General features: G+C 37.3%; 4 protein-coding genes across 4 annotated transcripts; 1 reads left to right on the forward strand and 3 right to left on the reverse strand.

The window, feature by feature from the left end:
• Positions 1–194: 194 nt before the first annotated feature.
• Positions 195–3,439, reverse strand: LOC103972789 (lysM domain receptor-like kinase 3). Its single transcript, XM_009387152.2, has 10 exons — positions 2,779–3,439; positions 2,117–2,329; positions 1,614–1,753; positions 1,450–1,539; positions 1,261–1,366; positions 1,019–1,170; positions 854–951; positions 637–775; positions 447–545; positions 195–359 (listed from the first exon to the last, which is right to left on the reverse strand). Exons 1-10 carry the CDS (start codon positions 3,437–3,439, stop codon positions 195–197), a joined length of 1,863 nt encoding a protein of 620 aa, XP_009385427.2.
• A 10,647-nt stretch (positions 3,440–14,086) lies between these two features.
• On the forward strand, positions 14,087–22,007 carry LOC135627095 (26S proteasome regulatory subunit S10B homolog B). The gene is made up of 10 exons (XM_065133057.1): positions 14,087–14,280; positions 16,441–16,560; positions 19,058–19,194; positions 19,415–19,576; positions 19,675–19,761; positions 19,843–19,929; positions 20,129–20,266; positions 20,642–20,833; positions 20,947–21,045; positions 21,728–22,007. The coding sequence occupies exons 1-10, from the start codon at positions 14,178–14,180 to the stop codon at positions 21,800–21,802; spliced, it is 1,200 nt and encodes a 399-aa protein (XP_064989129.1). The 5' UTR covers positions 14,087–14,177; the 3' UTR covers positions 21,803–22,007.
• Positions 22,008–24,037: 2,030 nt separating this feature from the next.
• LOC103972763 (chaperone protein dnaJ 10) lies at positions 24,038–40,401 on the reverse strand. The gene is made up of 10 exons (XM_009387113.3): positions 40,247–40,401; positions 39,657–39,762; positions 37,320–37,379; positions 34,984–35,066; positions 34,613–34,778; positions 29,622–29,751; positions 28,820–28,978; positions 28,558–28,724; positions 28,333–28,413; positions 24,038–24,330 (listed from the first exon to the last, which is right to left on the reverse strand). The coding sequence occupies exons 2-10, from the start codon at positions 39,741–39,743 to the stop codon at positions 24,262–24,264; spliced, it is 1,002 nt and encodes a 333-aa protein (XP_009385388.1). The 5' UTR covers positions 39,744–39,762; positions 40,247–40,401; the 3' UTR covers positions 24,038–24,261.
• A 1,566-nt stretch (positions 40,402–41,967) lies between these two features.
• Positions 41,968–60,234, reverse strand: LOC103972762 (ABC transporter B family member 4). Its single transcript, XM_009387111.3, has 12 exons — positions 59,702–60,234; positions 47,795–47,849; positions 47,115–47,290; positions 45,910–46,131; positions 45,566–45,804; positions 44,962–45,487; positions 44,606–44,879; positions 43,858–44,524; positions 43,548–43,776; positions 43,213–43,479; positions 42,869–43,132; positions 41,968–42,774 (listed from the first exon to the last, which is right to left on the reverse strand). The coding sequence occupies exons 1-12, from the start codon at positions 59,915–59,917 to the stop codon at positions 42,130–42,132; spliced, it is 3,780 nt and encodes a 1,259-aa protein (XP_009385386.2). The 5' UTR covers positions 59,918–60,234; the 3' UTR covers positions 41,968–42,129.
• Between the last annotated feature and the right edge of the window lie 714 nt (positions 60,235–60,948).

Here is a 60,948-nt window from a genome sequence, read left to right on the forward strand (position 1 = left end):
TTTCGCATTAGATTTTTCACGTTAAAAATTTGATCTTACTATATGATTGATTTATTACTCTATTATTTTAATATGTGTTTTTGATAACAAGTTGCTATTTTGATGAGAAACCCATTTTAATACACGAAAAATAATTATTCCAGTTTAACATATTTTTTCCAACTAGGATTACATGCGTTTGTCCTCACCACTTCTCATCTTCCAGTAAAGATGCCACTGAAGACTTGGCTGTTGCCACCGAGTGATGCTTCCCACTCTATAGAAGCCATCACTATCTGTGATAGGTTCGTTGTGATCTCCCTCATCTCAGGTCTGCTTACGGGATCATCACTCAAACACCACATCGCCACGTCCACCATCTAAAAATGGATCACCGACAGGCCATTACTGCATCAGTATCACAGAAATAATGCAAGCGTTGTAGCACTTAACCATGGAATACGAACCTTCCGTACTTCTTCCGTAGGGTAGACATGATCAAGATTTCGATCGATGATCTCTTCCAGAGCAGCATTCGGATCGTCCGAGGCGGAAACTTCTTTCATCTGATGCGGTTTAATTATCACATGATTAGCAGTTAATTGTTGCGTAGAATTCTCAAGCTGGAGGAGAGAGAGCTCGAAGAACAGCGCTTACAGCTGTAACCAGTGATCTCATCTTGCAAGCATCTTTCTTGTCGGGAATGAGAGCTCTTTCTCCCGTAACAAGCTCAGCAAGAACAACTCCAAAGGCAAACACATCGGATTTGGTGCTCATCTGAAGCTCCCTAACAGACCTGACGACAGAACAAAACGCAATAGATCAAAGGAAACCACTTCATCACGAGAGACTACTGAATGATATCCATACGAACTCTGGTGGAAGGTAACCAGGAGTTCCAACCAAGCGAGTCGCGAAACACCAGTCCTCATCACTTTGCTCCACAAGCTTTGCCAACCCAAAGTCTGCAACCTGTTCCAAGAACCAATGAGAAGAACACATGAAGAACCTTAAGGGGTGGGCCAATGCAGGTACTCACTTTTGCTCTCAGCACACTATCCAGCAGAATGTTACTGGTCTTTATATCGCGATGAACGCAGGTGGCTTTGGTGTGTTCATGGATGTACTCGATTCCCCTGGCAGCATCCAATCCGATCTGTGTTCTTGCAGTCCATGAGATAGGTTGATGACCTGCTGGGGCGGTGGTTTCATATATATGATTTTAGTTTGCATTGCACTGTCGAAGATTATACTGAGGAAGGCGATTGCTTGGGTGCTAACCTTTGAGCAGTGGATCATGGAGATGGTCGCTCAAGGAGCCATTCTGAAGATACTCGTAGACCAAGTAAAGGTGGTCATCTCCTGCTGCATAACCAATCAGTTCAACCTGACAAAAGACTTCATTGCAATCAAGTGTTGGGTTGAAAGGCTTTTTTTTTGTTTCTTACAAACTTATAATCATTAACCTACCACATTTCTGTGATGCACTTTGCACAACACATTCAGCTCAGCGAAGAACTCCTTGGATTTGCTTGACTTCATCTTTTTGATGGCAACTTCCTGTGAACACAAAACTCGACTTTCAGATGTTCCTCCGCTTCGGGAATAAAGACTGAGCTTGAAATTTCGATTACCTGTGTTCCCAAGATTCCCAAATACACACTGCCGTACCCTCCTTCACCAATCTTTCTCGAATCGTGGAAGCTTGCTGTGGCTCTATCAACCTCTTCCAGACTAAACGTCACAGGCCTCTCTGACATGAATGTCGCGGTGCCTGCACAAGTTTCAAGCTATGAGGGATTGAGAAACAACGTGGAACGTTAGATTTATTTATTTATTTATTTATTTATTTATTTATTTATTTATTTTATTTTGAAGAATTCAAATGCAACTCAAAAGGTTTTCTTTTTGAAGTTGTGGATCAAATATATTACAAGTTAAATAACTTCTTCGATCCTTAGAAATACTCTTTAATCCTTTCTAATATAAAACTATTCATTTCAATCCTTAGCAATTCTTAGTTTACTAAGCTTAAACCACTAAACATATATTATTATTTAACTCTTTCATTTCGCAAACATAAATATTTGTCATCTTTCTACACGTCTAGTTTGACTCTCTTTTCCTTATGGTTTACCTTCACCACTCTTGGATGGAAGAAGCTGGCTCTGCAAGGCTGTGATGAATCTTGCACTTGAGTTCTTGCTCACGGTTACGTTGAGACTGTCGGCGGTGGATTCGTCGCGTCTCCTCCTTCGGTAAAGGCAAATCGATAAACCACCGAACACCATGAATAGTACGGAGAGAGAGACGCCGAGGATTATCATTGCAGTCTTCTGCATTCCTGATTCTAATGATCAACATAATTTTATTAGTAGAATATTAGTCTGTGAAATGAAGAGGGAAATATGACTAAGAAAAGAGTTTTGTCGTACAAAAATTTAAAGAATCAAATAAAATATATTCGAGTTGGATCATAACTTAACAATAGAACTCTATATATTTATGAACTCTAATAGAAAAAGGATGAATGATTTATTACATTAACTTTGTAACCAATAATTAAGAAACTTAAGTTGTTGGAAAAAGGATTATTACAAACTTTAATAGGAAAAGATGAATAGTTTATTATACTTCAACTTCCTTTGCTTTTTGTGTTAATCTTGATCTTATTTTGTGAATTAGATATACTAATTTAAACCTTAAATAATCTAATTAATCTTCGATTAATATGTGTCTTCCTTATAAATATAAATATAATCCTAACATCAAGAAATTAATGTCCTCGGCTACCTTTACCTTTGGGAGGAGGAGGAGGAGGAGGAGGTGGTGGTGGTGGTGGTGGTGGCGAACCATGCACGCCCATGGGCACAAACAACAACTGCCCGGGATTCAAGAAGTCGGGATTCGGCATCAGCTCCGGGTTCATCGCCTTGATCGCCTCGACGTCCGAGTCCAACAGCTCGGAGATGGACGTCAGCGTGTCCCCGGACTGCACCGCGTACGACACGACCGACGTCGCCGAGCACCCGCAAGGGAGGCGCACGGTGATGCTCGCGAAGTCGGTGATGTTCTCCGGCACCCGCCACGCCAGCCCGCTGAAGACCACGTCCGTGACGCCGCTCGCCGTGTCGTGGGGCTGCACCAGGTACACGGTGTCGTGGAACAGGGCCGTGGCGTTGCCGGCCGCCTCGCACGCGCACGGCACGGCGACCAAGAAGTCGGTCGCGCCCGAGGGGCGCCTGATGGGCTCGACGAGCGACGCGTCGGCGGAGTAGCGGGCGGCGGTGTCCGAGGCGTTGTGGCCGCGCGGGACGACGTAGAGGAAGGCGCTGCATGCGGGGACGGGAGAGGGTTTGGGGCACTCCATGGGGTTCACCGCTTGGACGTCAGCCTCGCCGAACGGAAGGAGGAGGAGGAAGATGAAGAGGAGGAGGGAAGTGTGCCACCAAACAGCCATGACCGGTTCTCAGACCTCAAAACGCTTATCTATACGTGTGTGGTGACGTTGTTGTGTCCGTCGGAGTGCCTTGGCCATGTATGGAACGTGGAGTTGATATCATCCACCATTGGCTCCTCCGAGCTTTGGAAAGACCGCTGCGTGCTGATGACCATTGTCTCGTTTCCTTGGATTTTTGTGAAGCAGATGGTTTCGGCCTTCAGAATAACTAATTGGAGTCATCTATCTCCATCTTTCTTCTTCGATTTTGACTCACTCGAATCAAATCCCTCAATATCTTCATCTTATTACTTACTATATAACGTCACTAATCCTTCCTGACCTTTTGAGATTTCTAATACTACAAGTTGACAATCCAACGCGCTCTAATTATCCAAGAAATAGAGATTATGTTCATTAGGAACCACGTCGATGAGACAACATGCGCATGTACGAGATCAAACCATTCACGATCTCTCTATACGAGAAGATGGAATCCCAGGCCACGAACGAATATGCATGCATGTACACATGAACAACCCTAGACGACATCCTCTCTTCCTTAACTTTTCCTTCTGGTTTGCCTCGTCTTCTTCCCCGCATTGCTGTCCTGCGTCGTACTTGATCGCTCGCTGCTCCTTGGCGGGGGCGCAATCACCGAGCTTCGGGTATTGTAACGTGAACTGCAGGCACCAACGCGGATCTCCGTCGTCGTCGGGCCATGACTGCAACCGGCAGGAGGCGCCGGAGACCTCTCTGGCTGCTGCGTCCGTCCTCTTGGTCTCATTGGCAGGGGCGGCTGCTCTGCTACGGCGTCTCTCGGTCGGCATGCCGTTCCTGCAGCTTCTTCGGCGGACACCAACTGTTGAAGTAGGGCCTCATTCGAAGGGGTGATACGGCAGCCGATCTCTGCGACGGAGTCCTTGGGAACGCCAAGCGGTTCGTCGGCGGGGTCGTCCACTGCAGGCTCCAGGCTATCGTCGAGCTCCAGGTTTCGGAGGAAGAAGTCGGTTCTCATCGTCGTGAAAGGCAACAAGTACTAGGATGGAGACTTGAGGTGTTTTGGGAACGAGAGAGAGAGAGAGAGAGAGAGAGAGAGAGGCTTCGTTGCTCTTTGATGCCATTTTAATGTGACTACTAGTTATAGGAACCGTAATGCAGGTGCAAACAATGCTGAAATAAATGTACTCTGATTGAATTAGGAAGTCAACATATCAAAATAGGTTCATGCCACTTACCAACAATGTTAACACGACAATAAAAAAATACTCTAAGAATATTAAGACGACAAAAACACTAAAGTGAACAAAATACTCCCTTAGAAAGACACTATTGGAATAACTTTTTTATTTCAATTTTACTCTTAGGATAAGGAATTCAAATACCAAAAAAAACATATTTAGGTAAAGAAATCTTGAAAATGTATAATGGTTTAGGATACGATATGCCTCATACGTCTGTGAGAAAACTTTGAATATTTTTAGACTTGCGTGAGATGATGTATAAGAAAATGTCTAAATTCCGGGGATTACTTATAGTTTGCTCATATATGATAAAGAATATATCTTTTTTTACATAAGTATATACTATAAGTATATACTTTCATGCCCTCTTCCCCAAGACTTGCTTGACTTCAAATTTCTTTTCTAACCCTCATATTATCAAAAATTATTGACAGAGTTCGAATTTGAATGAAACTAACCAAAAATATTGGTAATATATATATATATATATATATATATATATATATATATATATATATATATATATATATATATATATATATGTGTGTGTGTGTGTGTGTGTGTGTGTTATTATTATAGTTTATTATATTTTTATAAATATATATATTTATATGTTTATTATTATTGTAGAATCCACAGGGTCTTTGCATAAAATGAAAAAGAAGTTAATCTTTTAGTTTTTCTTCTGTAAAAAAATCTTTTCGATTATTCTTAATAGGTTTTGCTTGGAGTGAATCTTTCTATTAAACCATTGACTTGGTTACATTGAGTGTATTCACGATATTCCCGAATATATTTTTCTCGATACAAGTTTTCAAATTTTGATCAAATTCCGATCGACATCTGTTAGGTCCAGCTGCTTGGACAATTGGACATAGAGTCCAAATCACTAATTGAAAGAAAAAGAAAGGGCAAAAGGTGAGGTAGCAAAATTATAGCGTGCAGTGTACGTGTGTACAGTGAATGTGTGCGGCGATGTACAATAAGATATTTGAGATTTCTATTTGCCGATCGATAGTCAAACGTTATCAGTTTTGGTCCAAATTTTATGTAGAGAATTCTTGCAGCAAACTCTAGAATCCTAACGGTATTGATCTACATTTTACCCTCTCTGAGTTATTTTCCTACTATACCCACTTTTTGAAACCTAGAATTCTCTTACGAAGAAATCCGATGAAGATATGCTATTCTTGAGATAATATTTATGATCTTGATATTATTGTGATTCTCTAGTTATTCTAGAGAAGACCTATTATAAACCTGTTATCATTACTATTGACATTGGAAGTTTGAGATGGACTACGGTCCCGTGGTTTTTCCCATATTGAGTTTTTCATATTAAAAGATTTGGTCTCACTGTGTGATTGATTATTTGTTCTATTGTTTATGCTGTGCTGGTTGATATTTTCATTTGGATATCAAGTTGGTATTTTAATGAGGAACCAATTTTGATACATAAAGAGGGAAAAGAATATTTCGCTTTAACAAGTTTTTTCCCAACAAGTGGTATCAGAGCATCAGGTTGTTTGGTGCTAGTTTTTCTTATGTGATCGAAATGGAGCAATCAGATGATATGATTAAATTGAACTCATCAAATTATTCCACTTGGAGGCGTCTGATGGAAGATTTGCTCCATTGTAAAGATTTGTATAAGCTTATCAAGGTTAAAGATAAACATTCTACTATGGACGATGAAGAATGAGAAGTTCAACGTAGAAAAGTCATTGCCTATATTAGAAGATGGATGGATATAAACTTGCATGAGCATTTTTCAGATGAAACCAGAGCTAATGTTGTTTGCAAAGGTTAGAAAACCTCTTTGCGAAAAAAGATAGTGGGAAATAGAATTTCTCTCATCAGAATGCTTGTAAATTTTAAGTATAAAGATGGTGGTAACATTGTTGAGCACATAAGCCTATTTCAGAGTCTTGTAAATAAGTTGGTTGCTATGAAAAAGAATATAGATGATGAGATGTAAGAATTATTACTTCTCAGCTCTTTACCAGAAAGTTGGGTAACGTATGTGGTGACTATTTGCAACTCCACGCCAGAGGGGACTATAACTATAGATATGGTTAAAGATAGTTTGCTAAATAAAGATGCTAGAAGGAAAGAACATGGTGAATCTTCTTTTGGTGCATTTGTTACTGAAAAACATGAAAGACGTGGAAGAAGTCATAGCAGAAATCCATATGGATATAGAGAAAGATCTAAGTCTAGAAGAAATATCAAATGTTTTCACTGTAACAGGCCAGGTTATATAAAGAAAGACTGTAGGTTTTGGAAGCGAGAACATAATGAAATGAAGAAAAATGAGAAAGAGACCAATACAGTTGCTGTTGAAGATAATATCACTATTGTTTGTGATGAAGGTTGTGTTAGTCTTGTAGCTAAGGACAGTAATTGGATAATTTACTCTCGTGCTTCATTTCATGTTACTTCTCATGGTGATTTCTTTAGATCTTACACTGTTTGTGATTTTGGTAATGTCAGAATGGGAAACAATAGTACATCTAAGATTGTAGGTATTGGAGATATTTACTTGGAGACCAATATTGGGAACAAATTGATACTCAAAGATGTAAGACATGTTCCAGATATTCGTCTTAACTTGATATCTATAAGTAGACTTGATGATAAGGGCTTTGCACACTATTTTGGTAAAAGCAAATGGAAACTCACTAAAGGTTCTCTAATTGTGGCAAGAGGAAAGAAATTTAACTATTTTTATGTCATGGAGCTAAGCTACACAAAGGAGAGATTAATGCAATTCAAAAAGATGAAAGTATAGATCTTTGGCATAAGAGGCTTGGACATATCAACGAGAATGAACTTCAAACTCTTGCTAGAAAGCAGTTCTTACCAGAGTTGTAAGGTACATCTCTTAAATCTTGTGATCATTGCTTAGTTGGAAAAACACATAGAGTTGCATTTCATACATATCAATCATCTAGAAGATCGGATGTTATTGATTTAGTTCATACTGATGTTTATACTATGCAAACTAGAACTTTTGGAGGTGCTCTTTATTTTGTTAATTTTATTGATGACTATTCTAGAAAAGTGTGGGCTTTTGCTTTGAAATCTAAAGACTAGGTACTAGATGTTTAAGGAGTTTCATGTTAGTGTTGAAAGAGAGACTAGCAGAAAACTAAAGTGTATTTGATCAGATAATGGTGCCGAGTACAAGGGTCCTTTTGAGAATTATTATAGGTTCCATGGTATCAGGCTTGAGAAAACAGTCCCTAAAACTCCTCAACAGAACGGTGTGGCAGAAAGGATGAACAGAACAATTGAAGAAAGGATTAGGTGTATGCTTTCCCACGCCAAGTTACCAAAGTCATTTTGGGGGGAGGCTACGAGAACTACAATTGATCTGATAAATCTTTCTCCATCAGTTCCTCTAAAAGGTGATGTTCAGGTCCAAGCTTGATAGTAAAGCAAAAGCATGTATCTTCTTAGGATATGGTCATGAAGTGTTTGGGTACAGATTATCGGATCTACTGAATAAGAAGATTATTATGAGTAGAGATGTTGTGTTTCTTGAAGACCAATTGTTTGATGATGGTGATAATGTTGAGAAGCCAGAAACCTCTATTTATATTCCTTAGAGTTTGGGTCCAGTTCCTTCACCTGTAATTCATGATGATCATGGGGGAGATGAACAATAAGATTATGGTGAGAATGTAAGTGATTATACTCCTACAGTTGATGATGTTGAACCAACTGAACAAGCACCTCCATCACCAGTTGAGATTCCATTGAAAAGATCCACTAAAGAGCGATAGCCATCTACTAGATATCCTCCACATGAGTATGTTATGCTTACTGACGAGGGAGAGCCAGAAACTTACCAAGAAGCTATTCTTCATGAGCATAAGAATGAGTGGGTTAAAGTCATGCAAGAAGAGATGAGATCTTTGCATGAGAACCACACCTATGACTTGGTAAAGTTGCCTAAAGAGAATAAAGCTCTCAAGAATAAGTGGGTTTACAAATTGAAGACCGAAAACAATAGCTCACAACAAAGATACAAGGCACGACTAGTTGTGAAAGGATTCAATCAGAAGAAAGGTATTGACTTTGAAGAAATATTTTCTCCAATTGTGAAAATGTCCTTTATCCGAGTTGTTCTTGGTTTGGCTGTCCGCTTGAATTTAGAAGTTGAGTAACTTGATGTAAAAACAACATTTCTTCATGGTGATTTGGAAGAAGAAATTTACATGAAGCAACCAGAAGGTTTCAAAGTCAAGGAAAAAGAAAATATGGTGTGTAAACTTAAGAAAAGCTTATATGGACTCAAACAAGCACCTAGATAGTGGTACAAGAAGTTTGATTCATTTATGATGAGCCAAGGGTATGATAGAACCACATTTGATCATTGTGTGTTTATGAAAAAATTTTCAGATGATGATTTTATTATTTTACTGCTATATGTGGATGATATGTTGATTGTTGGCCATGATGCTAGTAAAATTGAAAAGCTTAAAAAAGAGCTAAGTCTTTGCCATGAAAGACTTGGGATCGGTGAAACAAATACTTGGCATGGAGATTCTTCATGATAGGAAGAAAAGAAAGATTTGGCTATCTCAGGAGACTTATATTGAAAAGGTTCTTGAAAGATTCAACATGAGTAAAGCCAAAGTAGTTTGTTCTCCACTTGCAGGTCATTTCAAGCTTAATTCGAAACAATATCCTATAAGTGAGAAAGAAAAAGAAGGAATGTCCAGAGTGCCTACTCATCTGCAATAGGCAGTTTGATGTATGCTATGGTTTGTACTAGGCCAGATATAGCTCATGCAGTTGGAGTTGTCAGTCGATTTCTCTCTAATCCTGGAAAGGAACATTGGGCAGCAATAAAATGGATATTAAAATATCTAAGAGGTACTTCCAGATTATGTTTATGTTTTGGTAATGATGAACCTGTGTTAGAAGGGTATACAAATGCAGACATGGCAGGTGATACTGATTCCAGGAAGTCTACTTCGGGGTTCTTGATGACATTTGCAGGGGGAGCAGTCTCTTGCCAGTCTAAGTTACAGAAGTGTGTTGCTCTATCAACCACAAAAGCAGAATACATAGTAATTACTGAAGCCTGCAAGGAACCTTTATGGATAAAAAAGATTCTACATAAATTGGGATTGAAACAGGAAGAATATACAGTTTACTGTGACAGTCAGAGTGTCATTCACCTCTCCAAGAATTCAATATACCACTCTAGATCCAAGCATATTGATGTGAGATATCACTGGATTCGTGATGTGCTTGAGATGAAAGAATTACAGTTGAAAAAAATGCATACTAATGAGAATGGATTAGATATGTTGACAAAGTCTTTGCCTAAGGAGAAGCTTGAAGCATGTAGGCAAAGAGCGGGCTTGATACAGCCCACCATATGAGTTGGAGGGGGAGAATTGTTGGGTCCAGCTCATATGTGGGCTTAGACAATTGGGCCTATTGAGCCCAAATCACTAATTGAATGAAAGGGCAAAAGGTGATGAGGGTAGCAAAATTAGAGCGTGCAACGTACGTGTGCGGCGGCATGCTAGAGAGAAATAAAGAGAGAAAATAAGGTTTTTAAGATTTCTGCTTGACGATCGGTGGCCAAACGTTGTCAGTTTTGGTCCAAATTTTATGTGGAGAATTCTTGCAGCAAACTCTACAATCCTAACGGTGTTGATCTACATTTTATTCTTTCTGAGATACTTTCTTGCTATACCCACTTTGTGAGACCTAGAATTCTCTTACGAGGAAATCCATCTGATGAAGATATGCTATTCTTGAGTCAAGATTTATGATCTTGATGTTATTGTGATCCTCTAGTTATTCTAGAGAAGACCTATTATAAACATGTTATTATTACTATTGATAGTGGAAGTTTGAGGTAGACTACAGTCCCGTGATTTTTCTCACATTGGGTTTTCCACGTTAAAAGATTTGGTCTTACCGTGTGGTTGATATTTTTATTTGGATATCAAGTTGATATTTTGATGATGAACCCATTTTGATACATAAAGAGGGAAAAAAATATTCCGCTTTAATAAGTTTTTTCCCAACAACAATGAGGAACAATCAATTCTTAATGATCTTGCTATTGTTCCTTGGGTTTTTACTTATGCTCCAATGCTATGCTTCTTTCACGTCCCCTACTTAATGTTCTAGGCTTCATCTTTAAGGATAAAGAAGAAGGAACCCTCGAAGTTGGTAGCTGAATGCAAAGCTATACTAGAATGAATCAAATAGATTGCTTTAGAAGGCATTGAAAACCTATTGATATGGTCCGAGACAGTTCAAGCAATACACATCTCGTAAATCTAACTATTTCCGATGCTCAAAATAATAATAATAATAATAGTACAGTTTAGTAAACGATGAAAGAACAACATGCAATTGACTACGATCTCAAACGCATTCCACCTATTTCTCTATTCAAGGAGACGGAGACGGTGGCCACAGCAGGCAATGCGTGCGTGTGTATATACACAGTGTGACTCTATGAACCACTCTAGACATCATCCTCTCCGTTTTCTTTTCCTTGTGGTTCTTTTCGTCGTCTTCCCCACATTACTTCTCGACGGCGGGGGCGTCGTCGTCACCGAGCTTCGTGTCTTGTACCTCAAGCTGCAGGGACAAGAACCACGAGTAAAAGGGACAAGAAGCAGTAGGCTTTCCGGTTGCCGCCTCGGACGCTGCGTCTGTCCTCTTCGTCTCTTCGGCACGGGCAGCAAGACTGCTATCTCGTCTATCAGTTGGCGTGCCCCACCTGCAGCTTCGTCGGTGGACACTAGCTCTTGAAGTAGGGCCTCATCCAGAGGGTTGACATAGCAGTCGATCTCTGCCAAGGAGTCCTCCAGAACATATAGCGGTTCGTCGGCGGGGTCGTCGATGGCAGGCTCCAGGCTTTCGTCCAGCTCCAGTTTATGGAGGAAAGGGTCGGATCTCATGGTCTTCACGGACAGACACTTGAATCGTTGACTGTATGATGTCGGAGAAGTGATAGAAATCATATTGCGAGTCCATACGATAATATTGAAGTGAGTATAATATGCTCGAATTAGGATATCAACGTAGGAAAGAATGCTGTTAGTTGTTTATCAACATATGGCACGGGAGGATGATGGATGAATTTACATGTTTAAGAAGGTCTGATAAACAAGAGATGAAGCGAACAAATCTTAAATTGGAAATAATATATATGTTCAAGGACAAATATATAAAATTTAATGAGTGAGATGAAATATAAGAAAAAACATGGAACTATATGACTCCAATTGGTTGAAGCTAAGCTAAAACACCTTTAATTGAAGGTTGAAATCTACCATTGACTTGAATTGATATGATTTTTAGCTTAAATTATCCTAAATCGAGTTCGATCCCCAAGATAATTGCATCATAGCTGTTCGAATCATCAAATGATCGACTAAAATTAGTTTGAACTAGTGAGAGCCCAATTCAAGATTCACCATAAACAAATCAGTTAGATTTAATTTGATCCATATAGGGTTGAGGGTTGGGTGTTGGTTGTTTTAGCTGATGAAAACCTTGATAATTTATGATGAACATCGTGTCCGTCTTCACCGTCCATTTACCCCTAAGAGAAAAAATGGGGTGGGTGTTGGGCTGCCTATGCTGTTGGCACAAGGTTGAACTGAGCTACGAACTTCGATCGAGGCCAGACTTGAACCCAAACCAATCTATTTTTGATTTTTGATTTTTTTTCTTTTCTAAATATAGCAATAAATGAAGAGTTTATCTAATTATTCTCTAATATATGGCATAATAAATCAAATAAATTTAATTAATCATACATGAACATATAAATTTTGTTTTTATTCAGCATGCTTTAAATTAATGGAAAAAACTTATCAATAAAAAGATGTGCACTTTTTCTAATCATGATTAATATTCATAGTAAATTCTAAAATTATCTAAGAAAGCGTGAATTTTAAGCAGTAATCGACACCCCTTTTAGTAATTAAATCCATCTAAAATACTTTATAAATTAAAAAAAAAAAAAGAAAAAGTTTGTCAAGTATGATTAAAAATTCACATGCATCTTAAAATTTTAAATTTAATTCCGAAATTAAGAAAAATAATACATTAAAAATAAATTGAATAATTTTCAAAAAAATTGTACTAATAATTTCAAAATTCATAGAAAATTATCTATCAAAACATAAATTGGATATTTTTCATGCATATCAATTTACACAAAAAAAAAAAAATACATTAATTAATTCCAAAATTCATCGAAATTTATCAGCTAAATCATAAATCGAATACTTTTCATGCATATCAAATTTCGAAAATTACAATTAGAAAATTCAAAAATTCATAAAAAAATATTTCAATCGAAAATAAAGTTGAATACTTTTAAATCAAGGAAGTAAAAGGAAAACAAATTGTTTTCCTCACCGTTCTTCTTCGGAGTGACGGAAAAATAGTTCGCCCGATTTAATTAGTAGAGGAGGGAATACCGTTTACGGAACAAATCATAATTCTAAATTTCATAATTAATATTAAATTCAGTAATTATTTTATTTCGAATTACTCATTCTAAACAAGAAATAAACGTACATTAATTTCATCTTGTTAAGAAAGAAATTATGCTAATAAAATAAAATAAAAATACTAATTAGAAACATTTTGATTTTGGAAATAAGGGATAAAAACACGGTTATTACAATTTATGCATCACAAAATCTACTTTGGCATTGAAAAACACCTTCCAAACTTATATTTGTTTCAAGTGGTATTTATTTATTTTCTTAATCTCAATTTTTCCGTCCTATTTACTGTTCTAAATATATGATATTTTTGATGTTTGTATTGGTATATGTGAGAAGGAAAGAGTTTAAGCCTGCCCATAATTTTTAGACGCCTTAATATTCTTCTGCAAAAAATAAAGAATTTTATATTATTTTTAAAAATACCTTAATTTTTTTTTTGCTTTCCCTTCTTTAATGTAATAATGTTTTCAAAACTCTTCGCATGCATCGATATTCTTCTTGGAAAAAATAAAAGGCATTCTTAATATTTTGTCCTTGGTATTTAAATGCATTAGTATTTAAAAAGCAAAATCGATTTTTCAGTTTATATATATATATATATATATATATATATATATTCGATAATATCAGGAGAATGGAATCAATTAGATCTTTGAACTCGATTGTGATGAACCATGGATTAAAATTTCATTTGCCTGATTTGATCCATTCAGAATTTTTTTAATATATTTTTATTCTATAATTGAATTTTTTTTTTCTGAAAAGAAATTTCAGGGGTGATTCAGTATGTATTGAAAACGTGGAAATCCTTATCGGAGTCGGATCATATTATCGGGTCCGTGGATAGAAGAGTGCAGATCGATCCGTTTAATAATAAATAGGTATCCATCTCTCACTTAGTCGATCTCCTTCTCCACAATCGACCGACCCCCGAGAGAGAGAGAGAGAGAGAGAGAGAGAGAGCGGCGCCGTAGCCGGCATTGATCCATCAAGGGGAGGAAAGATATGGGCGACGGCGGAGAGGACGCCGTTCGGCGGCGAAACGCGGTGGCAGAGTACCGCAAGAAGCTCCTCCAGCACAAGGAGCTCGATTCCAGGCTCAGGACACGTACGTGTCTCGATCTACCTTGATCCTCCTTTTGATTTCATGTTGCTTTTCTTTTCAGTAGGTGATTTTGGGTTTAGTTCCGAGTGATGAATGAGGTTGTTCTGGATTATTTTCTTTCGGGTTAGGGTTATAATTCATTCCTTTCGGTTCTTCTTTTCGCTCCCTATTCTTTTCTGAACACACGGATCTTTTTGACTGGCAGTATAAACCTTGAAAGGCGGAATTTTTATCTTGTTGTTCGGCTGAACTGGAGACAAGAGGATTTTGCTAGTTATTGTTGTAGGAAGATGAACGGCTTGTAGTGGGTAATGATTCTGCTGATCTTAGATTTTGGCTGGTTATTAGGTAGTGTGTTCAACGGAGTATATATATATATATATATATATATATATATATATATATACACACACACACACTCCGTTCTAGTTGTTTTTTGTGATTGAATGTTCTAGTTGTTTTTTGTGCAAAGAAAAAGCTGTTGATTTGATGATTGATTATGTGGGAAGGATTATTGCAACTTAAATTGGCAGGAACTTTAGGCAATCAAATGGTATCAGACAGGGACCTAGATGTGATAAAATAAAAAGGACCTGGAGAGTCATGAATACAAAAAAATTAGTGTGAAGAAACTTGGTTTTCTTGGCTTGCTACTTTGGAGAGCATGGATATTACTGTTTGAAGACCTCTTAGGATTTCTAAACAGTGTATTTTCTTCTTTACCAATCTTTCATATGTCTTGCTTGCTCTGACCAAATGGGTTGATCCACCACCTAAGTTGACAAGGTTTTTTAGGGGCTGGACTGGATGTTTTTGCTGGATTTTAGGCGAAGGTAGATTTCTAATGGCATAATCTCGCAATCTCAAGGTAGATATCTGATGTCATGACCTTATAATGTCAGACAAATAGTAGTTATTGATTATAATGAACAAGGAGCCTTGGAAATTACTGATTAGTTGAGCCAGATCCTTTTTTAGCACTGTTCAAAAGTTCTCTTAACTCTTCTTGGTCCTTCATTTAGAGGGACATTGTGCATGCCATGGAATGTATCATTAATAGTAAGCAACTGATACAAGGTGGGCCTTGATGACAGAGTCTGGAAAGATTGGTGGATAAACATGTGGGTATTTTGATTGAAATCTGTTTCTTTATCCAACTCTCTCTCTTTGAGATGGTGGCACAGTTTGCCCTGTACATAGGAATAAGAGGTTACAGTTGCAATCATTGTGTCATTGAAGCTGAATGCTGGAGTCAAAATTTACTTTTTCACCAAATTATATCACAAACCTTTTGTGGATCAGGGGTCTGCTTTGAATGGCTTTGCACTACTGACGATCCATGGCTTCTTGTGGATGACTTTGAAATGTTGAATTGTTACCAATGATTTGTTGCTATGAAAGGGGTGCAAACAGACTTATTATGCATTCTTTAAGAAGGTAGCTTAGAAGTTGTTAATCACATTATGTAGGAATGCATCTTTACTCAGGCTGGCTGGGAAGCCTTAATTCAAAATTCAAATCTAGGTGAGATCCCCTTACGCATCTTGGTGAGCCAATACAAAATTAGTAAACAAGAAAAGCAACCTGTTCTAAACCACCACTCTCTTTTCTGCTAGTCCACACTAGATAAATTTTCTTGAAAACAGGAGAGTGTCTTATAGGTAAACATGCCCTTAACCTATATTTTTTTGTGAGTTCATCACACATGCCAATGAGCTGCCAGCTGGTTGTGTCAGAGTTTCCTGTCTAAATAAGTTTGACATTTTTCTGCTCGACTGCTCACTCAAACTGAAAGCATGTGTACCATGCTTATTCAGTCAGTATTTTCTGATGATTGGAGGGCATTGAAATGACTCAAAAGTCCAATGCAATTAGAAATGACTTCTCTTTCTTTCTTATTTTTCTTGTGCTTGTAGAGTCAAGAATAAGTCTATGGTACGGCTACTTGGTGCTATATGTTATTTCTATTTTCTGCTATTTTCTGTTTTGCATTGAAAATCCTGTCCTTTATGTTTGTATGATTAGCTTATATGCTAATTGACACTGACATTTTGGTAAGTGATATTTTGTTTGCTTGTTATAACTTTATATTTGTTACCATATGGTAAATATGCAAAATCATTTTGCCTTTATGCGAATGGTTGTGATTGAAACAAAATGCAGTACGCGAGAATTTGAGGGCCTCAAAGAAGGAGTTCACTAAAACTGAAGATGATCTGAAGTCGCTCCAGAGTGTAGGGCAAATTATTGGAGAGGTTCTTAGGCCACTCGATAATGAGCGATGTAAGTATTAACTTTATTCAAACTCATGATGACAAATTTGTTTGCAGCTTTTCCTTGAAGCCCTCTATCTTATTTCTTGCATTTTCTAAATTTATTTGATACTTATATAGCCTATAACTGTGGCCTAAGTGGATAATGCTCAATAGCAGTTGAAGCACTTGGATAATCAAGGGAAAGTGTTTGGACATGCTTGAACATGTGTTTTGGTCCTGTAATGAAGAAGAGTACGAGGAGAGAAGGAGAAGAGGAAGCGGGTCACATGCCGTTGACTTCTCTGTGTTTCCATCTTGTGACACGCCACATATGACACTCTCTCACCTATATTGTCACATAGTTCCTGATGATAGGAAAGTGAGGGATGGGTGACCTACTTATTGGAAGGGGAAAAAAATTCCTACTTCTTTAAAGCTTCCCTAGGTTACCAACCTATATTGTGATGTAAAACAACAGTCGCCTTGTAGGTGGCACACATAGTTCCAATCGCTACATCCAAGCACAATCCAGGTAGATGAATTGATAGGATATAAACTGGTAAAAAAAGGATTGCTCAATTTGAAACAAACTGAAACAAGAGAAGATATGTCAAAATGTGCTTGTAAAATTAATCTTAACATGAAATGCATATTAATATTCAGAAATGATGTAGGTCTAGAGTTTGTAAATTAACTTTTGGATGCTCGTTTTGAAATATTTTGCATTTGTTTCATATCTCACTTCTATGTTCTAATTTTAAGTTTTATATATGTCTATGGTTTTGATAAATATATCCCCTTAACATTCTTCTTTGGCTTGTCAACTTGAATACTTAAGAACTCAGATTTTCGTCTGAATCCAAAACCTATGTCTGTGTCCCAGCATCAATGAATATAGGGCCTGATCAAATTCATTAATTGAGAAGAATCCCACTTGGTTTTGGGGAAAACTTTGTTATCATTTTGCCACTTTCAAAAAGGTGTCATTATGTTATGCTATTTCTTGGAAGCTTTTTATAAGGCATTTATAAAGGTTTCTCTATTAATATTATTACCTGCCTTTGATCAATTCATTAAATATTGTTGGCCTTTTGGCTCTTTGTTTTGAACCCTGTTTCGTGGTGCCAATTCTCACATGATTAAAATCCATTTACCTTTTGTCTATGATGAATGACTAATTCAAATTTCGATTGTCTAGGGCATATGGCTCGTGAAGAAGCTAATTCTTTAACTTGGACCATTTTGTTGTTTATTTGGCATTGTAATTATTCTTTGCAAGATTGTGTTCAGGATTGTCTAGGTATGATTTGGTCAGGAATGTTCAGATCATATTTACAAGAACAAGGGTGGCGAGAAGTTAATTTAATGTAAAAATAATACATAAATGGGAAAGCACCATAGAAACAAAATATAATTTGATAAAATAAAAATATCTTATGTTTTGTAATATATCTGCCTTTTTAGAAAAAAAATGTATGTAGCTTAAATATAAAATATTTGTACCAAAAATATAACTATAAAGGAAATCGATAATAGTTCATATATAAGATATATATCATACAAAAGACTTCAAAATTTATTAAATTGTAATTTTGAAGATCCCACTGTACACCCCAGTGGTTCTTGTTAACCATTCAGGTGGTATAAGCTAATCTGGAATCAGATAAAGAAAAAGATTTGACATTATTTGTGAATCTTTTGATACCTCCATCTCTGTGATATCATCCTTATTTTCTTAACATATTTAGGACTTTGCTTCATTGTCTTTTTTCTCTCTCCGTAGCCTTTCTATCTTATATGATAGTGGATGAGAGAAATATTACAACAATGGTGGTAAATGGAAAATGGGATGGTTTCAAAGGAAATCAAATAATACTAATGTATCTCTTCCCAGTTGCAGGAACATATTTTGTCTTTCCTCTATCTCATTCCTCTTATTCTCCTACCGCTTCTCCTTCTTTTTTCTCTTTCTTCTTTTGAGGATGTCAAATAGACTAAAGTTGTCTGAAACTGTCCAACACCAGAAGAGTTCGACTTATCTAATTGTTTTGTGCCATTTATAAGGTCAAGACACCAGTTGCACTTGGATCAGCCTTACCGATATGGACCATGCCTTTCGTGACGGAATCAGCCGATACCTTGAACTATGCTAGCAGTCGAGCATTGGCACATAGCATATGCTTGGAACAATCAATTTGATGGTTTAAGTATTCAAACAAATTAAAGCTTTAAAGTAGTCACCTCTGAGGAAGGATTGCCTTCTAGGAATGGCAAACAACATAACACTTAAACTTAGTTTACTCCAAACTTTTATAGTCAATTTAATAAGGCTTTGGAATATCATCATGTGCATCCAGGAACAGTGAGTTTTCAACTTCAACAATCCTTAGTTATGCTTTTAATCTTCTCTAAGCTCCTCGTGATTTTTTGATACTGATTTTCTTGCTTCAAGGGTACTCTTGGTTATGATTATGCCTGAAGTTAGTGTGAACTATTTTAAGGGTATGGCTGTGTTTCTTCTCCAGTTATTGTCAAGGCAAGCAGTGGTCCGAGGTATGTTGTTGGTTGCCGCAGTAAAGTTGACAAAGAGAAGCTGACAGCTGGAACACGGGTGGTTCTTGACATGACTACTCTTACCATTATGCGTGCTCTTCCACGAGAGGTTGGTTTCAATATTTTGTTGCATGTTTGAAATTTATGTATTTGAGATAAAATTTATTCAACTTGCGGCATTACTAATTTATCACTAATTATTGTTTGTCATGGATTTTATAGAGCAAAAGTCAATGCACTGAAATTGCGGCATTACTAATTTTTCATATCATGGATATCAAAATGTGATGTCAATGAACTTTTGTTTCTTATATGCCATTTGGTTGCAGGTTGATCCTGTTGTGTATAACATGCTTCATGAAGATCCTGGAAATGTTAGCTACTCTGCTGTAGGTGGACTATCTGATCAGATAAGGGAACTGAGAGAGTCCATTGAACTGCCTCTTATGAATCCTGAACTCTTCCTTAGAGTAGGAATCAAACCTCCAAAGGTTAGTATAAAGTATTTGATTATGTTTGAATTCTTGCCAACTGAATTTACCTTCTAAGAAGATAGATGACCTTTGTAGAACTTATCTTATGACTACAGGGAGTCCTTCTCTATGGTCCCCCAGGAACTGGAAAGACATTACTGGCTAGAGCAATTGCTAGCAATATAGATGCAAACTTTCTAAAGGTTGGTTCTTGTTGTTGTTAAAACTTAAATATTCTGTTATTTCTTCCTTTTGAATTTTTAACTTTTGACCTTTATGTGTAGGTAGTGTCAAGTGCTATAATTGACAAATATATAGGTGAAAGTGCCCGATTGATCAGGGAGATGTTTGGCTATGCACGTGATCATCAAGTAAACCCTTTGTTCTTTAAATTCTGTCAGTTTATTTTTTTTTCCTGTTTTGTGTATTTAGTTAACTAACTAGGGTGAGACATTAATAACAATATTTGTTTCGTGATTGATTTCCCAAAAAATTACATGTATAAGAATCCATCTTACATGAGTAGCATCCAGGTTGTGGACATTTCTAAATCTGTGCAATTCTTTTCAGCCTTGCATTATTTTCATGGATGAAATTGATGCCATTGGTGGGCGCCGGTTCAGTGAGGGTACCAGTGCTGATCGTGAGATTCAACGAACTCTAATGGAACTACTCAATCAATTGGATGGATTTGATCAACTTGGGAAGGTATTATCTTGCATCTCTAATTTGAAATTAGTGCACAAGTTATTCTTCGGTGTGATGCACTCAACCTTACCTTCAAGCAAATAGATTATTTTTATGACTTGAATCCTAAATGAAATACAAATGTGACATTGATGGAGACACTGAGTTTGTCGCCAAGGTATATAAAACTCTTAGGGATAAGGCCAAATACTAGTTGTTCTATAAATGCAAATTACTATATAATAATTGTCTTTGTTGTACTTACATTATAAAAATCCAAGCATTTTCTTATGAATGCTTGTAACAAATGATTTCTTGGGATTGGGACTGCTTTTCTTCTATTGAATTATGCATATCATTATCCCCAAATAAGCATGTTTTTCCTCATGGTGTTAGGTCAAAATGATCATGGCCACAAATCGACCTGATGTCCTTGATCCAGCTCTTCTTCGCCCTGGCCGGTTGGACAGGAAAATTGAGATTCCATTACCAAATGAACAGTCGAGGATGGAAATTCTTAAAATTCATGCTGCTGGAATAGCGAAACATGGTGATATCGACTATGAAGCAGTTGTAAAACTTGCTGAGGCAAGTGTATTTTCCATACTCGATAAGCGTATTGTGATAATAGCAAACTATAAATCCTGTCATTCCTGTTTCTATCTTTACATTCATTCAATTTCTGTTTATCCATTTTTTAGGGTTTTAATGGAGCAGATCTCCGGAATGTATGCACAGAGGCTGGTATGTCAGCAATTCGTGCAGAACGTGACTATGTTATTCATGAAGACTTTATGAAGGTAATTTTTTTTCTTTTCATAAAAATAATTAGGACCTTACGAGAAAATATAAGTGGTGTCTCAGAAAAAGATGGTTGTTTCACTGACTTTTTCTTATAGGACCTATATAAAGGAACAGATATGAGACAACTCTTAGTTATACTAGCATTTCTCATTTTATTTTTGATTGTATTAGAATTAACTTCTAAAATGCATCATTCAGATATCATGTGAGCTCTTTTTCGAGGAGTTGGTTTGCTTGTGACTGCGGATTCTGTAAAATTACAGTTGATTGGTTCTAAAAAAAACTCTTTTATCCTAGCATGAGGACTAGGGCCATAGTTCTTGTCTCTCGTTGCTTTATTTTGGTCGCTACAGTCATTTCTGTTAATACACTTGCTGCTCGTAATCTTGGTTGATGTTGTCGTAACATGAACATGGTCTTTTTTTCTCCGGATTGAGAGTTTAGTTTCCATTCTATGATCTTCTGAAGTTTGAGCCTTGTAGTTTAATTGGAATGTCAGTGTTCTCAATGCTTTTCCATTGTTTTAATTCCTTCAGTCATGATCACTTTTGAGCCTTGTAGTTTAATTGGAACATTAGTGTTCTCAATGGTTTTGCATTGTTTTAATTTCTGTCATGATCACTGTTGGATCTGGTGGTAAAATGCTAAGATATCTTTTCTTTCTATTGACTGATTTAGGCTGTCAGGAAATTGAATGAAGCAAAGAAGCTTGAATCAAGTGCTCATTACAATGCTGATTTCGGCAAGGATTAGGTTGCTCTTAATTATACCCATTTTAGGATCTTAATGCTTGGATCTCTTGTAACTTTCGTTGCTCTGCACATCTGACCTCACTAATTAGATCTTCTGCTGTTTGTTGGATCAAAGCTGAATTGCTGAAGAATCTCTTCCTTCCAGAACTTGTATACGGTACTTGCTCGAGTAATGCTATTTCATTTATCCTGTAATTGGTTGTTTAGCTTTTGTTTGTATGACTTCCTAACTTGTGTCTTGTTAATGCCTGCAATTTTACATCGCTTTTGTTATTTTCTGCATTCATCTATTTGGAAACCTTGTATATTGTTCTTGTTGGGTAACAGTTTAAATTTCTTGATAAAGGACTATTAAGGGTTATTAAAAGGTTAGGCTGGTTTGGGGTGAGTTAGATAGATGTAAATTTATGCAGGGTCAACCTGACCCGACTCACCCATCATCGGACTAAGATATCTTGATCTGAACCTCAGCTAGATAGGGTTAGGTTTGTCTGGTGGATTAAGTTGAGTATGTGGATAGGTTTTTTGTTTATGAGAAAGGATATGGAATGCGGAAGGTTTCATTAATATATATTTTGAGATGTCACTCAATAGGGGTATCACTAAATATGTAAACCCTAGTGCATTGGATAAAGAATGAGAAGCACTTATGAATTGCATCTAGGGTAAGAAGAATTTGCCAAATACAAATCTTCTGTACTAAAGTTGAGTTAACAGTGTGCAGTTGGAGAAACAGCCACAGAGAGGGTCTGTAAAGATGTAAGTACATTGTAGACATAGGCTGGGGTTTCTTTTCAGCTTAAAGCGTAAGCTAAGAGTTTCACATGCCAGACCCACAAAGCCAGTGAAGGAAGAGGAGGAAGCAGGAAGCACTAGGAAGAGACGCAGAAGCATACCCACCCACCCATCGGCCAAGATTGTTCACAAACATGGAACCCCTGAAGTATGTTTGTTAAATGTTTTTTTTTTTTTTTTTTTTTTTTTAAATGGTTTGGATTAGACCGTTCAAAATGGTTAGGGGTGGTGTTTATGTTTGTTAAATATTATTATTATTATTATTATTATTATTATTATTATTATTATTATTATTATTATTATTATTATTATTATTTTTAATGGTTTGGGATTAGATAGTTCAAAATGGTGTACCGCTTCATGCTCGGACCATTGGTCCGTGTGAAATGGTCGGGCATTGCTTGAAAGGAGGTTTAACAAGAGATCAAGCAGGGCGATCATATCTTGCACTCTGTTTGATTCCGGGGATGCTTCATTCATCTCCAAAGTCTTGTTAGCACACCCATGAGCCACGACAGGCTATGGAAACAAAAACTTATTCTGTCTTAGTCGACTCGGTAAAACAAAGTAATTGATACCCTTTTTATTCAATAATAAGCGTGAGAGTTTTATGTCATGCATGTACATTTGGAGCAAACCCTTATGTCTGATGATGCTTGGAAAACCAGTTTACGATACCGTTGGTTGATAAACATTCTTATTTACTTGACGACTAAACAAAAACAATAATGGCATGCAGGAGAAAATAATTGGAAAATATTCAGGTTAATCAAATATTACTTGATGTAATTAGTTACCTTTATATTTTAAAGGTCTTTATATTTTAAAAAAGTTACATTGACATTTATATAGTTACGAAAATGAAATATTTAAGTTTGTTTACCCTATATGGAAGCATAAAGACAAAGGGTAAAAAGATCATTTTAACATTCGATGGTGGACGGTGTCGGTAGTGGCGTTGCAGATGTCGACATTGGTGTAGTTGCATGGTCATCTCAGATGATGATAAGTTTCACTCTCACCGTGACGTCACCTGCCTCCATGAGGAGCATGTCACTCTGCATCGATGCTGATGCAGTTGTAGCTCGAAAACTAAGGCAGCCAGAGAACTACGTCGACATCGATACCAATTGTACCGTCATCCACCACCAAACATTAAAATTATATTTTTACTTTTTATTTTTATCTTTTCATCAATAAAACTGATGTCATTAGAGGTAACTAACTATAAGAATGTAATTTTTTATTTTCGCAACTATAAGAATGCCAATACAACTTTTGAAAGTATAAGTATCAACGCATTAGAGGTAACTAACTACAAATAATTAGCCTAAAATATTCTGAAACTGTACTAAACTGTTGACGACAGAATTTTGATATAGAAACTGAGTAATTATATCTCTATATTCTTGAAACATTCAACAAGGGAATAAAAAAGAAATGCTGAGAAGAGATAAACTCATGGTACATTACCCATAGATCACACAAATCCTTTTACAAAAAATATGATTAACTTGAGTAAGAATGACTTGGTAACACCCATCAAACCTCCTCCCGGTACATGGAAGGAGTCAAGATGAATATACTCCATAATTTATCTTTCTAACATGAGTGTCCTTCACCATCAACATCAACGTGGGAAATATGATACAAGGCTACTACTACTCATGGCACGGCTCCGGTGCCATTCTCCACACGAAGACTGTTCTCTCTTCTATAAATTGCTTTAGCACCCTGCGCAAAAGGAAATATCACATTTAGACGACATGAGCATGATAACTGCAACACTCACTGCAATGTTCTGCTCATCTACTTGATCAAATCCATATTGATTATGGGACAGTTCAGAATAGTGAAGTTAATAGATAGAGTGAACTAAGAAGTTTCTTGTAGCATATCTGAACAAGTATCCTGTCACCATGCCATAGTCAAGGCAAATTCTAACAAAGATAACTGCCACAGTCACTACAACTTCTGCTTAATATTGACTTACAAGAATGAAGTTAATATATTACACGAAAAGTCTCATGTTAACATATTTGAACAAGTAACAAGTAAAAGCAAATTCTAACATAAACTGAATGACCACAGCTGCAACGTGTGCTTAATATTGATTCTAGAGCAGACTTACAACAGTGAAGTTAATATATTGCATGAAAGGTTTCATGTTAACATATTTGAACAAGTATCCTATCACCATGCCATAAGAAAAAGCAAATTCTAACATAAACTGAATGACCACAGCTGCAACGTCTGCTTATTATTGATTCTAGAGCAGACTTACAAGAGTGAAGTTGATATATTGCATGAAAGGTTTCATGTTAACATATTTGAACAAGTATCAAGTAAAAGCAAATTCTAACATAAACTGAATGACCACAGCTGCAACGTGTGCTTAATATTGATTCTAGAGCAGACTTACAACAGTGAAGTTAATATATTGCATGAAAGGTTTCATGTTAACTTATTTGAACAAGTATCCTATCACCATGCCATAAGAAAAAGCAAATTCTAACATAAACTGAATGACCACAGCTGCAACGTCTGCTTATTATTGATTCTAGAGCAGACTTACAAGAGTGAAGTTAATATGTTGCATGAAAGGTTTCATGTTAACATATTTGAACAAGTATCAAGTAAAAGCAAATTCTAACATAAACTGAATGACCACAGCTGCAACGTGTGCTTAATATTGATTCTAGAGCAGACTTACAACAGTGAAGTTAATATATTGCATGAAAGGTTTCATGTTAACATATTTGAACAAGTATCCTATCACCATGCCATAAGAAAAAGCAAATTCTAAGAAAAAGCAAATTCTAACATAAACTGAATGACCACAGCTGCAACGTCTGCTTATTATTGATTCTAGAGCAGACTTACAAGAGTGAAGTTAATATATTGCATGAAAGGTTTCATGTTAACATATTTGAACAAGTATCAAGTAAAAGCAAATTCTAACATAAACTGAATGACCACAGCTGCAACGTCTGCCTATTATTGATTCTAGAGCAGACTTACAAGAGTGAAGTTAATATATTGCATGAAAGGTTTCATGTTAACATATTTGAACAAGTATCAAGTAAAAGCAAATTCTAACATAAACTGAATGACCACAGCTGCAACGTCTGCTTAATATTGATTCTAGAGCAGACTTACAAGAATGAAGTTAATATATTGCATGAAAGGTTTCATGTTAACATAGTTGAACAAGTATCCTATCACCATGCCATAAGTGAAAGCAAATTCTAACGTAAACTGAATGACCACAGCTGCAACGTCTGCTTAATATTAATTCTAGAGCAGACTTACAACAGTGAAGTAAATATATTGCATGAAAGGTTTCATGTTAACATATTTGAACAAGTATCAAGTAAAAGCAAATTCTAACATAAACTGAATGACCACAGCTGCAACGTCTGCTTAATATTGATTCTAGAGCAGACTTACAAGAGTGAAGTTAATATATTGCATGAAAGGTTTCATGTTAACATATTTGAACAAGTATCCTATTACCATGTCATAAGTAAAAGCAAATTCTAACGTAAACTGAATGACCACAGCTGCAACGTCTGCTTAATATTAATTCTAGAGCAGACTTACAACAGTGAAGTTAATATATTGCATGAAAGGTTTCATGTTAACATATTTGAACAAGTATCAAGTAAAAGCAAATTCTAACATAAACTGAATGACCACAGCTGCAACGTCTGCTTAATATTGATTCTAGAGCAGACTTACAAGAGTGAAGTTAATATATTGCATGAAAGGTTTCATGTTAACATAGTTGAACAAGTGTCCTATCACCATGCCATAAGTAAAAGCAAATTCTAACATAAACTGAATGACCACAGCTGCAACGTCTGCTTAATATTGATTCTAGAGCAGACTTACAACAGTGAAGTTAATATATTGCATGAAAGGTTTCATGTTAACATAGTTGAACAAGTATCCTATCACCATGCCATAAGTAAAAACAAATTCTAACATAAACTGAATGACCACAGCTGCAACGTCTGCTTAATATTGATTATAGAGCAGACTTACAAGAGTGAAGTTAATATATTGCATGAAAGGTTTCATGTTAACATATTTGAACAAGTATCCTATCACCATGCCATAAGTAAAAGCAAATTCTAACGTAAACTGAATGACCACAGCTGCAACGTCTGCTTAATATTAATTCTATAGCAGACTTACAACAGTGAACTTAATATATTGCATGAAAGGTTTCATGTTAACATATTTGAACAAGTATCAAGTAAAAGCAAATTCTAACATAAACTGAATGACCACAGCTGCAACGTCTGCTTAATATTGATTCTAGAGCAGACTTACAAGAGTGAAGTTAATATATTGCATGAAAGGTTTCATGTTAACATAGTTGAACAAGTATCCTATCACCATGCCATAAGTAAAAGCAAATTCTAACGTAAACTGAATGACCACAGCTGCAACGTCTGCTTAATATTAATCCTAGAGCAGACTTACAACAGTGAAGTTAATATATTGCATGAAAGGTTTCATGTTAACATATTTGAACAAGTATCAGGTAAAAGCAAATTCTAACATAAACTGAATGACCACAGCTGCAACGTCTGCTTAATATTGATTCTAGAGCAGACTTACAAGAGTGAAGTTAATATATTGCATGAAAGGTTTCATGTTAACATAGTTGAACAAGTATCCTATCACCATGCCATAAGTAAAAGCAAATTCTAACATAAACTGAATGACCACAGCTGCAACGTCTGCTTAATATTGATTCTAGAGCAGACTTACAAGAGTGAAGTTAATATATTGCATGAAAGGTTTCATGTTAACATATTTGAACAAGTATCCTATCACCATGCCATAAGTAAAAGCAAATTCTAACATAAACTGAATGACCACAGCTGCATATGGAAGACTATTTTGAATGAAAAAAATTTAACACAATTTTGCTAATAAAACTTGCAATGTAAGATAAAGCCACTTTAATTTACTGGCTGTTGTGTGACTATGAAAGAAGGGCAATTTCCATAGAGAACTCTCAGGTTTTGTGCTTTTACTTGTCAGCATCCCTTTTCGAACGGATGATCTTGTCCTATACTGGTCTGTGCCCTCCCTGTCCTCTTCAACTTCCGCCATTCCCATATCTCCATCTTTCCCGTCAATGCCACCAGCCCCACCCCCAGCCTCCCCCTTTTTCCTCCACTGCTCCGGCCCATTCGCTCTTCTCCTTGTTTATTGATGATCTTGACATCTCCCTGGGTGACAACCTCTCATCACCTAGAGCTTCCTCTTCGGCCCTTGCCTCCCCCTATGCCAATGATTGACTCCTTCCTTGGGACAATCCCATCGTTGCTGGTGAGGCCAGCGATATCAATGGAGAGGATGAGGTGGATGTAGTGGAAGGCAGAGACAGTAGCGAGGGCATGAGCTAGTTCAGGGGCAAAAATGGTATTAAAAAAGGGGGGATGTTTCCAGATAAATTATTGAGAAAAGGGTCCTTTTTAGGGCAAGTCACCACCTATTAAAGAACGCTGTTATAGAAAATATGAAGGTCATAAAAAGCATTAATCATCTAGAGAAAACAAAATTATATGCACGTAAGATATTTATGATTCAAAATACTACTAATTTCCATCTATTACTTTCAGACTCATCAAAATGTAACCATCTAATTGAGCTGTGTCCAGAAAGGCAGAAACCAGCTTGACAAAAATGAGGTTTTCATCTAAATATTTCACTTACTTGAAAAATTGTTCCCAACTTCTTCAATGCTTTTGCACGTAACTTCAACACATCCTTGGAAACACTATTATCTCTCAGAACCTGAACTCAACCCGAAATCTAAATTTAGTTGGTGGAAAATTCTAAATCACAATAAGGATCTTTAAATACATTGTTGACACTGCCATCATAGTAATTCTATGCAATGCAACATGTTGCACAAAGAAATGATGCAGTGAAGCTTACTGCTTGGCAAACATGTAAGAGGGTTGATTCTATGTCGAGCACATTTATCTTCCACAAAGAGTTGAGCATTGCATCCTTTTTCTCTTCAAAGTGCTTCATGATGTCCTCATCTCCACCCACTTCAAGCTTTTGCATCCCTCCCTGAAGCTGTATCAATGCGACTGCACCTAAATTATCATACAATTTAGAGTGTTAAACCAAAGCCTAATGATGAAAGCACACGAAAAAATAGTGAAAATTCACATTAAAGGCACCTAAATACCTGATGCTGCATTAACTTGTGATTTTATGTGGTGACCCTTATTGCGCACCCACTCAGCTATAAATGGCATGCCCATGTATCTCTTGCTCTTTCCGATCTCTCGTGCAGCTTGTCTGGCATATATATACCCAATAGTGTGGAGCATAGCCTCCCCAAAAGCTGAAAATAAGCGAGGAAAAGGAGCAATTCTCAATGAAATATCATTTACAAGTACAAAAGATGCCTAATATGTATGGAATGAGTGCAAACTTTAATACATTCCACACAGTGCACACACATTCTGAATAACATACTCTTATCTCAAATATTGTGAGAAATGTACCACATATGCATTATAAGAGAGAGAGAGAGAGAGAGAGAGAGAGAGGTCTTTTGTGAAAGAAAATTATAATGAAGAGATTTAATTGTTGGGTGATTGCCTGCCTAAATGGCAGCCTAGAACCTGGGTGATGGATAATGCTGCATCTTTGCTGTAATATTTTTATTCTAAATGCTAACCTTGAATCTAGTAAAATGTTAGTGCATTGGGAAATTTAATATTTTAGAGAACTATAGGTGAAGAAACCAGGAACTGTGATAATATTACTATCAGAAGAACAAAAGAAGAAAAGATCCCTTTCTATGATATCAATATCTTCGACATGGTTCCTAATCCCTTCTCTACTTTGCCAGGTTATTTTGCCCCTTCATCTTGGTTAAGTATTTTCTGTTTACGATACTCTTCCATCTGAATTTTATGTCACAAGAACAACACGGAAAGAAATGAAACAAATGGGAGGAGAGAAGCTGCCAAGCATTTTACCAGCTTGAGATAGACGACTAGCTTCAGTGTTTGCCCAATTTACAAACTCTTCAATTTGCCCAGAAACATATAGATGCAGGTGATCTTTCAGAATTTCGACTAGTTTCTGTTCCCTTTCTTTCTGTAACTCCTGCACTTGGAGATCAAAAGTTACTGTTGTATATGTCTATAAAATAAGCACAGCTCATTAATAATGGAAGCTACATATGGTGTCTATGACATGACTGTATTTCATGAACATTCTCATATTATTTATACTAGAAAATGTAGAATATTTCATCTTCATTACAAGAGTACTATATGCTTACATGATTTCTGATTCATATTGCTTAGATAAAGAAGCACAAAATGAACACGCCAAGTGTTCATTACGAATAACATGAAAGATGGTGGTACAACATGTGTATCAGTAAAATGATGGTGGTGCAATAACATGAAAGATGGAACTATTAAGAAAAGTGTAGCAGTAAATGTTTAACTAACAAACAGCAGCAATACTAATGTGAGAGGGAATCAGATCCAAACAAAAATGAGCTCAGATGAGAAAATTAAAGATTTAAGAATGGCACATGAGGTAATAAAATTAGACAGGTTTTTTTGCATGTATTAACGGGTGTTTCAAGTCAAGCAAAGCTGTAGCTGTTGATACAAGGAAGCTGTTTTAGTTATTCCTTTTACATTGGTGTTTTGCAATTTTGTTTTGTTTTTGATAATTTAACAAAGTTTAAGTCTGTCTGAACTTAAGTCAAGATCAGGAACAAATCATTGCACTAGAGACTCCTTTCTTCTATCCCTTTATATAGCACCCTCACTTTCTAATATATCTCTGTTTTCCTTTCCCTATTTTCTCATTACTTTTCAAATTCTGTTCTTGCTTCTATTAATTCTGCACTAGCTAAGATTAAAAGCAAAATTGTCACGAGGTTGGTTGGTCATGGAAATCCCATGGTATCATTAGCACATTGTGTAAATTTAGTCATAATTTATGATGAGATGATTTTTTTTTTTTTCACTTTAAAACTGGCTTGAGGACCTAATATCAACTAAATTCAACCTTAAAAGTACAAAGGCTACGTTTGAAAACATATTTGTATTTTTAATGGACATTCGGAGAACAGAATTTGAGTGAATGTGCAGTTGTAAAATACTTTGAGTGTTTGGTAAACAATAGATAAAAACTGCATATTAAAAATGTATTGACGTAAGTGCTGTTTGGTAAAATTATATTTCAAAAGTCCATTGAATATTTTGATAAATTTACCCCTCTAATATTTTTAATATTTATCTTAAAATGAATATATTTTTATTTAAATTAATAAGTAACTAAATATATCTATATTCTTATAAAAATTTTGTATAGCCTAAATATATAATAAATAAAAAATATAATCATATAAATAAATATAAAATAACCCTTAAAAAATTAAATATAATTTCATCTTATAGAAATATATATAATGTTAGTTTTTCACTAAATCATTTTGACAATCTTATAATTTAAAATAAAGTCATAGGGTATTTTCATAATTTAAAAAATTATACTAGGTTATTAGCATCCTACAAACTCTAAAATGTTAATGCTATCCTCAGGTAGTATCAACATTTTAAGTATTTCTAATATAGCATCCAGGCCAAATGCGATTTAAAAAAAAATTACCAAACACCAATTCACATTTGAAATGTGTATTGAGCCTTCAGTGCACATTTCAAATGTGTTTTCAAATGCACCCTAAGATAAGTGAACTAATATGAAGTTTTGCAGCAATGATATCGATAACGTGAGTATTTATATGAAGTAGTATTATATAGAAATGAAATGCATGATGTGGGGAAGACAAGACATAAACACAAACTTTTGACAAGATAGTCTTAGGGACGCTTGAACAGATGTAAAATGGTGGGCTTGATATTAAGAATAAACTTTTGCAGTGTTCACACGAACCAGGGAATGGTCATTGAATTTAGCCTTGTAAATAAATGGAGACAATAAATAAAAATAAAATCATATGAATAAAAATTAGTGGAGCAAAAGTCAGACAACAAGAATAAAATGTGATTATACTAACTGAGAAATAGAAACTGATAAAAAGAAATAAGATGAGAGAGAGAGAGGATTAAGGACTTGAAAGAAAATATTTCATTAATTCATCAAACATCATGCCAAAGTTATTTAATCTACATGAGATATCTATTTGATTAAACTACAGCTCTTTAGTGTCAAATAGTAAGTTTATTGCTGACTAATTTACTACCCTGTTATGCATGAAGCATGGTCAAGTACAAGACATGATACTTCAATGCCAACATAAAATTTGGAAAAATTTAGACAATCTATGATCATGATATATAAAACAATCAGAGATATGCATAGTCACAAAATACTTCAAAAGCATGGTTGAGACATTAAGAAGTTAGTCAAAATTTCAAATTACATACAAGCCTCCAAGCCCAATAATGTTAACGTTTATATTCATATTATGTGATGTGTCCTACATATATATGATACGTAATACAAGAGTCTCAAAATGTTTTGAAGCAATGATTGAAGAACCACAAAATTTTTCGCAAAGTCATCTGGCTTCTGAGTTTGTTGCTTCATATCCACCTCACACTGCCTGTTTACTGGTTTGCCAAGATTTGACATGTGGGGTTGGGAGAAAAGGAGAGAACACTGGAGGAATCAGGCTAGTGTTGATCATTTCTTTCTGCCAGATTTATTCTTCAATTGTCCCCTTTTACCTTTTCTCTTTTAGGATTTCAGTGGCACCCCTTTTTTCTGAATGCCGATTGTTCCATGTTGGTGTCCATCATCCAACGTGGAGAATGGCATGGGGATGACATGCGTTTTGTATTATTTATTCTTCTTTGGCAGAATTGAAAGCTCTTTCGGATTCTCTTAGATAATATTCTAGATCAACGACTATAGAAAGTAACTGGGGGATATTCAACTTTGCACAACTTTACTAGAACAACGGGACTAGACATAACTACAAACAAACACCCAGAAAATGAAAATAATGACCAAACCTCTATTTGAACTTTAGATCTAAGAATGACTTGGTTTTTATAAACCTAATTCTATTGCATCAAATCATATAGTCATCCTTGCAATAGTTTAGTACATATCGGACATTGCATAGTGGTGATCAAACTAGTTGAAGAAGAAATTTGATTCTCCATCAGAAAAGTATAGGAATCTAGAAAATCTATATTAAATATAATACAGATAATAGATTCAATTTAGCTTTTGATCACACACATGCCATATCCACTTAATCAGTGACAAGGGACCTTTGATCACATTCCATAGCATCTTATCACTTTCTCCTAAATTGATAGAATTTTCTACAACCTCAAGACTTTTTAAGTATCTTTCCAGTTGGGATTTTGAATTCAATCCTTAAGAATGGTTCTTCCAAATTTGAATGCCTGAGTTTCTTCTATATTTTTGGCTTTCACCATGTAGTAAGGTTCTGACCTGTGCTTTGTAGCATAATTAATTTCATCTCATAACATTACCCATCACTTTTATGCCAACTATTTTGTTTGTGAGCTCTCAATATCTCACTACACTTTAGACTTGTTAAGAAAATTTCCCAACAGGACCACTCTTTTGTACTAAATGTCAATGAAATCTCACTATAATCTCATGATCCAGAAACCAGACAGTAGGGTCAGGACCAAAAAAAACAAAGAAACACAAAAAACTGCATAACGATAATGTGACATTAGCCTACCATTAAGTTGTTACCATTGAAAAAAAACTGATTAGATTAGTAGAAAATAAGAAAAGCGGAAACATATAAGAGGTAGAAGATAATACATTAGAAAGCAGAGAAAGAGAAGGGAATAAAATACTTCCAGCCATAAAAGCTTGTACAAGTTGTGTTCAATCCCAATGGAACACCAACAGCAAATCTAGCTGAATGTGAGTTGCCTGAAACTATGATTCATAAGTTCAAAGGCTGATGCCGTAACAGTTTTACCGAAATGCACTTCAATTTTTTAAAGAAATTTGAGATCTCATTAGTCTCGTGTACGTAAGTTTTCAAGGATGAAAAAAGGCATCTATAGGAAAGATCATCTAGCAGAAATTCTTTAGCAAACAAAAACAAGACAGACTGGAACATAGGTGCCCCTAAACTTTTTTAAAAAATCTTGGCTCAATTTTGATATGACGGGAACCTAGACCCAAATTTGACTAAAACCATACCTAGCCTATCCCTCAGACATCACCTTCGCAGCACAAAAGGTTTCGAGGTTTGTCTCTGGTAATAGAGGCATGATAGTAGGCACCATTTTCATTAGGAAAATATTTTAATGATGTTTTAGCATATACTTATAGCTCTCTGGCAGAGAATATAGTAAAAGCAAGGATCACATAGATATTATGGTTGACTTGATGACATTGTTTCCATGAAAATCCAACGATAGTCCTCACTCCTCAGTCCTCACATACTTATGCAAATTTTTATGAGCATAATCAAATCAGATTTTTGAGGTTAAAAAAATTATGAAAATACTTCAACAAGAAGATTTTATTGAAAACATTCAGAGACATCAGCAATGTAATAAATATTTCTTGGTTTCAACTTTCAACCCTGCAAAATGCCATGAATAAATGATAAAATAATATATGAAAAGAGAATCATAGCACTAGATAAGTCACAAGTTTGTTAGATAAAATGCCAACACTAATCACTCAGGTACTATCTATATCAGTTGGCTGACACAGGATTATAAGATATGGTTCTATAATTATTATACAAAAAGGTCACGGTGCAAAAGAACAGACAGTTGAACAGAACCATGGAGTGTAAGAAATTTTCTTCACAAACTTCACAGCATTAATCTTTATCTTTTTAACATAATAAGTTACAGAAGCTAAATACCATTTAGTTAATAATCAGTAACTATGATCAGCCAGAAAAATAATGAATTCTCACAATTATACCAAAACGAATGTAACATCTTTCATTATTGTTAGATACCTTAATTTTCTCTTGCACTCTTTGTTTCCGAATTTCTGGAACCTGTGATTCTTCTTCAATTTCTACGGAAGCTATGGTTGCTAAGGCTAGTTGTCCAACATAATCTTCAAAGAAGTCACTTCCAAAAAGCATCCCAAAGACAGTAGCAGGATCTATCATGGAATCCCTGAAAAACAAAAGGTACAGCCACATGAATATAATGACTAAACAATGTTTATTATAATAAATATCAACTCAGGTAAATTAGGGATGCCTAATTTATTTCTGAGATATATTTTTAATAAACTTGAAACTAGGATCAATTTGCAGACTTGTATTCCACACAGCTACATTGTAGAACAATTTAACATGTTTTTCTTTTATAGACTTACTGGGGAACACCTTCCTTTCCATGCTTATCATATTCTTCACGTTTTGCAGGATCACTCAAGACTTGATAAGCCTCGCCAAGTACCTTTAAATTGAAAATTATAAGAGTCAGTAATAATTTGACAATACACCTTGGAGATCAATATAATCATATCAATTTTTATTTGCAAACAAGTTTGACTAATTTCTGTTGGACTGAATATTTTGGTGGAAGTTTGCTTTCTTGCCTCATTAACTTATTTATGCTGTTGAGATAATCAACACCATAAGAACAAAGTCTGTCATTTCCATTTTAGGGTATTCCATGATTGCTAATCATGAGGTTGCATTGTATGCAAAATGGTAGAGCTGTTCACATGTCACCAAATCTTTCTGGTAATCTAAGCAAGTCCTTGTTTTGCCTAAATTTGGCTTTGTGTAACAAACATTGATGAAATGGGCTTCAATGTCATGAAGACAAATCACAGCCTTGGTAGAGCATTTTCTATAGTTAAAGCTAATGTCATTTGCTTAAACTATCAAACTTGGGGAACTAATAGAGATATAAAATATAGGCATGATTATAAATAAAATAGAGACTCTTGTAAATATTTTATCCACGTCAAAAGTCAAGATTACATGCATGCTAAGTAAAAGCCACAATGATAAAACAGTGTGTTGATACATGATAGAGATAGACTCAAGGACACTAATTAGATGTGACTGACAGATATCATATACGCTATTGCTGCTAATTTAATTTAATTACCATATAAAATAACAATGATGAAAAGGTGATTAAAAAATATGCAAGCCTTTTAGAAGGCACCAAACAGTCACTACTTCCTGTAATCAAATACTTTTGTAATGTAGCAAATCCTTATTTGAATTCTCTCATGGTAGGATGTTAAATTAGACTATTTTAGTTTAGAAAAAGTAACCTCTTATCAAACTAAATAGCAGCAACAGACAGGATTAATCAGAAATAGTAGCTATATATTGCTTCTAAGTTGGAGAAGCTAGTCAACAAACCCTACAGTTGCATTGCCCCAACAGAGCTCGATGGCCCAAAAAAACAAACAAAAATCACATAGACAGCCCTTCTAATTTATGAACATTCATCACCATAGAGGATACTTATGCCTCACAGCCCACTTCATTCATGAAGATTGGATGCAATAAGAAAGAAACTCCATTGTCTGTTTATGCCCCACTACATAGTGATATAATATTATGTGAAGAAAATATTTGTTTAACTAATTGAATGAGCAATGCTTTTGCGAATGAATGTCTGCTTATGCCAAACTAACAGCCCACTTAACTAAAAGACAATTGTGCTGAATCACTGTGGATGATGCATTTGCAAATGATGTCTTTGTTGATATGTTGAAAATTCAGCTTAACTCGAAAAAACATTTTTTAGAGGTTCACAAGCAAGAAAGAAAAAGTTTCTCTAGATGGTAATGAAATATTCTGTTACACAGGGTTCTCTAGAAAGAAATATTTTTAGCGGAAGATGGTCCCCAAGAGACAGAGATGCTTCAAAGTGCAACCTTCAGGTTTTACCATTGTCTTTCCCTTAATTTAGTCCTTATGATGAATAGTGTGCAATATTAGAATTTAGAACTGCAAGTTTTAGTGTATTTCTATGATGTCACTTTGGAATTTGTAAAAACAAGTATCCAAAGCAAACTAGAAAGTTGTCAGTCCCTTATACTTTCATAGATTAATTTGCAATGGAATTGGATGGTTTATTAGGAGGATGGCAAATCAAATAAGTTCCTGCAATGCACCCAAATGGAACATACATAATGTAGTTAATAATGAACCAATCTCCAAAATACTTCAATGAAAAATCCTATCAATCAACTGGACCAGAACATAGGTTTAAAGCTCAGATTTTACTGTTCTAACTAAAGAAACCATATTAAACACAGCTGGCAATAAAGACACTTGCATTTGTCTAATAAGGTATATATTATCTAAAGCATGGTATGCAGTACCGAATGGTATTGCCCGGTACGGGCGGTATGTACCGGTCCGACGGCATACTGGTACGCGGACCGTCCAGTACCGCTACAATGCTACAGTATTACACTATAACAGTGTTACAGTGCTACAGTACTATACTGTAGCAGTGCTATAGTATGAAGAAAATATATAAAATTGTTCGGTACACCAGGGTGTACCGCTCGGTACGTCCTGGTATACCGCTCAGTACACCGGTACCGTACCATACCGAGCCAACCTCGAAACACCGGTACGGTACGGTATTGCACACCTTGATCTAAAGTATGTAATCAATCAAGACCAATTGCAGTTCTAATATGTCCAGGACCATCAAGATAGCATCAAGCACCTGGAAGTTACGAGCAGCTTGTGGATCTCCAAGATTCTTATCTGGGTGCACCACCCGTGCCTACATAAGGAATGGACAAAAATGAGCAAATCTCAACAATCACATCAATACTCGTATTTTGAAATTAATTAAATCAGAGAAAAACAAATATCTAGAGTTTTGGGAAAGATCCAGCAATTCAAAATTTACAATACAAAATATATCTAAGAAAAGTAATCTTAAAGTTAGAATATCCAAATAAAAAGGCATGAAAAATTGTTTTAGCTTATTATGGGGTTACACCATGAATGAGACTCAATATTGAGAGAAGATACCATGATTATATATGTGGGTGACAATTGGACATATTACTATGATCTTTTGATGTTGATCGAAACTTCGGACCTAGGAGCCTCCCAATCCATGCTTCTTGCAGCTTCAGGCATACAACACACCCGTATCCCTTTGAAACCAAAGTTTTCAACTATTTGTCAGTTTGGATATAATGGACAAGGGGCAGATGGAGTATCGTTGCATCATAAGTTAACTCGTTATCTGGTTCATATGTTGATCTTGAAAATGTACACGCCTGATCTTTTAAGTACCATTCATTTAAGTTTATTTGAAGTAGAGAATGAATGCAGTACATAGAAGAGAAGGTCAAAATCTTAGAAGGAAAAAGAACAAGTCCTGGGGACTGAGTTACATCTTCTTTTTAAAATGTTATGGACTATGGCGACATCACTCTTCAAAGAAGCAAACAGAGAAGAATAAATTTATTCTAGCAATATCATATGCAAAATTAAAGGGAAAAACGTTTCCTCAAAGGGGAAGACTGTTTGGTGCATCAATTTTTGGCCTTTTATTCTAGAACACACAAGAAATTTATTAGTGCTTATGAGACTAGTACTCAAAATGTAAGTTGCAGACAAATGTGTGATCAGTATTCAAAATAAATATTATTGAAAGTCATTCAGTACATGACTTGTCATCAGCTTTATAAGACTAGCATTCAAAATGAATACTATCTAAAGCCATGCCCAAAATAGCAACACATGGCTAGAACAATATTTGGCTTAGCCATCTAGTGGCACTGCATGTAACATGCCATGCTAGAAAGTCATTAACATGCCCCTGTGTCATGAAATGATGATCCTCATGGCGATCTACACCCTTGTAATTAGAACTGACATTATTCTACAGCCATTGAAAAGCACTAGCAGGCATGGTACAAAGGTGCAAACACATATTGTCTATTACACAAATGGACCTTAGATTCCTCACTCTAGAAAATTGGAACCAGTTCTAAAATATTACGGGATGAAACAAATAGATATATACTAGAAAAATTACCAAGAAAATAAAAACTATAGAAAATAATACGTGTGAAGACCATTCATTATAGATTGGTCAAAATAATCAAAACTAAAGAACAAAGTATGATCAAGTAGAGAATGATTGATATTGGGTTTATTCTTCTAGTTCTAGGTAGTCTTACGCAAATGTAGGATGATTCAATAACTATATAAATGAATACAATGCTTATTTACGCTGCTAAAGTGTATCGTGGCCCAATGACCCTTAGTGGCAGATAGGTAAATTGTAGTCTTGGGATAAAAACGTAAGATCAATAAAGAACATAATAAGAAAGCCAGTTTTGTTTTACATGTTATGTGATATATGAACAAAAAAGTATCATAAGAAATTAGCAATATTAGATAAGAAAAAAAAAACTATAACTCAAGAACATATGGAGTGTTTGAAAACAAAAAATACATGGCTAAGAAAAACAGCTTTTTGGATGATCAAATCAGCACCTATTTCACATACAAGGGGAATAAATCCAGACTAGCGTTAGATTAAGAGAACAATCAGAAAGAATTTGCATATTGTAGAGGGCAAAAACAACAATGAAGTTAAAGATAGTTTTTATGGACCTTTTATACTCTTTTATATGTAAATAATAATCAAGTAGGAGAAGATTGATGAAAATATAAAAGAAAAATGGAGCTCGGATGAGCAAGAGACAGCTTTTCTTATTAATTATTTATATTTCTTCTTAGATTGGGCAGAAATAACTTGCAAATCAATTACCAAATTTATAAATAATTGTAGAGTCATTAGATCAATTTGGTTTGGGAGTGCATCCAGCTAACAAATACTTGAAAAAATACACTTTTAATTATTTGGATCATTGCCAATAACTCAGAGACTCTGAAACCTACATTGTTAGAAGTCCTGTGCGCTGGTCCGTTCATTTCTATTTGTTCAGTAATTTCAGAGAATTATGCCAAGGTAGGAAATCCGTGAACAATCAAAACTATGGATCCATATCTTTGCACGGGCCATGATTGTCACCTTTAAGTAATAAGCCTTCTTTATCTCAGCAGCAGATGCATCAACACTGACGCCCAGTATATCATAGTACTCGGTGTCTTTCACCATGACCCTGATTTCAACCTACCTGCAACACAAAGTTCAATCAAACAAATAAAAATATTACATAAAAGGACAACAAGCGAAAGGTCAATCTTTCGAACAAGACATTTGAAGCAAAGTTGAATCTTTCTTCATTTCAAGTCAAATACCAGATAAATCGAAAATAAATCCCATACGCGGATACTAAAATCCAAAAAAAGAAAAAAAAAGATTTTCTTGAGAATGACATGTCAACACCAACGCACTAAAGAGAAATGTAATCAAACTGGAAAATTTCCCACTTGAAACAAGCGACACATCAGATCGATAGCCAAACAGCAAGATCGAAAACAAAACGAAGACCGGGTGTTCTTCCGATAAGAAGTAAAATTGATCTCGTAAAGCTAAAAAGATGGTAAATGAGATATAGTGTTGGATAAATTGTTCTCGAAAACCTGATCAACGAGATCTAGGGTTATCTTGGAGGAAAGGACAAGGCAAAAGATTCGATGAGAAGAACAAGACCGAACCCTTGGTTTTCCGGAGGGAGATCGGGGAAGAGTAACAAGCGAAGGCGTCGGGAAACGGAGGAGCTGCTGCTCCTGCTGAGGCTACAGTGTGATGGGCAAGCAGAGCTTCCACCGCAGAACAGACGCGTTGACACCCGATTCAGCGTGTCCGATATTATAGATAACGACCGTTATATTCGCCTCGAAGCACTCACATGTGATGTACATAACGGGTCAGGATATGACGGCCGTTACATGGTTGTTGTGACGGTCTTTGTACGACGGGAATCAACGGAATAAGATAACGTGCGGAACTTCTGGATTGCACGTGACCAAGGCACGGGTTTGCTGTCTGGGACCCACTGGCGCAGTCCGAGGCTCCGCAGCCATACGTCGATTGCCGACCTTCTCAGTTGCAGCGTGGGACCCGCGCAAATGTCTTCAATTGGTCGGTCCCGATTGAGAAATTTTTTATTAAATTTTTCACAGGAACATCTAATTTTTCTTTAATTATGAAAAGAAAAATTGCATTCATTACTCTTTCAACCTATATATACTTCGTCCCCATCTATATTTGATATTTCTCGAGAATATATATATATATATAAATATATATATATATAAATATATATATATATATATATATATTTATTTATATATTATTTTTAGAAAGATCATTGAGCCAGCCTCAGCCTATGGTTCGACTAATCGACCCACTCAGATTTTATTGGATCGATGTCAGGTCCTAGTTCTAATACTTTGAAACGAGGCCCTTTTCTTTTGTTGATCCTCCTCCTCCTATAAGGGGTTTGCTTAAGAATTTAAGAGATGCCTCAATCAATATTCGAATTCTGCTTCAGGTTTAGATATTCACTTATTAAGACTTAGGCCTAAACGTAGTAAGGTTTATTATGAAGTTGATTTTTATGAAAAAAAGAATAAGAAGAATAGATTAGTTATTCACCTACTAAGTTACACATTTATTCACCTACTAACTATCTCTGAAACCGACCCTTTATCCGATGCTCTATCCGGAGTTGAATCCGATCCGTGTTCCTGTTCTGTATATAGGCTTTCCCCTTTGTTACTACTCTAATAAGGAATAGTTGTAAGATGGTGCACCCGCAATCAAACATTCATGGACGTGGAACAGACGCACCGAGTCTTGTTGCTCGATCCAGTTCTGTTGCTGGTTCAGCTACCTATATGTTTGATTACCTCCTTCTTTATCGCCTCTCTTTGTTTGATTACAGTTACTTAGCGCTTGTTGCTGACGAACTTTCTATTTATGATTCTTTATACTTGACTTTCTGCAGTTGATCCGAGATCTTCTTCTTCTTACATATGATGAAACTTTTATAACGCGTAACAAGTGACTTTTCTAGTGGTTACTTGTTGGGTTTATAGGTGAAGACACTTTTGGGCGATATGAGTGAGAGCTACTAGTAGACACTCAACACCGTGATACTCGATTCGCACACAAACAAACTTTCCTAAAGCAAACTCCACTTGCAGAACTGAACCGACAAGAAAGTAAAACCGGTACAAGAACTCACTTTGCTTGATAGAGCGGGACTAGAAGACTATGAACTTACTGCAACACCCCAATACCTCTTATAGGATCAGTTATCAAGATAGGAGCTTCCATGAAACAATGGGGAGTAGTAGGTCACGTCCATAAAAAGACTTCCAAGGTTGCTTGATTCTCCAGGTCATAATCTTGAATTGCACACACAATTCAATAGATCCAAATTCATGGATGTGTATCACATTAACATGATTAAAATTAATTCATGCACAATGTTTCTCTTTTTTTATGTAGGAGAATTTGATTTGCTTCCTTTTGACAAGAACAAGTTCATGCAGTAAAAAAAGTTCTACCCTTCATTATCGATACAAGAGCTTCAGTTTGAACTCATATAGAGTGCTACCAGTGAAGCATAAACCCCATCTTTGCGATTGATCAGTGCTTCATGTCTTCCCTTCTCAACTATCACCCCGTTCTTCAGAACTGCAATCGTATCGGCTCCCTTTATCGTTGACAGGCGATGTGCCACGATCAAAGTCGATCGACCGACAACCGCTCGATCTAACGCCTCCTGCACCGCATGCTCAGACTCAGCATCCAAAGCGCTGGTGGCCTCATCCAGCAGCAGTATCCTCGGATCCTTCAAGATGGCACGAGCGATCGCGACGCGCTGCTTCTGCCCGCCGGAGAGCTGGATGCCTCTCTCGCCCACCGTCGTGTTGTATCCCTGCGGCAATCCTGAGATGAATTGGTGTGCGTTGGCTATCTCCGCAGCTGCAACAATCTCTTTCTCGGACGCTTCTCCTTCCTTCCCGTATGCTATGTTGGCTCGAATCGTGTCATTGAATAGCACAGGCTCTTGGCTTACCAAGCCCATCTGTTGCCTCAGCCATCTCACCTTGAGCTTCTTAATGTCCACTCCATCCAACAACACACTACCAGAATCAGGGTCATAAAACCTCTCCAGAAGAGCAACCGCTGTAGACTTTCCACTGCCACTCTCTCCAACAAGTGCAACAGTCTGCGACAGATCACATACATCGAAATCTTAGTGATGGATAGCATGAAATGAGAGCCATATAACACAAGAGAACCGCGAATGAAGGTTGAGCTACCTTTCCTGAATGAATGGTCAAGCACAAGTCTCTGAAGATTTGCACGTCGGGCCGAGATGGATACTTGAAGCTGACATGTTGGAGCTCAATGGTACCCTTTACATTATCCAGGATCATGCCCTCATCACTGCTCGAATCGATGCTGGACTTCCTGTCGAGGATCGCAAAGATGGAAGCCACTGAATCCTTAGCTTTGGTGGAGTCTGGACCCAATGCACTTGTTTGCGAAACGCTGAGACTTGCCATGGTTAAGGCAAAGAAGACCTGCACTTCAATAGCGGGGAGATGAAGCAGACGAAAAAGAAGACAGAGCAGTCCAAGGATCCGTGCTCTCGGGTGCTCACCCTGAATACTTCCGTGAAGGTCGCTTTGCCGTCTTTCACAAAACGAGCTCCGACGTAGAAGCACAGGGCGTAGGTGAAGTAGAGAGTCATGAATGAGAAGCCGAAGCCCAAGCCACTGGCGAGCCCCTGCCTGATGCCATGCTTCATTGGAGCTTCGCACTTCTTTCTGTAAGCATCCATCATCCTCTTCTCAGCAGAAAAGGATGCCACCGTGCGGATGCTGCTGATCGCATCGCTTGCCACTTGACTTGCTTGTTCATACATCGCCTACAATCTTGGATTCTCAGTATGATTCCTTGCAGAGATTGCAAGAACACAACGCAACTGGTTGTTACCTTGGCATCTGCACTGAACCCCTTGAGGAACTTGATCTGAGCGTATCCTTGAAGACCGACCAATGGAATGACGACTATAATCACTAAAGACAGTTCCCAATTTGCGATGATGGCGATCAGGAATCCTGCGATGACTGTTGAGAGGTTCTGCACCAACAAGGCCAGGTTATCTCCCACCAAACTCCGAACAGTCGCAGCATCTACTGATAGCCTTGCACCGATTACACCACTGCAGAGCAGAGGATGATTGAGATGAGCAGAAGCCATGCTTGAACTCTAAAAGGAAGTAGGATAGGTTGCGAGAGAAGACCTGGAATTGGAAGGCTCGTCGAACCAGCTGATCTCCTGGTGGACGACCTTCTTGAACGACAAGGAGCGAATGCGCTCGACCAACTTCCCGCCGGCCACGCCGAAGAAGAAGAATTGGATCGGCACGCTGAGCAGCGCGACGATACCCAAGACGGTGTACATCAACGCCCAGAATCTAGCGTTCTTTCGGAGCTCGTGTGGCGGCTGGTAGAACGTCTTGATGGCGCTGGAGATGAGTATGGCGAAGATCGGGAAGAGCACTCCGTGCACGGCCGCAGCTACGGATCCAATGAGCAGAACCGGCGCCTCCGGTTTGTTGAGGTAAACGAGCCGCTTAATGGGGACGTCCCGGCGAGGCTCGAGCTGGCCTTGATTACCTTCATCTGCTCTGGACTCCCCGTCCTGGATCTCGATGGAGCCGGGCAGACCGAATCCAGTGGTGAAGGATAGCCTGCTGCTCCTGCCGAGTGACGAGCCTCTGCTGATGGATCTGCTCAACGAGGTCCTCCTGAAGGACTTGCTCATGGATTTTGTAGCAGCATCGTTATTGGAGCTGAGTCTTCCATGGTCATTCGAAGGCTCTTCGTCTCCTTCCTGGCGGAGTTCTTGAAGGCGGATGAGCTGACAGTAAGCGCCGTTGGGATCGTTCACCAAAGTCGAGTGAGGACCTGCTCAAGTAAACGTGTGACTTAGAACTGATGCCATGGAATTGCTACACCCGTAGGAAGGGATGCTTGCAGGGTCTCAACCTTGTTCTACCACTCTTCCCTCGTGCAGGACGGTGATGGTGTCGGCGTTCCTCACGGTGCTCAGGCGGTGCGCGACGACTATTGTGGTTCTCTGCGACATGATCCTGCTCAGCGCCTCCTGAACGATCCGTTCCGATTCCGTATCCAACGCGCTCGTCGCTTCATCCAGCAGCAGGATCTTGGGATCCTTGAGGATCGCTCTGGCGATGGCGATCCGCTGCTTCTGCCCGCCTGAGAGCTGCGTCCCGTGCTCTCCCACCGCCGTATCGAGCCCCTGTGTGGAACAAGAACAGCTCATATCAGGGAGCAGAACAGAGAGATGACGTTGCAGCAGCATATCGAATAACTCCAGATACGTTGGGCAGCTTGTCGATGAATCTCGCGGCATTGGCGAGCTCGGTGGCACGTTTGATCTCTTCCAGCGTCGCGCCTTCTTTGCCGTAGGCGATGTTCTCCTTGATGGTGGCCGTGAACAGAACAGGCTCCTGGCTCACCAGTCCGATCTTTTCTCGAATGTGTCGGAGTCTCAGCTTCTTCAGGTTGACGCCATCGATGAGAACTTCACCAGCCTGAGGATCGTAGAATCTCTCAACCAGACTGATGACCGTGGACTTCCCGGAGCCGCTTTCTCCGACGATGGCCATGGTGGTTCCACTGGGGACGCGCAGCGACAGCCCATTGAATACCAGTTGCTCCGGCCTCGTCGGATAGCTGAAGTACACATCTTTGAGCTCAATCTCACCATTAACGTCTTCCAAGACGATTCCACTCGTGTCGTTGGCGTCGATCTCCGGCTGCCTTTTGATCGTCTCGAACATTCTGTAAGCTGCGGCCCTCCCTGCCGCAAACGCGCTGACGCATGGCGATGTCTGTCCCAAAGACCTGCGAGAATTCACGGCCATGTTCTGGAAGAACCAACAAAAAATCCCATCGAACTAAACGTCGAGTCATGGAACTTACATTCCACCGACCATGATTGCGAACATGACATTGATCACAACTCCTCCACTGTAGCCTTTGTCGATGATCAGCTTGGCACCATACCATGTGGACAGGCCATAGCTGGAGAACACAACCATGAAGACGGCACCCATGCCGAGGCCAGAGGCGACACCTTCCTGCATCGACGACCTGTACGCAGTGTTTATGGACTTGTTGTAGAGCTCGACGGCTCGGTCTTCGCCGGTGAAGGAGACGACCTTGGAGCAAGAGAATGAGGAAGGGCGATTGAGTTAGTCAAGGTGCCGATCAAGGATCGAACATTGTGAAGCAGGAATGAGGAAGAAGCAGTGGCCTGCACTAACAGTTCTGATGGATCCAATGGTCTGCTCAACGACGTTGCCGGCTTCGGAATATGCCGCCTGCCCGCGGCTCGACAGCTTCGCGATCATCCATGACATGACTGCGCCGGCGATGGCGATGGGAGGCAAGCTGGAGAGCATGACAAGGGAGAGAAGCCATCCCTTGGCGAATGCGATGATGAAGCCACCGAAGAAGGTGGACAACAGCTGTACGAACTTCCCAACCTGGATTCAGATAACATGTGGTGGAACTTTAGGGAAGACTGCAGATTCTGGTCAGAAAGAAAGACTGCTATGTCTGACTTGGAGAAATGAGCAATACAAGTTGATGAAGCAGAACTACTTATAGATTCATTGGTCAAATGATTTAAAGCATATTGTTCTTAGAAAAGATGTTCTTCACTGTAAATCTACATCACAGTTGAATCAGGAGCAAACAAACATAAAGACAAGTCGTGGAATGATCTTTGAGCAAGACTTTCGAATAATATTCCATTGGGAGGTAAAGATTAGAAGAAGATTAAAGATAAACATCACATTTCCAAGAATAAAATTAGTTGGACAACATGTATGTTAGCTCTGATCACTCGGATTTGTCTGATTTCAATATCTTTATTTGATATCAGAGCCAAAATTCAAACTAAAAAAACAATCAAGCATTGGTTCGAGATTTATGAAAAATAATTCGGATTTGAATTAAAAATGAGCTAAGTATTGACCATAAATAAGATAATAGGCCAAAGTCAAACTACAGTTTGACTAACCTACACATAAATAAATAGGTGATGCCGTGAAGATTAAAGACAAAAAAAAATAGTTCCACCTTCCTAAAAATCAAATGACTAGCTCACAACATAGCACACCGACCAGTTTAAGCTAGTTTATGGTTAACTGAAAGGTGAAGAAATCATAATTCCCAAACATGGCTGAGAATGGAAATTAATATTATAGCTTATTCAACCAACAGATTTGAAGTTTAAGCTTTTTAAGTTGAATCGATATCGAGTCTCATGTACGTAAGTCGTAACCAATATAACCTTGTTTTTGGGGTTGATCAGAAGGTGAAGAAATCAGAATTCCTTACTTCGTCTATGTACAAAACACTGCAATCCATATAGAACATGGCTGGGCATGCAGAATGACTTGAAGCTTATTCGACCAACAAGTTCTCATGGTGCAGATACATAACAAGATCACGAACATCTCACCTTTTCACCAATGGCATCTTGAATGAGCAAAGTGTCTCCTGACATCCTCTCTACTGCTTCTCCAGTTGTCATCTCTTTGTCAAAGAAGGCAACATCTTGCCTGAGTATGGTTTCCAGGTACAGTGCTCGTATGCGTGCCGCTTGCCTTTCTCCAGTCACCATCCAACATGAGACCTCTGTAGTTGACATATTTAAGTGTCAGCAGAAGAAACAAATTAGCAATCTTGTGATGCTTTCAGAAGCATGATTTTATATAATCAAACTAAAGCTTGGTACAGCAGTAAGATCAATTTTGCTTTAACCCAAGTGATTGAAGTTAGAATTACAGAATGAACATCTCGATTTGTAGGAGACCCTGCATTGGCAGAAGCCTCATGCATCAGGTTCGTCCCCTTAATCCACATGATCACTTTAGTAGTTAATTCTTCATTTGTTAGGATGCGGTGACAATGAAATGTTTATTAGGTCTTCTCTTTGCTAAGTGAGCAATTGGTTGATTATGAATTACATGAATTAATGTAAATCCCTGGTTTCAATCTGATTCAGTCTAGGAAACCTGATTACAACATTAAGAATCATCATATAACCAACCATTAATCAAGCAGCTCTGCTAACAAAATGAAGATAATTCAAGAGCATGTGGATTATCCATATAATTAGATGATAGAAATATTTCTTACCCAGGAGGGCAGCTAATCCTGTCCCAAGTGCAAGATAGACAAACTTCAGAACAATCTGGAAACAGATGATAAGTGACTTAAATGATAAACCATTCATAGATCAACATCAACAAAGATTCTGATATTAGAAAATGGTAATGCAGCTCATCTCTCACTTTTATGATTTCTGATTTATCTCATCTCAAACAAGCTGGTGTTAGGAAATGAGAACAACTAAGTCAAACTGGTTTCAACAAGCCGAAACTTGAACAGAATATACTAACTAAAAATGAAAAAGAAAAGTTAATACTTCGGATAATGAGAAGAAAATTTCGACAAATTTTCTACTAACAAAGAAATAACCAAGATCTTAGCATCTAGCAATTCCAAAAGTTGGTTAGTTTTTTATGGTGGTGTAGGCAGTTGTAATGCAGTGCGTATTTTTCCATAGAGATTTGCCCAGTTCATATTAATGTGATGGTTCTTCCAAAGTTTGGTTGTTGGATGCGTCAAGTTCCTGCTAATTGTTCTAAAATTTGGGTGGAATATGATGAGTCATCATAATCATAATTAGAATGTTTCAAAGAAAATGATCAACTATAGAACTATGCATTCAGCACACAATTTCAATGCCTTATTATTCCATTTTAAAGTAAAAATTGAAAGATCTTTATGATATTGGAACAAAGCTCTGTTTTTTTCACTGAGCATTTTACTCATTGTTGGAAAACATATTATTAAGCATGAACAAGAAATTCTTTGTATCATTCAAATCTTTAAGGTGTTTCATTCCTGGAAAACTTAGATCTATATCATCTTGTGTTAAGATTGCATATATAGGTTGTTTGGGTATAATTCTGATGGGAGTCCTTCCTAGGTAGTGTTATGAAACCAAATTTGTCAACGGTTACCAGGAACAAGATACCTGGTCATTAGCAAGCCGGAATTTGAACAGAAATATACTAGCTCTAAAATGCGATAAAATTAATAATTTGGACAATGAAAACCACATCTTGATTAATTCCCATTTCTGTCTTAAATTTTCTACCAACAAAGAAAAATCAAGATCATAGTATCTAGCCATATCAAAAGCTTAGCAGTACAATTTTTTGTACAGAGATCTTTCCCAGTTCATATTCACTCTTTACAATGCTTGTTTGATATATGACTTAATGTGATGGTTCTTCCAAATTTTGGTTGCAGAAGGCATCAAGTGCTTGCCAATTGTCCAGAAACTTGGGTTGAATATGATCAGTCATCATACTCATCATTAAAATGTTTTGAAAAGAAATATCAACTATAGAACTTTGAATTTAAGGAATAATTTCAATGAAAAATCTTTAGTAGATATTTGAACAGAGTTCCTTTAATTTCGGCATGCTTTTTACTTATTATCTGAAAACATAAAAAATCTATATTCTTGAGATCTGATATAGTTTTACGTTGATTATCAGTAATTTAATATAACCATCCATCTATTTCATCAAGACTTGAGATGGACATTGGCGATGTTAGAGGTGTAACCCTAAAAGAGAGTTGGTAGTAGTGCAAGGAAGTTCAAAAAGTAATTTTTACTAAAGATCATGATTTAAAGATTGACAAATTATAAAAATGAGAAAAAATTTAGAAGATATGAGAAATCTAAAAAGGAGGCTAAAAAAGAGATTAGTTAAGCAAGATATAAAGCTTATGATAATTTTTATAATAAATTAGATACTACAAATGGTGAAAAAGATATATATCAAATTGCTAAGGCTTGAAAGAAAAATGTAAGGATTTAGATAATATTATATGCATTAAAGATGAAGATCAAAGAATACTTATTAATGATAACGAGATGAAGGAAAGATGAAAAATTATTTTTACAAGTTATTTAATGAATATTCTACATAGGATTTAGATTTAACGATAAATAACAGTGGTATATTTAATAATCATAGATTTGTTCGTAAAATTAGAGTTCATGAAGTAAAAAACACATTAAAGAATATGAAAATAACTAAGAATGTGGGGCCTGATGGATGGAGCAAGAGTTAACAATGAAAATAACTATTAAGGTTTGATAAAGTTTAAGGGACATATGAGTAACATAGTTAACTAACTTATTTAATAAAATCATGAGATTTAGAAAGAAGCCTGATGAATGGAGCAAGAGTTTTTCAGTATCAAATTATAAAAATAAGGATGACATACAAAATTATTCAAATTATAGAGGAATTAAAATTATGAGTAAACTTTGGGAAAAAGTTATTAAGAGTAGGATAAGGCTTGAAACGAATATCTCTAAAGATCAATTTGATATTATGCTTCGAACATCAATCAGAGAAGCTATTTTTTTATTATGATAATTAATGAAAAATACAGGGAGAAAGAATTATTTGCATATGGTTTTTATTGACTTAGAGAGGACCTGTGGTAGGATTCCTAGAGATTTATTATGGTGGATTTTAGAAAAGAAAGGTGTATCCACTGATAATTATATTGATGTTATTAAAGATATACATGATAATATAGTTATTAGTGTTAGATTATAGTGAGTATGTCTAGTGAATTTCCTATTAGCATAGGATTACTTAAATATCTGTATTAAGTCTTTACTTTTTCACATTGATAATAGATGAATTTACTAGTCACTTACACGATAGACATCCTTGGTATATTGTCATGGACTTAGTTGAAATTGCCTAAGTCATGAGGCACCATTACATTATCTATCCACAAAGGAACAACCGAGTTGCAACCCCGCTCAAGTCCCGAAGGACTTATAAAAGAGCAAATGAGTTAGAAGAAGTGTTTAACTTAGGATCCCACAAGCAGACATTTCAACAAACACTTGATAGATAGTGCAAATTATAAACATAGACTTCGCAAACTCACAAGTGCCCAAACGATCGTGTGACAAAGAGTTGAAGGTGGTTTGTCGTGGGCAAAAGTCCCTCAAATGCCTATATGATATTGCTGTGGAATAATGTAGCGAACCAACCCTAGATACTATCTCAAAGGCCTATCCAACCATGTGCCACTTGGGTAGCTCCAGGATGTTGTGTTGGTTGCCACTTCGCACTGCTGTCGAGCTAGAAAACCCTATGGCTGTCTAGATTGTCTGTTTTGGGGCAATTTTGCCTCTGTGCGATGACTGCACACAACATATATATACAGGACCAAAATAGCCACAAGAGATAACCAAAATGGGGCTGCCAAGCCTATTGCAAGCCCTCTACATATTGTGCAAAGCATGAATAAAATCAAAAGATATTGACATATACAAACATTATATCGAATACCCTTTGTATATATTTGTCTCTGATAGTATATTATTTGCTAATGATATTATGTTAGGACTCTAGCTAGGAGAGTCCTAATTGAGAGGGACATTCATGTAAAACCTACCTAATCCGACCCCTATTAAAGAGGTAAAGAGACCGGATAGGGTTAGGAGGTTGTTTCTTAGAGATGAATTAGAAGTTGTAAAGGAATAGGAGTCTTGAGTAAAAGAAGTCCTATTAGGAGTTGGTTAGAAGTAGGAGTCCTATTAGGAGTTAAGGTTTAGAAACCCTATAAATAGCCATGTATTCCTCCTCTTTTGATAAGCAATAGATGAATCTTTTCTGTAGCCTTTGAGCATCAACTTGGAGGGAGGAACCCCTATAGAGTTCCAAGGAGGCCGATCCCCTAAAGAGATCAACCCCAAGTTTAGAATCTGCAAGGGTTCTAACACTTGGTATCAGAGCAGGGTTCTTGGCGTCTCGCTGCCCTTCCATAGCCATCCATCAACCCTCCACAACCGCTCAAAGCAATTCTCACAATTGCTTAAAAGATCGTCACCAAATTCTGTCGTCATCTCCACCACCACGGATCATCCTTTGATCTCCCCGTGAATTGCAACAGGTTCTAGTTTTCTACCTTACTGCCGCTGCAATTTAGTTATCCTTATTTGAAAATCCCAAAAAAACTATTCCTATATTTCTGCATAAACTTTTCGTCATAAAGTTTTCATTTCTACGACAAAAGATACATTGCAGAATTCCAACCGTATAGCACCGTCTGTTTGATCTTGCTACTGTGTTTTTTCTATCTAAATCTCTACGAAATTTTTATGACATCTTTGACACTTCCAAACAGCAGATTTTCCTTTGGTTTTGTCAAAAATTCTCAATATAAACCATTGATATTTTACATCTAATCTGCTATACTTGAAAATCTGCACTGTAAAATTTCAGCCGCATAGCATTGGTTTTTTATCTTGATACTACGTTGTTTCTATCCAAATCTCTATGAAATTTTTATGATAGCTTTGACACTTCCTAACAGTGGATTTCCCTTTGGTTTCATCAAAAAATTCTCAATATAAACCACTGATCTTTTACGTCCAATCTGCTATACCTAAAAATCTGTGTTGCAGAAAATTTCAGCCGCATATTGTTGCCTTAACCCATCTATTTGCAATCTTTTTTGAATGAAATTTCTTATACACTTCATAGATCATCTTGGCTTCCATCTAAGATTGATCTATTAAGAAATTCATCTCTAAAAATGATTTTATGTTGCTGCAAATTTTCATCGTAACCCGCTAAAATTTTTCGACGAGAATTCTGCAATCGCAACTTGCACCAATTTCCTTGCTGTTATACTGCCGAAATTTTCTTGATTAAATTAGATATCCTTGCTGTCATATAAATTGTGATTTTGCTATCAATTCCCTCCTCAATTCTCTCAAGTTTTTGGTGGAAATTATGTCGAGAAACCGTTGTTTCTTCGACGACAATTCTACTCTTACAAGATAGCACATACTTGCTGCAACTTCCACTGATTTCTATCAAACCTTTGCTACCATCTACCATAGATCCAAAACATTCATCTACAACCCTAAAACTCCACCAAACCACACCCTCAAACTGCACCCAAAATAGCCACAAAACAATCCTAAACCATAGCCTACATCCACCAATCCACCAACCCTTTCGACCATTACCTCTCTCAACTAATACATGCCTTTAACCCGACAATAAAAGAGAGATCTTAACATCACAAATTTAGCGGCATATACTATGACATCTGAGGAAGTAATCAATGCTAAATTTGAAGCCTTCGAGGTGCGAATGGAGGATAAGATTCGGGCGCTCTTTACCGAACTCAGATTGGGTCGACCACTAAGCCCGAATAAATCACATCAAGGAGAGAGCTTTGCCCAATCGCACCAAGCCCGAAGATATGACTTCCAAGAGAGGGGAAGCTCTATGACCAACCCCAATTATCCATGCATGAGAGTGGACTTCCCTAGATGGGAAGAAGGAGACCCAATTGGTTGGATCTCGCGCGCGGAGCGATAATTTCGGTACCATAAAACCGCGGATGCATCTATGGTGAAAATTGCAGCTATACATCTTGAAGGGGATTCTATACAGTGATTTGACTGGTTTGAACATACTTATGGAGTCCTTTCATGGCGACAATTCAAAGAAGGACTGCTGATCCGCTTCAGACCAACCGATTACGAGAATATTGACGGACAACTAGCAAAGATCCGAGAAACCTCTACCATTCAGGAGTACCAAACCGGTTTGAAAGGTTATCTAATCAAACTCATGATTGGTCTCAAAAACAGCTATTAAGGACCTTAATTGAGGGCTTGAAGCCGGAGATCCGAGGAGAAGTTAAAGCGCGACAACCGTATACGCTTATGGCAGCCATCTCTTTCCCACGACATCAAGAGGAGCAATTGAACCATGAAGTTCGGAGGACTAGGGTCGCTCCTCAACCAGTAATATTGAAGCCCTCAGCCCCCCTACTGTCGACCAAGTCCCTACACCAAAGAGGTTAACAAGAGAAGAGCTTCGGGAGCGATATGCGAAGGGGTTATGTTGGCATTGTGACGAGCCGTGTAGCCGTGAGCATCGCTGTAGTAAAGGGGGACTTCTTATGATTGAACCGATAGAAGAAGAGGTCATTGAACATTCAGAAGAGAGCCTTGAACATAAAGAAAAAGATGCAGAAGAAGAGCCACAACCGACCGAAGTTACGGTACATACACTAGCTGACTACTCAAACCCGCAAACGATGAAAGTTGGAGGCCTTCTCAAACAACAACCGATCACTGTTCTCATCGACACGGGCAGCACTAATAACTTCCTAAACAGTAAGGTTGCTGTCCATATGAACTTACCTATTGAGAATTGCAACAGGTTTGTCGTTAAGGTCGCCAACGGACAGATTTTGAAGTGTGATCATAGGTGCTCGCAGGTGAAACTGTTGCTGCAGGACCAAGAGATAATTGCAGATTTCTTCCTCCTCCCTCTTGATGATCATGAGGCCATACTCAGAATTAAATGGTTGATGACATTAGGTGATATTTCTTGGAATTTTATGCAACTATTTATAAAATTTTACAGTAAGGAGAAACATGTGATACTGCATGGGAAACGTGAGGGCGACGTAACGATGATTTGCATACAACAAATGGAGAAGGTTTTGCATAAAGCATGCATAGGCTTTTTGGTACAACTTGAGTAGCAAATTAAAGGAGAGCCAATAGAATTTGAAGATCCAAACCTATTTCCTTTGCTTGCTGAATTTTCAGATATATTTGACGAGCCGCACAACCTACCTCTTACTCGTCAGCATGATCATTGTATAATGATTTTTCCAGTCAAATCTCCAGCAAAACTCAGCCATATCGGTATCCACATCTCTAGAAGGATGAAATAGAAAGGATTTTAAAAGAGATGCTTGAAACAGGAGTTATTCGGCCAAGTTGCAACCTCTACTTTTCACCGGTGCTACTTACGCAAGAAGGACGGAACATGACGAATATGCATTGATTACCGAGCTCTCAATGGCATAACCATCAAGGAAAAATACCCTATTCTAGTAGTAGATGAATTGCTAGATGAAAGGGAGCACAAATCTTCACAAAGTTGGACCTTCGATCCGGGTATTATCAAATATGAGTGTATGAAGAAGTCATATCGAAAACCGCCTTTCGAACACACAACGGCCACTACGAATTTTTACTTTCTTCAACAAAAGGTGAAATATCTTGGGCATATCATATCAGAGAAAGGTGTGATGGTGGACCCCTTCAAAATTGAAGCAATGCAAAACTGGCCTACCCCGAGGAACATAAAATTGCTACATGGCTTTTTGGGTTTAACAGGCTACTACCGTAAGTTCGTGAAAAACTATGGAAAGATCAGTGCACCACTTACTTCCTTACTGGAAAAAGATGTCTTCCAATGGTCGGACAGAGCCTCCACTGCCTTCGACAAACTTAAGGCAGCCATAACGACGACGCCGGTGCTAGCGCTACCAGATTTCAACCGACCCTTCATCATTAAGGCCGATGCATCTGGAGACAGAATGGGAGACGTTCTCATGCAAGATGGTCGACCACTCACATACATTAGCAAGACATTGTCTCCCCCCTATCAAAACATGTTAACATATGATAAGGAGATGCTCGCCATTGTGCACGCAGTAACGAGGTGGAGATCGTACTTGATCAGGCGATACTTTCAAATCAAGACCGACCATAAAAGCCTAAAATATCTCTTGGAGCAGAAGATATCTTCCCCCGAGCAACAAAAATGGGTAACAAAACTTCTTGGATTTGATTATGAAATAACTTACAAAAGGTGGAAAGAGAATGTTGTTGTAGATGCGCTTTCGCAGCTACCTGAGCAAGCTGAATTTTCGGTCGTTTTACTTCCAACCAGCGATTTCCTTGAGGATATTAAGATGGAATGACAAGAAGATTCAGAGACTAGTAAGATTATAAAAAAATTGGAGGAAGCACCAAGCTCCGTGGCTCATTACAATTGGGACTCAAAAGAATTACGGGACGCATTGTGCTTATGATAAATTCTACTTATATCTTCACGAGCAGATTTTGGATAAAGTTATTCCATATGCAGGGTACTAAATTGAAAAAAGTATGACATATCACCCACAAATCAATGGCCAGACAAAAGTTGTAAATAGGTGATTGGAGACAACCTAAAGCCACCCACCAAATATGACTATCCAAGGGGAACTCCAGACCCAGCCAAGTGCCATTATTGATCGACGGATCGTGACTCGACGACGATGACCCACTACTAAAGTGCTAATACAGTGGGTGAACCTACCAACAGAAGATGCCACTTGGGAGAACTATGACGACTTGAAGATCAAATTCCCAAAATTCATGAATCGTCAGCCTCGAGGACAAGGCCGATTTGAAGAGGGCGGTTCTGTTAGGACTCTAGCTAAGAGAGTCCTAATTGAGAGGGACATTCATGTAAAACCTACCTAATCCGACCCCTATTAAAGAGGTGAAGAGGCCGGATAGGGTTATGAGGTTGTTTCTTAGAGATGAATTAGGAGTTGTAAAGGAATAGGAGTCTTGAGTAGAAGAAGTCCTATTAGGAGTTGGTTAGAAGTAGGAGTCCTATTAGGAGTTAGGGTTTAGAAACCCTATAAATAGCCATGTATTCCTCCTCTTTTGATAAGCAATAGATGAATCTTTTCTGCAGCCTTTGAGCAGCAACTTGGAGGGAGGAACCCCTATAGAGTTCCAAGGAGACCGATCCCCTAAAGAGATCAACCCCAAGTTTAGAATCTGCAAGGGTTCTAACATATTATTTTAATTGATTAGAGCATAAGTAGAATTAATTATAAACTTAAGCCATGAAGGCAAGCCTTAGAAACTAAAGGTTTTAGATTAAGTAGGACTAAAACTGAATATATCAAATGCAATCTTAATGATTCTAGAAATAGATAAGAGAATATAGTTAAATTGGATGGACAAGAAATAAAAGATCTAGGTTTATTGGATCAATTATTCAATAAGATGAAGAGATCGATAGACATATTATTTATAGGATAAAAATATGATAGTTAAAATAGCACGGGGAATTAGGAGCCTTGTGTGATCAATGAGTATATTTGAGATTAAAAGAAAAAAATTATAAGATAGTTGTGAGACCAACAATGCTTTATAGATCTGAGTGTTGGGCAGTTAAAAAATAGCATATACAAAAAGTTTGTGTTGTCGATATGAGAATGTTGAGATGGATGAGTGAAGTTAGTAGAAAAGATAGGAAAAGAAATATTTTTATTCGTTAATAACTATGTATCACTTCGATAGAGAATAAAATGAGAGAAAATTATTTCATATGATATGGACATGTGCTTAGGAGACCTCTAGATACGATAATCAGAAGAGATGAAATAATTAATATCAATAGTACGAGGAAGGTAGAGGCTGACCTAAAAGGACTTTAATAAAAACTATAAATAAAGATTAAATAATATAAATTTAACTAAATATATGATTTTTTATGTATTTCAATGGTGACAAAAGATTTATATAGCTGAACCCAAATAATTAGAGCTTATAGCTTTATCGGTGTTGCTATCCCAAAACATAAAAAGAGGGATGAACAAGAAATTTTTTTGACTACATGCTAATAACCTCAAAATAGTGAACTCATTTAAATCTTGGTTGTTTGGGAATAATTCTAATGAGAGTTCTATCTTGGTGATGTTAGGAAACCTAATTTGTCAATAGGGTCTGTGGGTCATGATACAGGTTGAAACTGTTAGGACCGTAAAAACACTAAGAGATAGGGGAGGGTGAATTAGTGCTTTCGAAAAATTAAACTGATTTGAAAACTTGTTCGATTAAACCTGTATTGGAAATACATTTAACTTAAAATGTGCATAAGAGTAGTGAGCAAGTAAATCAGTTTGTAATATAAATAAAAAACATAAAAGAAAATGCAAACCGAATTTATAGTGATTTGGTTGTTGCAACCTACGTCCACTCTCGATTCCTCTTCCGTCAAAGCCACCGATTTTCACTAACGATCTTCTTTCAATGGGCGAAGATCAACTGCCCATGTTACAACTCTTTCTCCTTTTCATAGGCTCAGGAGAGAACCTTCATACATCTCTTTTACAATTAGACCTAACTCCTCCCTTAGAAGACTTTTAACTCTAGGAGGAAGAGACTCAATAACTCAAGAGAGATTGTAACTCTTTTTTCCTCAAGAATTCTTTCCCCTTTCTACTATTTTTCTTGCTATCCCAAGCAAGAATAAGTGAGGTATTTACAAACCTCAAATGACTTAAAAAATAAAACTAAAAATTCAAATCTCCGGATTTTCGAGGTACCAATGGTACCATCGCCTGTATTGGGCGGTACCACCACCTACCACTTTGTGCACTAATGGTACCACTACCCAGTCTAGGCGGTACCACTACCTAACATAGTTTGGGAGATTGTGTTTGGACGGTACCACCATCAGTCTAGACAATGCCACTGTCTTACATAGTCTGAGAGACTATGTTTGGGTGGTACCACCGCCAGTCTAGGTAGTACCACCGCCTGACACTGGAGGTACCATCGTCGGGTCTTCTAGAAAATGTACACTTCGTACATTCCAGCTCATAGGTGGTTCCACTGCTTGACCCAACTGTAGATCACTGAATGGGCCTTCTAATAGGCCCAAATCAGTCCTAATTCAAGCCCAATGGGCCCCTAATTGAGTTGGCATGGTTACACCCAAAACCAACTCAATTACAATCTAAACTACTTCGATCAAGACACACACGATTATAAACATGAATCCTATGTTGTCCGGCATGTCATTGGTTCATCCGACGTTTTGTTCAATCCTTCGATGCATCGTCCTCTCCTTCAACGTATTGCCCAATTCATTGGCATGTTGACCTCCCGCAACATCCGATCTTCTTGGCGTAATGTCCGATCCTTCTAGCTCAATGCCTGAACTCATGATACGAAGTCTATCTTATGACATATCGACCAATCCTCTGGTCCGATGTCCAATCTCTGATACGATCTATTCCGGCCCAATGTTTGATTCTTCCTGTTTTAATCGATTTGTCTTTCCATGATCGAAGTTAGTTCTGTGTCACTCAAACGCTCATTAGATAATAATTTTATTAATTGATTTCATCATTAAAATCCGAGATTCAATAAAAACAAAGAATGCTTAAAGTCATATTTGTTTGCATAATAAATTTATAATTCTTGAATTAATTTTTTTTAATATTTAAACCTAGTCTCGTAACGTTTTAGGAGAACAAAACTATTAAATCTTTTCCTACGATCAGTTTTCAACTACAATGAGGAAGTTAGAGAGACCTTTCCCTTCCTTCACTACAAGCATGAAAACAAATGCACTCCTTTCTAGTATGCCTCCATCAATGGTTCAAATTTCAAATGGAACAACCCTAGGCAACATATGACTCAGAACAGGGAATTTTATTTGTGACACAAAACTTACCCATACAACTTCTGTGTTAAAGCTTATCAGATATTAATCCCTTTCCTAACAGCTTTAACTTTTTATCATGGTATCAGAGCAGGTTTGCATTGTTGTGCATATATTGACCAAGTTATCAGACCAATGATGTTACCTCTAAGGATGCCCTTGAAACAGTTTGAAATTGGTGATTTAGTTCTTTGTTTCTTCCAAGTAATATGTTCTTTTTCTTACCAGTTCATTTCACTGATCCAAACTTCTCTTCAGGATTCATTTCTAGCCATGGAGATAATGACATTCTTCCTTTTCAAAACCAAATTATTATTGTTCATATATTCAGGATGTGTTAAAATGATTAATTCCCTGCAGGCTGACAAGGTTGAAATAGGTTGGATTAAATGGAGATTACATATAATGAAACTAGGGATATTATTGTTCCTATATTCCCCAATTCTGGTGCAATCCTTTCCATTTGCACATGCTCACACACCATGGTTTAGATGCGACACTCAGAAATAAACTTGTATGTTGGATATTAATCTTGTCCCATCTTTCAATACAATAATATGTAAAACATGATGAAGATTATGTTAATGACTACTTAAATCTTTCTTCATCACTAAGCTCATAATAATGAATGAAAGCAGGGGATTGAACAGACCTTGTTGACTTGGTGAGCAACGGTGGAGTTGTCGGCGTAGCCGAAGGCGTCGATTATCTGCCCGAAGATGAGCGTCATGATCGGCATCGATATCCCGTTGCCGACCGCCGACACCGTGCCGACGGCCATCAGCGCCACGTCGCGGCCGTCGGCGAAAGCGAACAGCCTGTGGAAAGCCACCTTCTGCTCATCCTTCTTCCTCTCCTCCTCTCCCATCTCGCGTCCTCCTCCTCTTCCTCCTCCTCCTCCTCCTCCTCTACGCAATACTTATTGCCGGAGGAAGAACACGTGGAGGGGATCCCAACTGGAAATATGCCGTCTGATGCCACGCTGTGCTTTCCGCCGTTCACATGGAGTCGATTAATGAGTTCGTTGTCAGAGGTAGGTCAACAGGCTTCTCGAAGCGCATCCGTGACGTGAAGGCTGAAGTCAGTGGCCGCAAGTAGGAGCGGGATGGCAACCACCACCGCTTCCTTCGACCACTTTACTCTAATGCTATGCTTTACCTGCTCTCTGTCTCTCTCACTCTCTCTCTCTCTCTCTCTCTCTCTCTCTCTCTCTCTCTTCCCATCCATGAAGAAAAGGATATCACGACTAACTCATGGCTCAAGAACACTCATGGACTTTCATGGCTTCTTGCTCCCCAATCTTCCTTTTGCCTGTTGTCATAGCCGATGACTACTACGACTATAATAATGGTGATGGAGAGAGATACCGCAAGATGAGAAAAGACGACCTGCTTGGCATGGGTTCAAGGTTTGATTGCATGCTATATTAGAATGTCAATCTTTTATGTTTGACTATGAGCTATGTTGATTTTTACCCCAAAAATAAAATAAAATAAAATTCTTATAATAACTTCTAATTTAATCTCCTATCGGAAGTGAGAAAAAAAAAATTAAAAAAAATTAAATTAAATTAATTTATAAAAAGCTCGATGCCATTAACTTGGCTTTTAAGTATATATGTGGAATGGCATGATTCCACCCTTATCAAATTAATGTAGAGTTGTACGTCTCGAGTGCAATCTCTAGCTTGTATGTGAGGTGAGGGATAGTAGAGTCGAAGGACTGGTTCTTAACCTAATAGCCAAAGCTTTCGAAATTGACAATAACCCAATTAAAACTGATGCGTCCCAACTGATTGATTAATGTTTGTGACAAAGATATCTCAACCAAACTTTCAAGAAAACAACGGACTAGATGGATTGGAAATCTTGTTCTCTTCTAAAGTCTGTGACAGGATCT

This window comes from Musa acuminata, chromosome BXJ2-11 (assembly GCF_036884655.1).
Source record: "Musa acuminata AAA Group cultivar baxijiao chromosome BXJ2-11, Cavendish_Baxijiao_AAA, whole genome shotgun sequence".
NCBI lineage: Eukaryota > Viridiplantae > Streptophyta > Magnoliopsida > Zingiberales > Musaceae > Musa > Musa acuminata.

What these genes read in the sequence shown, in the direction of transcription:
- LOC103972762 (XM_009387111.3), bottom strand. Translation starts at nt 59,917, where the DNA reads ATGGGAGAGGAGGAGAGGAAGAAGGATGAGCAGAAGGTGGCTTTCCAC. An exon ending in GGTTCAGTGCAGATGCCAAG is followed by an intron (nt 43,480 to 43,547) that starts GTAACAACCAGT and finishes CCAAGATTGTAG; the next exon opens with GCGATGTATGAACAAGCAAG. An exon ending in TGACCATTCATTCAGGAAAG is followed by an intron (nt 42,775 to 42,868) that starts GTAGCTCAACCT and finishes GATCTGTCGCAG; the next exon opens with ACTGTTGCACTTGTTGGAGA.
- LOC103972763 (XM_009387113.3), bottom strand. Translation starts at nt 39,743, where the DNA reads ATGGTGAAAGACACCGAGTACTATGATATACTGGGCGTCAGTGTTGAT. An exon ending in GGAAAGGAAGGTGTTCCCCA is followed by an intron (nt 34,779 to 34,983) that starts GTAAGTCTATAA and finishes TTTGTTTTTCAG; the next exon opens with GGATTCCATGATAGATCCTG. An exon ending in TAGTCGTCTATCTCAAGCTG is followed by an intron (nt 28,979 to 29,621) that starts GTAAAATGCTTG and finishes GCTTATTTTCAG; the next exon opens with CTTTTGGGGAGGCTATGCTC.
- LOC103972789 (XM_009387152.2), bottom strand. Translation starts at nt 3,439, where the DNA reads ATGGCTGTTTGGTGGCACACTTCCCTCCTCCTCTTCATCTTCCTCCTC. An exon ending in TCCTCCTCCTCCTCCCAAAG is followed by an intron (nt 2,330 to 2,778) that starts GTAAAGGTAGCC and finishes GTTGATCATTAG; the next exon opens with AATCAGGAATGCAGAAGACT. An exon ending in TGAGATCACTGGTTACAGCT is followed by an intron (nt 546 to 636) that starts GTAAGCGCTGTT and finishes AAACCGCATCAG; the next exon opens with ATGAAAGAAGTTTCCGCCTC.
- LOC135627095 (XM_065133057.1), top strand. Translation starts at nt 14,178, where the DNA reads ATGGGCGACGGCGGAGAGGACGCCGTTCGGCGGCGAAACGCGGTGGCA. An exon ending in GCTATGCACGTGATCATCAA is followed by an intron (nt 19,930 to 20,128) that starts GTAAACCCTTTG and finishes AATTCTTTTCAG; the next exon opens with CCTTGCATTATTTTCATGGA. An exon ending in GATTTGATCAACTTGGGAAG is followed by an intron (nt 20,267 to 20,641) that starts GTATTATCTTGC and finishes TCATGGTGTTAG; the next exon opens with GTCAAAATGATCATGGCCAC.